We start from the raw sequence: 72,089 nt of genomic DNA on the forward strand, positions 1-72,089 counted from the left end.
TTATTGAAATTATTTCTGAGCCAAATCAAACAGCCGCTCGGGCTATGCGTTGAAATGAACTGACAAGTAGCGTGCATTGATAATCCCAAATTGGCCAAAATGTCAATTTTTGATCACTGACATCAAAAATTATATCGCAAAATATCTAAGCTTTTCATTTCAGTTCATCAATATCTTTTTACGATGAAAAGTTTTTGTTACAAATTGCTTGCCAAAATCTCACAAATTTGTGCGAAGAACAAAAAACTCGCTATATTCGATCGAAAACAAAAAAAATAGAAAAATCGTACATTGTCACTCTGTAATCAGAATTATGCTTTAATCGAATTATGCTATATCGAAATGAATTAGATTAAAGTGAAAAACCTCGAAAGATTATATGAAGGATGTCCGCCAAAAATATTAAAAAAATAAAATGAAAAAAAAAAGTCGCAACAAAACACATATTCTAACAAAAAACAAATAGCTGAATTGAAAATGAGCAACAAATCGCAAAGTTTGAAAAATATTTTACAAGATAAGAATTTAAGGCCACCGGCTCCTAAATTTGCTTGAAGTCCTACCCTCTGCTGGCAACACACCACGTTGTTGCGACTGCGGTGGTGAGTGTGAACTTTTGTTTCATGCGAGTTGTCTTCTATTGCGAGAGGTCTTTTGTTGCGAGCTGTCGTATTACGAAAAAACTTATAAACTTTATAATATTACAATATACTGAGAAAGTCAACAAAAGTTAAAAATAAAACTGTTCTCCATTTTTATTGTTTGTTTAAGCAAACAACGAGTGACCTAAATAGTTTTGGAACAGTGAAACAAGCGCCGATATAAGATCACCCACTAAAAAAAACACTACTCTTGTGATTGGTTGGTTCAAAAATTTTCCTCGGCAGTCTGACAATTTCCGAGAAATGTTTGCAATTTTTTGAATTTTGAGGCGTTTTCTCAATTTGTCAAAAAAATGAGTGGAAAGTTTTGCTAAATTTAGAACAAAGTTTTCAGTAAATTATATATTCAAACTAGGCAACTCAGAATAAAGTTGCAAATTTTCAGAAAACTACTTTTGAAATTGCTGTATTTTGTTAGTTTCCAGATTATATGCAAATCAAGGACTTTTGTCTCAGCAGATTCTTAATTAAGAAACATTGAAATCAAAAAAGATCAAGTTGGATGATTCCACAATATGCTTTCCGTTCAGACCATTGAAAATGGGAAGAAACTTAGTATTCGGGTCTTTTATTTTTTTTTCTTCTTTTTTCTTGTTTACCAGTCAAAATAAGGTGCCTTAAATAATCATTGGAATGCGTCGACTGATATATTAAATTGATGCATTTTCAGTCAATATTTCTCAATTTTGAAAATTGTGTTTTTAAGTTTTTAACGCAATTTTGAGAATCAAAAAGCTCAAAAATTCAAAAAATTACTGTAAAAAAATTTCGAGTTTTTTTTTTGTTGTTTTAGTCTTTTTGCTTCACAAACTGTTTTTCAGTTTGCCTATTTTAGTATGACAGTCGAATATGTCTAAACTCTTAGATCCTTCTATCAAACCACGCAGAAAATATGAGACTTATTTGAAATTTTATTATTTTCTGTATTCTGTAAGACTATGGTCGGATTATTGTGTGGTACTTGTATAGTAACCGGCAATCCTTTTTTATATCTACAAATATTCACTAATTAAAAATCAAAAACGGTTAAAAAATCTTTTGAAGAAATTTTTTTCTCATGCTATTTGAAGAGCACTAAAGTAATGCCTGCTCAATTCGTAATTCATAGACTTTTATGGTAAGTCTTCTTTCTGATGAGAGATCTGTATTTTGTTGATATATTCGTAGTCACACAAAATAGGAATAAAATCAAATAAATTGGCTTTATTTGTCTTGTTTCTTGACGGCCGCGCATGTTTTGAGGAGCAGGCGTACATTTGTTTTAAGCGATGTGTGTTTTTCAGTACCTTAATTCCACCCGGCATTTAAACCCACACAAAACGATGTATTAAAGCTGCTGTATGCAATTGTTGCCCCGTCTTCGTACCGCTAGTAGGACGCATATTGGCACAAGCGGAACCCTTCAATAGAAAACATCCACGCCTAAAAGGGCTGGATAAGAATAAAAGTAGGGGATAATGCTGCCATAGTACAAACACTCCTTTTTCAACTGCCGTTCAGCCGTTCACTCGACCGAACACTCGCCTTTGACACGCATGCTGAACTTAAGGTCATTTAAGAGTTGTCATTACATAAACAACCATCGAAGCTGGCTTCTGTCGTGTTAGTTCATGAAATAAATAAAGATTAATTATAATTTTAAAAATTATTGCTTTTCTAGTAAATTCGTCAAAAAATGTGGCATTTGACAACATGAAAATGCATTTGCCAATTAATTTTTTGGTAATTTATGAAACTTAAGTAAAAATTTTTCGGTGTGTTGACCCTTTGAATAGACTGAAAGACGCTTTGCTCTAAATTGTTATTACCTATAAGCCTTCAACCTTTTTTATCTTGTTCACGCCGCACGCACAAAAAGCAGAAGCATCTTTTTTCAATATACTCTAAAAAAATTTTTTTAAAAAACTGATTTTTTTTTGTTCTGGTGGTGCGTTCTTTCCTTAGTTGGTATTGGTGGTTGGTATTTATTTTCCCTAAAATTTTCTCTCTTCCGTTTTAACATGAAATGCATAGCATTATCTAGCAAAATGAATACCTTTTACTCCGCGCTCTGTATAGTAGTCGACTGATTATACGAGGAGCATATTTTTTTCTTTCCACTCTTTTCCCGTGGAAAATAAGCAACATAAGGCGGAATAGAAATAATAATAAAATCTCATTTTCGAATTTATTGTTCCGACTTTTTTCTATATTATATAAACTGGCTCCGTGCAGGTGGGTCCTTGTATATGCTTCTCTCTCCTTGATCAATTATTTGGTAGGTGCAGAAACATTTCACTTTTTTACCGGCCCTTTATCTTCCGACCAATTCAATCATGATTGGGGGTCGAAAACCCTTAAGGGAAGCAGATCCTCATCTCTTTTTGAAGACAAACTCTTTGAAATGCCTTTAAAGGCTGTCGCGCGAAACAACAAAATCCTTTAAACCATTTGGAAATTAACTGATTTATTTCTGATATTTGATTTCGAGCACTTCAAAAAACTACCGAAAGAACAAATGGCCAGAAATTTACCGATTTGTTTTTATAAACTCAAATCCAATTAAAAGTCGAAATTGATTTTTCAAATCATCAAAACAATTCGAAAACTCATAAGAACCCAAAAGTATTGAAAACTGAGTATTGATGATTGAAGCATGAATCGATTTTATTTTTAGTCGGTCCAAACTGCGATTACTCGTCTGTCGGCTTCGGCTGTCGGAAAACTATGTCTTACGTGCCTCTCTCGGCCAATTCATTCTCGGGTCTTTTTTCACCTGATACAAACAACCCTGCAAACCCAAATTTAATTCATCAGCAACAAACAAACCAGTTACGAAATCAACAACAACAACAACAACAACCGCAACCATCTCATTTTTCGGCAAGGCTTGCGAACACTTTTGGCACGTTTAATGCTTTCCAGCCGACATTTGAAAAGTTTACAAATCTGCCTGCAAAAAATGTATTCACCCGAACTTCGAACCCACAAGTTTCTAACCGAAATGCTTCTGTTTTAAGTTCAAATTCGCCCTCGCAACAAAGCCCCGCCGCAAACTTTTACCGTTATAACACAAATTTCAACACTAATACTCTCTCAGGCGTTCAAACTTCGGCCAATTTTTCGCTGCCTCAGCAAATCCGACTGCCAGTCTCAGATTCTCCAAACTACATCCAACTTGCAGCCGAAAAAGTTGCGTCTTTTCTCAACGCCGAAGCACCGTCAACTTTCCGAAACCCGTTCTCGGCTAACCTCTTTGGCTCGGCTCCTGCAAGTTCCGGCATCCAACGCAGTGTGTGGTCACGAACAACCGGTAACTTATCTGGCACTCCGGGTGGTTCCGGCGAGCATCCGGGAAAAGTCACACCCTCAATGTCAATGGGATTGACCAATCAGCAACTTCGAGAAATGCAAAGTGCACAAACGTTTGGACAACCGAGTCACGCGCCTGTAACGCAGGCGAATCCAGCTATCTATTACCATCCAAATATGGTACCTCAAGGAAACCTAACGCACACGGGTAACTTGAACCCCCAAATACAGCTTACCCAGCCGATTCCGCAGGCTAACAGAGGCCATTTGGACTCGACGGGTTCAATTTTTGTCGGAATGCCTCCGGGTCAACAAAGTTTACAGCAGGGAAACTCAAGTGCTTTGAACCAATTTGCCCGCAAACCGACTCACAATATCCTTACTCCTCAAGGTACCCAATTCACAACTCAACTTGGAAACATGGCCAACCCAGGCACCTATGGAACCCAACAGCAAATCGGAGGCTATCCTGGAACCATTCAGGTTGGAACCACGCCAGCTCAACTAGAAGCAGAACAGAGGTTCAGAAGAAGTCAACAACAACAAGTACAAACGTCAAAGTTAAACCCCACCCCCTATTTAGGCTTGAACACAAATTCAAACATTGCAAACGTTCCTCAGTTGGGGGGAAATGGGCTGAGCGGAAGTTATCAGTCAGTTTTTTCGGACTCCCAGTTAAACCAAACGTTCCAGCCTTTTCAGAACCCAGTTCAGGGCTCAATTTTGAACCCCTCAGATGCTCTGGGAACCCTCCAACGTCAGAATCCGATGTATCTTTCTATGGACGGTGGTCTGAACTTGATAAATGAGCAGAAAAACAATGAGCTTCAAATGCAGCAGCAGAACATATTGTCAGCAATTGAGCGAAGTAGAGGCTTAGATCGTCTGTCGGTGGAACAACTGTATAATCAGCAGAGGTCTCGAAGTCTGGATCAATCTGAACCCCTTGTCCCCTCTCCAAGTCTGGCAGGAACTGTTCCAGCAGCTCCCACATTACAGGCTACCTCTAGTTTGTCTCTTCAAAATAGTCAAATCAATTCCACCTCACGATTTCCTCAATTTCCAGTAGATTTGGCGCATCGGTTGCATGCACAACACGCTACAGGCTACCAAGTACCTGCGGAGTTCTCAAAAAGATCGTCTCTCGATTCCGGGTTCCGCTCTCTGGATCCCCAGTTGATAAAAAGCGGACTAGATCAATCGGTGCCGCAGAAATCAGTTTCATTCAACGTCAATCAAAATTCAACACCTACACATTCGAGTGTTCAAGCGTCACTTACAAAACTTTCAGAACTTTTTCCAGATTGTGCGGAATGTCGTCGACTCGAGGAAAACCGACGTCTGTTCCGAACGAGTCTCAAACTTCGCTCAAACCCGTCGGAAAGCTGGTCGGACTATATGAAAGAAAATGACCGTTTTATTAGCTCACAGGACGAAGACAGTTTGCGAAAGCTGGCGAAAATGGTAAGTGCAACGTTCTCCGGAGATTCTGACAGCGCCGACTCCGAAGGTCGTTTCACCCGAGGTTACGCTACCTCAGCTTCGGACTACCCATATACCTCCCGATACCCATCTGAAAACGCAAACAAACTTGGTCACGGGTTCGGATCGGCCCGATCACTGCCATCGGCTTATGTCGATCAACTTGAATCGAGCCTGGTTCGAGGCGCTTTGGACTCACCTGGATCCCTGCGGTCACGAAAGACCTCGTCACTATCGGAAGTGGACATGCAACGTCGCTTGGACCTAGAAAGGGACCTTTTGCGACCTTCTAGAAGCCGCGCTCCTTCTCAAGATTACTTGGCTAATACGGAGTACGCTAAGGCTGCCGCGTATGCCGCAGAACTCAACCAGAAGCTTGGCGCTTTCACAGCCGAAATGGAGAACTTATCCCTTGATAGAAGTAAGTTACGAGGAAGATCCAGGGATCGTAAATCGAACGAAAAAGATCGAAGAATGTCGTCTCGCGACAATACACTTCGGGAAAGATCAAAGTCAAGAACACTTGAAGATTCAGCGGCAGCTGCACAAAGATTAAGAAGTGCGTCCCCCGAACATGCTAAAATGAGCAGAAGGCTTGACCGAATAGGGAAAAGTGCTCGAGATTATTCACCAGTCGGAATTGCAGCAACAAATTATGGCGACAGCTACATCGGCGATGGCTTCAGCAGCATTCAGAGAGCTCGCAACCGAAGCTCGTCCAAAACCCGGGTAGCTCACGACGAAGTTTCTGAAAATTATCCGACACCTCGAAGACGTCTCGGATCGAACAAAGATCGTGGAACATTCCCTGACGAAGAACTTCTTCGTAAGAAGCCGACTCGCGACCGAAATCGCGAATCACGTCGGGGATCATTTTACGAGTCAAGGCCTCACGACAGAAGATTTGGCGTGCGAGATGCGTGCGAGTCTAGCAGCTCCTCAATCGACCGACTCTCCAGTCCAGATAGAAGAAACCGAAAGTCTGGCACTTATTTGCCAGGTCAAAGTTACGACTCGCAACGTGTAGGATCACGTGACAGGTCGTCGTACCGGGATCGTGACCGGCTCTATGAACGAACACTTGAACTGGACAAGAGTAGACGACTACCTGAAGTGCCCGGAAACAATAATTATTCAAACGAGTCCGGATACTCGTCGCAAAGTCAGCGTGCAACTCGTGACGATAACGAAAGAAATGCTCGCAACAACTCCAGTAACCACCGAGACTCCACAACTATGTTTAAACATTCCAACCAAGCCACTTCGCGAGACAATCGCAGTGGTTATTTGGCTGAAAATGACTACCATTATCAGAATTCCGGAAACTACCACAATGGTAACCCTCAATTTAATGCTGGAACTCATAATAACTATCACCAAAATAGTCAAAGTCAGTATTCGAATCAATATCAGCAAGGAAGTTATGGAGGAGGAAATTATTCACAAGATACCGGCAACATGCCAGCCCAAAGTTATGGCTATAACGCGAACTCCAGTGAACCGTATAACAGGCAAAATAACGGAACCAATTACACCAACATGCATGTAAACAATAACATAAACAGCAGCAACAATAGTTCCGGTTACAACAACAATCAGAATCAGAGCTACCAGCAGCATTTACAAGCTGGTAATAGCAGCAACACTGGGAATAATCAGTTTATGAACCAGCAACAACGAAGCGCCACGCCTCAAAATTACTACCCGGCGGTTAATCATAATAACTCGAGCAACACCTTTAACAACAATAACAATAACAACAACAACAACATGAACAACAACAACATAAACAACCAAAGTGGGAATGTAGGGGGAGTGATGGCTTCTGTTCCTGGAGGAAACAATATGATGGGGGGAGCTGTAAGCATGCAAAATAACCAAATGCTGAACCAAAACAACAGCAGTATGAACAACAGCAATACTGGTCACGTGATGGGAGGGGGAGGTGTGAACAACCAGGGGGGACAGATGGGTGCGAGGTAAGACGTGTAAGTGATGCTCTTTTCATGTTTCTTACCACTTATCAGGGGCGGATTTAAGGAGGGGGCTTTAGGGATTCGATACCTTCATTATCCAAAGCGTTCAATCGTTGGTACTTTTTTGCGCCATCCATTTTCTGCCAGCCAACCCCAAAGTTATCTAAAATTGCCAAAATATTAAGTTACTAATTTTTGAGGTAAGCCGCGGGCCGAAAAACAGCAAATGCTTTTGTCACAACTTTCTGAAAAGTACCCAAATATGGTACCCAATTTTGGCCTGTTTTTTTTTGCAAATTTTTTGCTTGCCGCGCACAAACTCTAGCCAAAAGAGTGCTCAATGGTGTTTTAAAAGAGGTCTGAAAATTAATTTGGTCGGCCTGAAAAACTGTTTTAAAAAATTGAAAAACCGCCCCCACCCCTCCAAAAAATCCTAGATCCGCCCGAACCACTTATTGCACAGCTTGGCACGTGTCACTTATAACACTAAATTATTTGCAGTACGAACATCATTGAGTGTTTTGACAATTCGAAAAGTGAAAACCTTTAATTTTTTTTACTTCAGAAAATTCCAGTCTGATTTGACAACAACGGTCAAAACGAACAAAACTTGACTTTTACAACAAGTTTTTCTCACGTATGGGTAAATTTAGACATAAAATTCTTTTATATAAAACTTGCTTAGAATGTCAGTTAACAAAAAATGATAAAACGATAGAGTTTGAAATCCGTATTCAACTGTTTTTCTTTCGGTATAATCCCAACACTGATTTAGAGGTCAGAGTAAGGCAGACAGAATTAGTCACTGATTGACAGGCAGGCACCATTAGTCACTGATTGACAACATTTTCCAGGGCTTATGTCAAACTTTTACGAATTGTAACAACAACTAAAATGATTATTATCCAATCCTCACACATTAAATCTATTTCTGTAAGTTGGAATTATGGGTTTCATTTGGTGCATTTGGTGAAAAATTCGAACCAAAAAAAGATCATTTTTGACTTTTTAGTCAGTCATAAAACTCGTGCCAATTTTGCGCCAATTTTGAAAAATTAGTGCAATATTTGAAACACTAGCGCAAAACTTTTCCTTGAACAATCGACCGAAACGGATAAAAAATCGCAAATACGCATGAAATTTTTTTTCGGCTCTTTTCCAGTTCCCCCCTTTCAAAATACCGAGTTTTATTCTTGTTTTACGTGTTATTACGGCTAAACGCGTGATGTTACGCTGTAAAGTATGAAGAACAAATCTGTTCAGAATTGTCAATTTGTTCACCATGCCAAATTTCATTGCATTATGACAATGTTAAAAAGACTTTTCAAAATTGAATTTGAAAGGGGGGGGGGGAAACTGGAAAAGAGCCTTTTTTTCAAATTATGTGTTTTTTTTTCACATGTGTTTCATACCAGATAAGCAACATTTTACATTGCATCTCGAAGTTTGTTCACCTCCTCGGCACTGTGATTCGGGTTTTTTGCGTTAAGTTTATTTTTCCAGTTTAAATTCGCACTGCATTCTACCACCCGGGGATGACCAAAAATACTAGTCATACAATTTCCATATATGGAAAAATGCTAGTCATACACTTTCCATACAGTTCCATACTTACAGAAAATTGCATGAAAGGTCTATGATTAGTATTTTTTCATATATGGAAATTGTATGACTAGCATTTTTCCATAAACCAAAAATATTGATTTTTTACATTTTAATTTCTCAAAATTTTTTGGTTGCGTTCGTAACCGAACACAAATGAGATAAACCTAGATTACTCAAACGTACTAACCAACGGTTTGGCCGTCTTGCATTAAAAATGCATTGGAAACAGCCTGATATGTGTTTCTTCTCTCTCAGATAAATAATATAACGAAAGTAATGAACTTTTAAATTTTGGCAATAATTTTCAAAGATGATTATTTCTAAAATTTGAATTTTTAAATTACCAGACATTGATCAAGGCATACAAAAACATGTCATACAAAAGAAAGAGGAGTTTTCAGCGTTTTTGAAAAAAGTTATGAAGAGAAAATGAAAAAAATCCAATAATAGTATAACCAGGACTACGTTATACACACAAAAAATTAAATTTTGCGTGCAAAATTTTTTTTCAAAAAATGTTTGTTTGAATACGAAAATCAGTTTGCGGTTGAAAAAAAAATTTTTGGAGGCAATTTCAAAAATACTAGTCATACAATTTCCATATATGGAAATTGTATGACTAAAGTTTTTTTTTCAGAAAACAAAAATAAAAATAGAAAACAATGGTGTTTTAAAAGAGGTCTGAAAATTAATTTGGTCGGCCTGAAAAACTGTTTTAAAAAATTGAAAAACCGCCCCCACCCCTCCAAAAAATCCTAGACCCGCCCGAACCACTTATTGCACAGCTTGGCACTAATTCACTTATAACACTAAATTATTTGCAGTACGAACATCATTGAGTGTTTTGACAATTCGAAAAGTGAAAACCTTTAATTTTTTTTACTTCAGAAAATTCCAGTCTGATTTGACAACAACGGTCAAAACGAACAAAACTTGACTTTTACAACAAGTTTTTCTCACGTATGGGTAAATTTAGACATAAAATTCTTTTATATAAAACTTGCTTAGAATGTCAGTAAACAAAAAATGATAAAACGATAGAGTATAATCTTTCGGTATAATCCCAACACTGATTTAGAGGTCAGAGTAAGGCAGACAGAATTAGTCACTGATTGACAGGCAGACACCATTAGTCACTGATTGACAACATTTTCCAGGGCTTATGTCAAACTTTTACGAATTGTAACAACAACTAAAATGATTATTATCCAATCCTCACACATTAAATCTATTTCTGTAAGTTGGAATTATGGGTTTCATTTGGTGCATTTGGTGAAAAATTCGAACCAAAAAAAGATCATTTTTGACTTTTTAGTCAGTCATAAAACTCGTGCCAATTTTGCGCCAATTTTGAAAAATTAGTGCAATATTTGAAACACTAGCGCAAAACTTTTCCTTGAACAATCGACCGAAACGGATAAAAAATCGCAAATACGCATGAAATTTTTTTTCGGCTCTTTTCCAGTTCCCCCCCTTTCCAAATACCGAGTTTTATTCTTGTTTTACGTGTTATTACGGCTAAACGCGTGATGTTACGCTGTAAAGTATGAAGAACAAATCTGTTCAGATTTGTCAATTTGTTCACCATGCCAAATTTCATTGCATTATGACAATGTTAAAAAGACTTTTCAAATTTGAATTTGAAAGGGGGGGGGAAACTGGAAAAGAGCCTTTTTTTCAAATTATGTGTTTTTTTTTCACATGTGTTTCATACCAGATAAGCAACATTTTACATTGCATCTCGAAGTTTGTTCACCTCCTCGGCACTGTGATTCGGGTTTTTTGCGTTAAGTTTATTTTTCCAGTTTAAATTCGCACTGCATTCTACCACCCGGGGATGACCAAAAATACTAGTCATACAATTTCCATATATGGAAAAATGCTAGTCATACACTTTCCATACAGTTCCATACTTACAGAAAATTGCATGAAAGGTCTATGATTAGTATTTTTTCATATATGGAAATTGTATGACTAGCATTTTTCCATAAACCAAAAATATTGATTTTTTACATTTTAATTTCTCAAAATTTTTTGGTTGCGTTCGTAACCGAACACAAATGAGATAAACCTAGATTACTCAAACGTACTAACCAACGGTTTGGCCGTCTTGCATTAAAAATGCATTGGAAACAGCCTGATATGTGTTTCTTCTCTCTCAGATAAATAATATAACGAAAGTAATGAACTTTTAAATTTTGGCAATAATTTTCAAAGATGATTATTTCTAAAATTTGAATTTTTAAATTACCAGACATTGATCAAGGCATACAAAAACATGTCATACAAAAGAAAGAGGAGTTTTCAGCGTTTTTGAAAAAAGTTATGAAGAGAAAATGAAAAAAATCCAATAATAGTATAACCAGGACTACGTTATACACACAAAAAATTAAATTTTGCGTGCAAAATTTTTTTTCAAAAAATGTTTGTTTGAATACGAAAATCAGTTTGCGGTTGAAAAAAAAAATTTTTGGAGGCAATTTCAAAAATACTAGTCATACAATTTCCATATATGGAAATTGTATGACTAAAGTTTTTTTTTCAGAAAACAAAAATAAAAAAAGTTTTCAGTCGTAGCACCCCAAAAAGCGCTGAAATGTTTTGCCAGCAGTTGAATTGATTTTTCAAAGCTTTTTTTTCACAAAAAATTTTTTTTTAAAAATTTCTAATCATACAATTTCCATATATGGAAATTGTATGGCTAGCATTTTTTTTCATACCATTTTTTTCCTTTTTTTATGAAGAGATACCAATTTCGATACCAAAACAACTATAAAATACCTTTGAAATTCGATTAAACTCATTTTGCAAAAATGTATGAAATTTGTATGACTAGCATTTTTCCATAGACTAAGTGTATGAAATTGTATGATTAGCATTTTCGGTCTATGGAGGTCAACCCGGGACTTGTTTATTCTTTTGACTTAAAAAACTGTTCACATTTCTCTACTAACTTTAATTTTTTTTTAAAATTTTCAACTAGCTTCACGAGAAAATTAGTCAATTAGGCAATTTATAATACTAAACTGCTTGAACATACCAAACAAGAATAGTCATTTGCTGGGGCGAATTTTCTTTTTTTTTTTGAAAATTATATCGACGTTGTTTTTTAGGGAACTTTCCGAGCTTTTCTAAACTACTATGGAGATTACACCCTAAAATTGCCTTCAAAACTGCCTTCAAAACTGCCTTCAAAATTTGACTGCGTCGCAGTCATATTTTGGAAAAAATCGGGCCAAAATGCCGTTTTTGCGCGTTTTTGAAACTTTTTGACCAAAATTTTGCGTTCTTTTTGCGCGCCCTCCTGTTTTGCCTCAATTTCAGTTCAAATTGGAAGTAACAAATAGTATCAATGTAGGTTTTGTGTGCCCAATAAAATTGATTGTGTTGTGAGCATGTGCTTTGCATATGATGATATTCTTAACTAGTATTTTTGTCGTAAATTGTTGTGTTATAACTATCACGGCTTATAGAAAACTTTTCGAACTTAAAAATAATTTTGAAACATGTTCTGCAACTTTTTCAAAAAATCTCAAGCTTTTGCCGCGGGGAGAAAAAGATATGAGTGTTTTAATCTGTAGCGGATTTAAAGGGGGGAGGGACGTTCTGTTTTTTGGTCAAAATCAGCAGAAAAGGGCTTCAAATGATCCAAACAGCCTTCATACAAGCCTAACTCCCCCTTGAGAAAATCCAAAAACTGCTCCTTTTTTAAACTAGCTAAAATTTTAAATCTGAAAAAGAGGATTTAAGAAAACTCTTATTTTGTTTTTTCCGGAAGCCTACCAACACGCTAAATTCAGTGTGCATTTTCACAGCTTTTTTCGCAAGGTGTGATTTTTTAAACATTTTAACTTCTTTATCAATTTCTATTAATTGTGAAAGATTCAAATTTCTGTAGACAATTTGATTTTCTCTTCATTCCAATCATAGGCTTTTTATGCTCTCTTCTCCTTTGCACGCTAATTAATTTCAATCGGATTAATTCATTATTTTCAGCTCAGCCCCCCCGAGCCTTCTTTCACAACAGACCAATCAAAAACAGTATAATAACCGTCCAATTCAACAGCAAAAACCCACCGATAACACAAACAGAAACAGCATCAACAACAACAACAACAACAACAACAACAACAACAACAACAACAACAACAACAACAACAACAACAACAGCAACAGCAACAGCAACAAAAATATCGGCAGCAGCACCAACAGAAATGACGATAGCCTTAACAGTAACTACAAGCCTACTAGCCCTACAAACACCCATCAGCTGTCTTCAAAGATTCCAGGCCAGACTAATCACCTCACCTCTCAATCAAGTGCAGGTGTGAACGAAGTGACTAACCCCCAACCCATCGTTACGCCCGGACATATTGCATTTCTGAACAACGAGAGACAGATGCTGAAAGAGGAAATGGCCAAATGCAAGGACTTCATGAAGATGGAAATAATTCCTGAAGATTGTGAGTGGAACTTCACTTTTATATTTTACAATAATACTCTTCATCTAAAAAAGTTCATAACAATCAATGTCATCACTGGGTTTTTTAGTGCACTTTTTCTTGAACTCGCAAGTGGCATCGCCTTCTTTTGTAGAAGCATCGTTTGATCGTGCTCCTTAGCTCTTAAAGTGAGCGTAGGCTTTCTTGAAAATTATTGCCATTGAATACCGCTCACTACATAACCATCCTCATTCCTCTTGGTGCAGAAAAAATGAACTAGTGGTTTTAAATTCTGGGATGAACCCGGTGACAAGAATATTTTCATTTGATTTTTAAATTTTTTGATTTAGGGTCAGTTTTTCTTTTATTTTCCGACCTTTGACCGGTGAGTTTTTTGATTCAGCCAGTTTTGCCTATCGAAATAATAGTTTTGAACAGAGTTTCATATACCCCATTGAAGATATCGACTCGCTGAGTTCAAATTTAAAAAGATATTTTACCTCCGGTTTTTTTAAAATGTTTTGAGGGTTTGAAAATTGCCAAATTGGCCATGTTCTGGACTAAATTATGCGCGCTTTGAAAAGTTTGTTCATAATGCTGAGAGCGTAACGCGAAACATTTATGCGTGACCAATTATTCTGCATAACAAACTCGTTCCAAATTGAATTGATGCTAGCTAATCGGTCGTGCGACTCAAAAATTTCAGACTTTGATATTGCCCAAGATTTATAGGTTTTCAATATTTTCTTTTCCCAAAAACTATTCAATATGAATTAAGGGACAGTCGGAATGTTCAAGGCTTTGCCTTGATATACGAGCAGTCTTGTTTATCTTCCATATTTTCTATGCTTCCATTTTTTTTAAATTTTGCATCTTTAATTCTATTCAACCAAGCTTATGTTTTGAAATCAATGCCAACCAATATTATCTTGAAATCAAAGTATTGGGTAAAATAAACTATAATTAACTTAAGAAAACAAATAGATTTGAATTTCAATATTTATTGCAGGGGAGGATCAAGGATTTTCTCGAGGGGGGATTTTCAAGATTTTTTGTCGACCTTTTTTTCTTAATTTTAGATAGACCAAAATTGATTTTTTCAGCTTTCTTAGATCAATATAATGACCATATTTTGACCAAATTTTCTGCGTCGCAGCAAAAATTTGAAAAAAACAGGCAAAAAAAAACGTTTTTAAGCACTTTTTGGAAAATTTTGACTTCTGGAAAATTTTAGTTGGGAAAAAAGTCATTTGAATAGAGTGCATTTGATTGTAAAAGGTCAATAGACTGTATGACATTTTTTTCCGTCTTGTTATAGACCTGACTAAAAGAGTTAATTTTTCTGTTTCAGCCATTGACTTCGTCAAATCAACCTTGAAAAGATCAAATCATTTAATTGATGACAACTTTTCACGCGCTTCTAGACTGTCACAGCCCAATATGGTAAGAATTTTGTCCAAGTAGAGAAAATATTTCTCTTTATCTACGTCAATTGTAATCTATTTATACTTCAATTGTAATCTCTTTTTTTTACGGTAATTGAGTGCTTCCGATGATTATAATAGTATAATTTATATTTCTCGTCGTATTGGAAGAATTGAATAGGACTGATTAGCTAGAAAATAAAATGTCGTGAAAGTTTATTTGAATTGATTGTAATTAAATGAAGCAGCACCCTTCGTTTCTTAATCTGAAATCAAGACTTCAACTTCCTTTTTATCCTCCACTTTGATTTTATTTTCCTATTCATTCGAGAAATGAGACTCCGTCTAATTTTAGCATCTTCTTTTGCTAATAAGACGGCGCATTCACAAATTAGTTCTGAATGAGGTCATATATATTTTTTGCAAAGACAATACAAAAGGGACGCAGATTTTGCATACTTGGGATAAATGAAGTTGATTTGTAGCTAATTAAGACTAGAATTTCAAATAATCTTTCAAGATTTGTTTTTTTTTGCAACTGCGAAGTGTCTCAAGGGAAATGCGAAACTAAGATAAATCTGAAACTAATTAAAAAATGGATTGTAAATTCAATTAGGCTACCGTCGCCTTGCTTGAAAACCATGCTACTTTTAATTTTCTCCTGAATGTCCCAAACGCCGCCTGATTTAACGAAAAGTCTTTCTTTGCTTAGTAAACACAGTTAGAAAAAATGATAAAAACAACCGGCATAATTTCAGCCTCGAGTCTCTCGAGTTAAAATTAAGATGCTCTCTGCCATTTTGGGCAATTCATGCAGTTTTCTCAAGAGAGGCAGCTGCATATAAAGTCAGTTGTATGCGACCGGCATGTACGCAGAGCAGGTCAAAATTTAATTGGACAACAGAAATTTAAATGACAGTTACCCGGTTGAGGCGCTCGATTTGTTTCGACTTTTCGACCAAAAATCGGTATGTTTCGACCGTCCCGACCAAATTTTGGTATGTTTCAGCTTTCTCGACTGTGTCGGCCGACATCTAAAAAAATATTTGTTCGACCCAGCATAAAATTGTTTCGACTTTCTCGACCAAAAGTGGGTATATTTCGACTGTCTCGGTAAACAAAAAAATTTTCTCGCTTTATTGTCGTCTGTGGTTGCTCCAAAAATTGTTCAAAAGGCTTTTTGGTTTCTCAGTGAAAACACATCTGGTTTCAAATTTTATTTAAAATTTTGGACCCGAAAGTTTAAACTTTTTGATCTAGCATTTCATAGTTTTCAATATCAGTCAAATAGCTTAGATAGTGAGACAGTTTCTATTGCGCCTTTCGAATTTTTTTTTTGATAATTCTTTGGTACACTCGATTTGTGGAAAAGGTATCAAAATAAAAAAAAATCTGATCTACATATGTTTCGACTGTGCTCGACCTATGTTTTGACTTTTTTGATCAAAATTGGTTATGTTTCGACTGTGCTCGACCTATGTTCGAACACGTTTTGACCTAGGTTTCAATTTTGCTCGACCTATGTATGAAATTTCGCGACCAAAAATGGGTATGTTTTGACTCTGCTCGATATATGTTACGACTTTTTCTACCATCAAATTACATGAGTAAACTGACAACAAAGTATGATATATGCTTCTTAGTTAATTTTTTGCGATGATAATTGATTTTAAAATAAACTACACGAGCCTGTAAAATGCAAAATTCTTCCACGAAAACTATTGTCTTCAATCTCTACTTTCAATCTCCCAACTTTGACTCAGACTGTTGAAGTAAAAATTGATATTTGATGGTGTTTCGTTAGAATTCATTTTTTTTGCGGCAGGAATCCTTAGGTTTTCAAAACTTAAAAGGTTTCCTCTAAAACTTTTTATTTTGCGTTGAGCAGACCTCCCGAACTGAATATATTTGGAGTTTCTCCGCCAAAATTGGGTGTGTCTCGACTCTCTCGATCAAAATCGAGTATGTTTCCACGTTCTGTGCGACTTACAATTGCTTTTCGACTGCAAATTTTCGTCAAATCATAAGTTGAGCACCTCGACCCGGGTAATTGGAATGTGAAAAATCAATTGTCACTTGAATGGCACAACCTAAATTTTACTTGCAATAAAATGGACAATTAATAGCAAGCACGAAGCATCACTCTTGAATAAAAATTTTTGATACGAGTTCGTTTTCCCAGTGTTTTTTGTTGTTTTTAAAAAATAATTGTATTTCCATGTTTAACACTAACAAACTTTGCCGAATTTCAAAATATGCATTTTTTACAGTACTGAAAAAACTTTAAAGCATATCTAAAATCAGAACTTAAAAATGCGAACTCAAATATTGCCGTTGCGTCTGAGAGGATCGAGAGGTAATATTGCTTGCATATCTTTTCTTTCTCGGTATTTGCGGGTATTTCTAAGAAACGTTTTTGCTAAATTTAAATACAAATGGACAAAAATTCTATGAGATTTAAAGCAAAAATTAAAAAGAAAGTGACTGAATTTTTTTGCCTCAACCGGTAGAACACAGTACAAAAAGCTAAAGTTAAAACGCGCTGTATTCTCAAATTGGGAGACTTGGGAGAAAAATGTTGAAGACAGAACTCGAAAAAAAACTTTAGCAGTACTACTTTTGTGCAATTTAATTTGCAAAAATTGGGCCAAAACATCTATATTAATACCGACCATTTGTGATGTTTTTCAGTTAATGAAAAATTACGCCACAATTACCGAATCACTTTCTCACATAATTTTTTGAAACTAAACCTAATGTGCAGCACAACACAATTTAAGGAGAGTTTATTCTCCAAAAATTGGCGCATGACTTAAAAAACTGATTTTTCACTAAAAATTGGTATTTTATACATTGAAAATGACACTTTTTGACTAGTAAACTAAAGCAAATTTATTTATACAAAAGTTAGAAGATTCTTAAATTTTAGAGGCTAACTCATGGGCTACACTAAATGCTCATTAGAGCCCATTCTTCAGTTTATGGGCTACACCAAAGGGTCACTTTGATTATATTTTGGTGCCAATTTATCCGTCAGTTCTGGCGTAATTTTTCATTGACTAAAAAAATCTGAAAGTGATCTAGCTTAGGTTATTTTTTGGCTCGAATTATGCAAACGAAATTGAATCGTTTAATTTCAGGTGACACTCTGAGCAACGTTTTTTATTTTATTTTTTTTTGTCTAAAATCGACCCAATTTGAAAAAAAAGCATTTTTTTCAAGGTTTGTTCATTTTTCCGATTTTTTTAAAATCAGCAGTGTATCTATAGCGTATGAAAAAGATAGGGAACAGTATCTTATGGCGAATTGTACCCTTTTACCATGCAAAGGGTCGCTTGTTTTTCTAGAAAGACTTCTTATAAAAAACCAGTCGTCACCGTTGTTTTCATTTCATTCCTGCTATTCTATTAAACGGTTGGTCAATTTTGGCCGTTTATGAGAAGTTGAGCGGCTACACACAAAACAAAGCGAAAAGATTTTGAAAATTTATACCTTATTCAATTATTTTCTTCTTCGTCAGAAAAAAGGTTCATCATCAATCACTTCGCGCCGGTCGGCGTGATCAATAAAACAAAAAATTGAGTGAAATGTTTCAAATAGCAAATTTCCAACTCTGAAGTTCAGCTTTAAAGTGGCAATAAATATTAATAAAACTTCAATATTAAACTGCTAAAAATATTAGAAGGAAACAAATTGCCAAAAACAACAAATAAAAATGAAAATATATTCTTAGCTTGATCATTTAAATTTTGTTTTCGTCCATTATCTCTAAAAATTGCAAAACATTTGTCTGATAACCGAAAAATCATATCTGTTTGTTGGAAACAGTTGCATCTTTTAATTAGTTATCTCGTCTGTTGATCTGGACTTCTTCGCATAAGTTTTAGATCTATCCGCTTGTCGTATACAACAATTTTAATCAAAAGTCGTATAAGATAACCCTGATTAAAGATTTATCAGCAAGATGTTGTTTGTAATACAAAAGTCGCAGATAACAAATGTAACTGTATCAAATTCAACATTTTTTTCTATGAACAATGTTTTGACACAAAGATTGAAGAAGAGAATCAAATAGGCATTGTTCTCATAAAGTTTCAGAAAAACCTCAAGCTTTTTTGAAACCTTTTTCAAACATTTTTTTGATATTTTTCTAGTAATAAATAGTTGTAAAAAAAAATCAGAGGCCAGCTTCTAATTTAAAAAATTCTGAAGTACAAACGTGAAGACTGAAAGTGTGGTTTAATTTAGTCTGAAAACCGAAAAGTTTCTTTTTCTCAAAACAATTTTTAAGTTTGTTTTGAATTCGAATCGTGGCCAAAAGAGCTTAAGTATGGCCATACTTGAACCCCTCCGAGCTTTTTGTGAGATACTAGCTTCGGGCTGAAGAAAAAACAAGCAACCTTGAACCAGAGTTATTTCCCGACCCGTTACGGTTTTATCTGAACAAAAACGCCGAATAAAAAAGAAGTAGCTACAAAATATGGTTTCCAAAAGAATGGACTAGTTTTCTTTTCAAGTAGTTCTCCAGTAAAATAAGTAAATATCACTCGCATTTTAGATCTAGCAGAAGTTAAAAATAGTTCATAATAGAGAATTGGAATTTTTGATGTTTCAGCTGAAAAAGGAGGTTAAAGTTTTTTTTCAAAAGATAATTGGTTTTTGCGTTGTTTGTTTTATTTATAAGGACTTTGTTTTGTGAGTTGAAAGTTTCAAAGCAAACAATGCAGAAGAAGCTCCTCAATCTTTTTTTTATTCACACGAAATGTACAATAAATTTGTAGAAAAAAAAACAAGAATTACTTAATTTATAAAAAAGTAAATGTTAAATATAAAATTTATGTGATAAGTAATCTCAAACGAACTTCAATAAAAAAAATAAATTTTGGCTAAGTCAAATAGTCTGCACATTTTGCTTGGTTTATTTACATTCAGTTAGATTTTGCATTAATCTTTCGAAGTTTTGATTGAGACAAATAAGTCAATTCATGGCTGACGCAAAAAAAAAACTGTATAACTTAGTACAAGTAATTCAATCAAAAGAGATTTTGCTTATGTTCTGGACTAAATTATGCGCGCTTTGAAAAATTTGTTTATAATGCTGAGAGCGTAACGCGAAACATTTATGCGTGACCAATTATTCTGCATAACAAACTCGTTCCAAATTGAATTGATGCTAGCTAATCGGTCGTGCGACTCAAAAATTTCACACTTTGATATTGCCCAAGATTTATAGGTTTTCAATATTTTCTTTTCCCAAAAACTATTCAATATGAATTAAGGGACAGTCGGAATGTTCAAGGCTTTGCCTTGATATACGAGCAGTCTTGTTTATCTTCCATATTTTCTATGCTTCCATTTTTTTTTAAACTTTGCATCTTTAATTCTATTCAACCAAGCTTATGTTTTGAAATCAATGCCAACCAATATTATCTTGAAATCAAAGTATTGGGTAAAATAAACTATAATTAACTTAAGAAAACAAATAGATTTGAATTTCAATATTTATTGCAGGGGTTTTCTCGAGGGGGGATTTTCAAGATTTTTTGTCGACCTTTTTTTCTTAATTTTAGATAGACCAAAATTGATTTTTTGAGCTTTCTTAGATCAATATAATGACCATATTTTGACCAAATTTTCTGCGTCGCAGCAAAACTTTGAAAAAAACAGGCAAAAAAAAACGTTTTTAAGCACTTTTTGGAAAATTTTGACTTCTGGAAAATTTTAGTTGGGAAAAAAGTCATTTGAATAGAGTGCATTTGATTGTAAAAGGTCAATAGACTGTATGACATTTTTTTCCGTCTTGTTATAGACCTGACTAAAAGAGTTAATTTTTCTGTTTCAGCCATTGACTTCGTCAAATCAACCTTGAAAAGATCAAATCATTTAATTGATGACAACTTTTCACGCGCTTCTAGACTGTCACAGCCCAATATGGTAAGAATTTTGTCCAAGTAGAGAAAATATTTCTCTTTATCTACGTCAATTGTAATCTATTTATACTTCAATTGTAATCTCTTTTTTTTACGGTAATTGAGTGCTTCCGATGATTATAATAGTATAATTTATATTTCTCGTCGTATTGGAAGAATTGAATAGGACTGATTAGCTAGAAAATAAAATGTCGTGAAAGTTTATTTGAATTGATTGTAATTAAATGAAGCAGCACCCTTCGTTTCTTAATCTGAAATCAAGACTTCAACTTCCTTTTTATCCTCCACTTTGATTTTATTTTCCTATTCATTCGAGAAATGAGACTCCGTCTATTTTTAGCATCTTCTTTTGCTAATAAGGCGCATTCACAAATTAGTTCTGAATGAGGTCATATATATTTTTTGCAAAGACAATACAAAAGGGACGCAGATTTTGCATACTTGGGATAAATGAAGTTGATTTGTAGCTAATTAAGACTAGAATTTCAAATAATCTTTCAAGATTTGTTTTTTTGCAACTGCGAAGTGTCTCAAGGGAAATGCGAAACTAAGATAAATCTGAAACTAATTAAAAAATGGATTGTAAATTCAATTAGGCTACCGTCGCCTTGCTTGAAAACCATGCTACTTTTAATTTTCTCCTGAATGTCCCAAACGCCGCCTGATTTAACGAAAAGTCTTTCTTTGCTTAGTAAACACAGTTAGAAAAAATGATAAAAACAACCGGCATAATTTCAGCCTCGAGTCTCTCGAGTTAAAATTAAGATGCTCTCTGCCATTTTGGGCAATTCATGCAGTTTTCTCAAGAGAGGCAGCTGCATATAAAGTCAGTTGTATGCGACCGGCATGTACGCAGAGCAGGTCAAAATTTAATTGGACAACAGAAATTTAAATGACAGTTACCCGGTTGAGGCGCTCGATTTGTTTCGACTTTTCGACCAAAAATCGGTATGTTTCGACCGTCCCGACCAAATTTTGGTATGTTTCAGCTTTCTCGACTGTGTCGGCCGACATCTAAAAAAATATTTGTTCGACCCAGCATAAAATTGTTTCGACTTTCTCGACCAAAAGTGGGTATATTTCGACTGTCTCGGTAAACAAAAAAATTTTCTCGCTTTATTGTCGTCTGTGGTTGCTCCAAAAATTGTTCAAAAGGCTTTTTGGTTTCTCAGTGAAAACACATCTGGTTTCAAATTTTATTTAAAATTTTGGACCCGAAAGTTTAAACTTTTTGATCTAGCATTTCATAGTTTTCAATATCAGTCAAATAGCTTAGATAGTGAGACAGTTTCTATTGCGCCTTTCGAACTTTTTTTTTGATAATTCTTTGGTACACTCGATTTGTGGAAAAGGTATCAAAATAAAAAAAAATCTGATCTACATATGTTTCGACTGTGCTCGACCTATGTTTTGACTTTTTTGATCAAAATTGGTTATGTTTCGACTGTGCTCGACCTATGTTCGAACACGTTTTGACCTAGGTTTCAATTTTGCTCGACCTATGTATGAAATTTCGCGACCAAAAATGGGTATGTTTTGACTCTGCTCGATATATGTTACGACTTTTTCTACCATCAAATTACATGAGTAAACTGACAACAAAGTATGATATATGCTTCTTAGTTAATTTTTTGCGATGATAATTGATTTTAAAATAAACTACACGAGCCTGTAAAATGCAAAATTCTTACACGAAAACTATTGTCTTCAATCTCTACTTTCAATCTCCCAACTTTGACTCAGACTGTTGAAGTAAAAATTGATATTTGATGGTGTTTCGTTAGAATTCATTTTTTTTTGCGGCAGGAATCCTTAGGTTTTCAAAACTTAAAAGGTTTCCTCTAAAACTTTTTATTTTGCGTTGAGCAGACCTCCCGAACTGAATATATTTGGAGTTTCTCCGCCAAAATTGGGTGTGTCTCGACTCTCTCGATCAAAATCGAGTATGTTTCCACGTTCTGTGCGACTTACAATTGCTTTTCGACTGCAAATTTTCGTCAAATCATAAGTTGAGCACCTCGACCCGGGTAATTGGAATGTGAAAAATCAATTGTCACTTGAATGGCACAACCTAAATTTTACTTGCAATAAAATGGACAATTAATAGCAAGCACGAAGCATCACTCTTGAATAAAAATTTTTGATACGAGTTCGTTTTCCCAGTGTTTTTTGTTGTTTTTAAAAAATAATTGTATTTCCATGTTTAACACTAACAAACTTTGCCGAATTTCAAAATATGCATTTTTTACAGTACTGAAAAAACTTTAAAGCATATCTAAAATCAGAACTTAAAAATGCGAACTCAAATATTGCCGTTGCGTCTGAGAGGATCGAGAGGTAATATTGCTTGCATATCTTTTCTTTCTCGGTATTTGCGGGTATTTCTAAGAAACGTTTTTGCTAAATTTAAATACAAATGGACAAAAATTCTATGAGATTTAAAGCAAAAATTAAAAAGAAAGTGACTGAATTTTTTTGCCTCAACCGGTAGAACACAGTACTGATTTGAATTATCCGGAAAAAAACAAAAAGCTAAAGTTAAAACGCGCTGTATTCTCAAATTGGGAGACTTGGGAGAAAAATTTTGAAGACAGAACTCGAAAAAAAACTTTAGCAGTACTACTTTTGTGCAATTTAATTTGCAAAAATTGGGCCAAAACATCTATATTAATACCGACCATTTGTGATGTTTTTCAGTTAATGAAAAATTACGCCACAATTACCGAATCACTTTCTCACATAATTTTTTGAAACTAAACCTAATGTGCAGCACAACACAATTTAAGGAGAGTTTATTCTCCAAAAATTGGCGCATGACTTAAAAAACTGATTTTTCACTAAAAATTGGTATTTTATACATTGAAAATGACACTTTTTGACTAGTAAACTAAAGCAAATTTATTTATACAAAAGTTAGAAGATTCTTAAATTTTAGAGGCTAACTCATGGGCTACACTAAAAGCTCATTAGAGCCCATTCTTCAGTTTATGGGCTACACCAAAGGGTCACTTTGATTATATTTTGGTGCCAATTTATCCGTCAGTTCTGGCGTAATTTTTCATTGACTAAAAAAATCTGAAAGTGATCTAGCTTAGGTTATTTTTTGGCTCGAATTATGCAAACGAAATTGAATCGTTTAATTTCAGGTGACACTCTGAGCAACGTTTTTTATTTTATTTTTTTTGTCTAAAATCGACCCAATTTGAAAAAAAAGCATTTTTTTCAAGGTTTGTTCATTTTTCCGATTTTTTTAAAATCAGCAGTGTATCTATAGCGTATGAAAAAGATAGGGAACAGTATCTTATGGCGAATTGTACCCTTTTACCATGCAAAGGGTCGCTTGTTTTTCTAGAAAGACTTCTTATAAGAAACCAGTCGTCACCGTTGTTTTCATTTCATTCCTGCTATTCTATTAAACGGTTGGTCAATTTTGGCCGTTTATGAGAAGTTGAGCGGCTACACACAAAACAAAGCGAAAAGATTTTGAAAATTTATACCTTATTCAATTATTTTCTTCTTCGTCAGAAAAAAGGTTCATCATCAATCACTTCGCGCCGGTCGGCGTGATCAATAAAACAAAAAATTGAGTGAAATGTTTCAAATAGCAAATTTCCAACTCTGAAGTTCAGCTTTAAAGTGGCAATAAATATTAATAAAACTTCAATATTAAACTGCTAAAAATATTAGAAGGAAACAAATTGCCAAAAACAACAAATAAAAATGAAAATATATTCTTAGCTTGATCATTTAAATTTTGTTTTCGTCCATTATCTCTAAAAATTGCAAAACATTTGTCTGATAACCGAAAAATCATATCTGTTTGTTGGAAACAGTTGCATCTTTTAATTAGTTATCTCGTCTGTTGATCTGGACTTCTTCGCATAAGTTTTAGATCTATCCGCTTGTCGTATACAACAATTTTAATCAAAAGTCGTATAAGATAACCCTGATTAAAGATTTATCAGCAAGATGTTGTTTGTAATACAAAAGTCGCAGATAACAAATGTAACTGTATCAAATTCAACATTTTTTTCTATGAACAATGTTTTGACACAAAGATTGAAGAAGAGAATCAAATAGGCATTGTTCTCATAAAGTTTCAGAAAAACCTCAAGCTTTTTTGAAACCTTTTTCAAACATTTTTTTGATATTTTTCTAGTAATAAATAGTTGTAAAAAAAATCGGAGGCCAGCTTCTAATTTAAAAAATTCTGAAGTACAAACTTGAAGACTGAAAGTGTGGTTTAATTTAGTCTGAAAACCGAAAAGTTTCTTTTTCTCAAAACAATTTTTAAGTTTGTTTTGAATTCGAATCGTGGCCAAAAGAGCTTAAGTATGGCCATACTTGAACCCCTCCGAGCTTTTTGTGAGATACTAGCTTCGGGCTGAAGAAAAAACAAGCAACCTTGAACCAGAGTTATTTCCCGACCCGTTACGGTTTTATCTGAACAAAAACGCCGAATAAAAAAGAAGTAGCTACAAAATATGGTTTCCAAAAGAATGGACTAGTTTTCTTTTCAAGTAGTTCTCCAGTAAAATAAGTAAATATCACTCGCATTTTAGATCTAGCAGAAGTTAAAAATAGTTCATAATAGAGAATTGGAATTTTTGATGTTTCAGCTTAAAAAGGAGGTTAAAGTTTTTTTTCAAAAGATAATTGGTTTTTGCGTTGTTTGTTTTATTTATAAGGACTTTGTTTTGTGAGTTGAAAGTTTCGAAGCAAACAATGCAGAAGAAGCTCTTCAATCTTTTTTTTATTCACACGAAATGTACAATAATTTTGTAGAAAAAAAAACAAGAATTACTTAATTTATAAAAAAGTAAATGTTAAATATAAAATTTATGTGATAAGTAATCTCAAACGAACTTCAATAAAAAAAATAAATTTTGGCTAAGTCAAATAGTCTGCACATTTTGCTTGGTTTATTTACATTCAGTTAGATTTTGCATTAATCTTTCGAAGTTTTGATTGAGACAAATAAGTCAATTCATGGCTGACGCAAAAAAAAACTGTATAACTTAGTACAAGTAATTCAATCAAAAGAGATTTTGCTTTTGTTAACAAAATTAATACGATGAAAAATAATTAACATAAAGAAAAAAAATCAACAAAAAAACTCAGAACCAACAAGGTTTCTTGTATCAGGGCGAAGCATTGAATACTCAGACTGCTTTTTAGGTTTATGGAGTAGTGTTCGCTTTCCAAAATGTATGATGTACTATACAAAAAAAACAGTTATTTCAAATTCATCATTCCACCCAATATTTTAAGAAAAAAGGAGATAATTTTTATGTAGCAAATTATTAAACAGACCAGCTAGCACGCCTCAATTCTATCGGGAACGAGTTTTGAGACTTATTAAACCTCAGCTTACGCATTTTTAGCACAAAAGTTATTGCTCGTTAATTATCCCAAATTGGCCAATCTGACAATTTTTAAAGCCCCATTTATTTACAAAATCGATCACAGCTAAAATATTTTGAATTCAAGATAACAATAACTCTCAATTAAAAAAACCATCAAAAAATCTTTTTCTCGAAACCATTTTCATGTTTGTTTTGGAGTTTGAATTGTGGCCAAAAGAGCTTAAGTATGGCCTTACTTGAGCCCCTCCGAGCTTGTTTTTGAGATAGTAGTTTCAGGCTGAAGAAAAAACAAGCAAAATTGAACCAGAGTTTTTTCCCAACCCGTTACGGTTTTATCTGATCAAAAAGGCCGAAAAAATGTGAAGTAGTTACAAAATATGGTTTTGTTAACGGCATTTTTTCCGACCACAAATACGATTCAGTAAAAAATTGCCAGGCGGTCATACTTCTTGCTGGGTTAAAAACACAGGATTTGGGGAGAATATCAAAAGGATTTCTTTTTTCCAAAAGAATGGATTGGTTGTTTTTCAATTAGTTCTCCAGCAAAGTATGTTAATACCAATCACATTTTAGGTCTAGCAGAAGTTAAGAACAGTTCTTAAAAGAGATTTGGAACTATCCTTAAGTAAGAGACTAATGTTTTTGATCAAAACATAATTGGTTATTTGCACTGTTTGTGTTTTTTAAACAAACTTTGTTTTTTGGAGTGAAACTTTCAAACAAACATTGCAGAAAATGCTCTCCAATCTTTCTTTTTCTATCACAACAATTGTACGATAAATGCGTAAAATTCTAAGTCTTACTTATTATAAAAAAACGTAATTGTTATATAAAACAAATTTAATAAGTAAGTAACAGAAACAAACCTCATGCAAACTTCAATAAAAAAACATAAATTTTAACTAGATCATATAATCTGCACATTTTTGCCTGGTTTATTTACATTCAGTTATAACTTGCAATAAGTTTTCGAAGTTTTGATTGAGAAAAATAAATTAACTCAGGGCTGACGCGACAAAAACTCTGTAACTTCGTACGTGTAGTTCCGTCAGAAGGGAGAATTTGGTTTTGGTAAATAAATTATTAATATGATGACTTATTATTAACATAGAGAAAAAAATTTATAATTAACTAGGAAAAATCCAACACCACAAGATTGCACGTATCAGGGCGAAGCGTTGAATACTCAGCTTGCTTGTTTAGGTCTTTGGAGTAATGTTCGCTTTCAAAAATGAATGAATAAAATAAAAAAAATTAAACCATTTATATCAAAACCATCATTCCACGCAATATCTAAAATAACAACTTAGATATTTTTTATGTAGCAAATCATTAAGCGGACCAGCTAGCATGCCTCAATTCCATTGGGAACAATTTCTCAGACCTAATAAGTCTCAGCGCGTTTTTAGCACAAAAAATATTGCTCGTTAATTATCCCAAATTGGCCAAATTGGCAAATTTTAAAGCCATGTAAATTTTTAAAAAATAATCACAACTGAAATGTTTCGAATTCAGTATAACAAAAACTCTCGAATTAAAAAACGTCAAAAATTACTAGTTTAAAAGAAGAAATTTGTCTGGAGAAAAAAAAACGACCCGAGCTCAAATGTTTCGTCACTCTCTTCGAAAGTCGAAACGAAATTTAATCCAAATAAAGTTTCTTAATCGTAATTTTTACTTGTTCTTCAAAAGAAGGGTTTATAAGCGATAGTTTTGCTTGCGTTTGCATGTGGTAGAGGGAGAACATTAAGGGTCTAATTTTTTGCATACATAGGATATTTGAATTTGACTTGAATCTAATTAAATCAGTATTTTGATGAATTGTTTGTATTTTGCTTTTTAGCAAATGCAAATTTTTTAAAGAAAAATCTAATTATTTTAAATCAAAATTTAAACAAAGATAGCCGGCTGCAGTGTAAGTAGCACAAAATGCTCCGACCAGAACAACTTTTAATTTTTCTTTGTTTTAACTTTTAAGGTAAAATGGTTTCGCATTTTTTTGTGAGCGGCTTGATGAGAGTTGCATTTGAAAACGAACAAAAAAACAAAAAAAAATCATTATCTTTTGTTCGAAAAAAAAATTGTTTTTCTTTTGCTGAATAATGTTTGATATCCGAAGTATTTTATAATGATTTTCTCGATTTCACTAAACGTATCCTAAATATGTCCACTTAATGAGAAGATTGCGAAAATTTTGAGTTATTGTTTAGGTAAGATCTATTTTGTTCCGATCACGAAGTAGAAAGAAACTTTGCTATCTGACATATTTTGGTTTTTATTTCCATTTTTCCATATAAATACACAAAAAAATTTCATGATTAATCGTATGAGTTGATATATTCTTTTTGTAGAAATGGTTGACGTCAAATACTGCAATATCGATCACATATATGAGTCTGATTAATGATAATACAACCTCGAGCATAGTTATTCAGCAGTTTTTTTTCAGAAGTTTGGATCAATGATTACTGCTAATTTAACCAATCCAGGTATAATTCAAAGTGAAATTTGAAAGTTTGAAGTAATTTTGTAGTGCACGGGAACAAAAATATACAAGATGCTTGTATTTGAAAGCTGAAAATGAGAAAAAAATATACATTATTATTTTTTAAAATGATGACTAATATTCTCCTGATACAATTGATGACGGAGAAGTTTTTTTTGCAGTTTTCTCACTTCAAACCGAAACAATTTTGATTCAAATATTTTGTCTGATTTATTCCGGGTTTTTCCCCAATTTGTCCCTGAATGTCAGAACTGTCGCGACAGAAAAACAATAATCACTATCAGCAAAACATTTCAAGGAGATTTTACTTATTTGCGGCTTTTTAGGAACTTTATTCATAACCATGAATAAAAACCATGGCAGATCTAATTAGCAATTTTTTGCAATTTAATTTTCAGAATTTCATTTCTACAAGGTCTTTTTCGACGCTTAAGCATAAACGAGTTGCGTATACGATTTTTGCACTTGTTCTGCTTTTTCCTGCTATTTGCAAAAAGGGGAGTGGGGGGGGAAGGGAGGCGGTATAAACAAGATCCTACATGGTATATCAGTTCTCTTTAAATTACAATTTACTATTTACCATTTTTCTTTCATCTAAAAACGTTAACTTTATTAAATTCGCTACCAATTAGTAGTATAAAAACTGATTGTGAAATCAAATTGTGGCAAATGGGTGAGATTTCTTTTCATAAAAGCAACTTATTCATTCATTTGACGCCATTGCCACTTGTTTAACAGACAGTCTACAAAAAACAACCCAAGTACATTAATCATAAATTGTGTTAAGAAGAGATAAAAACAACTTTGATTTCGTTTAATGACGTAAGCATTAAATTCTCAGGCTATTGAATGATAATGACAACCTTATTGTAAATCATTGTAATTCGAATGCTATTGAAATTTCATTATTGTTTGAATTGAAACGTTTTTGAAAATTTTTCAATGGAATTAACTGTTTTTTTTAATAGGTTTTTCTGTTAATTATCTGCAAAAGAGAGTAAAAAATAGCAAAGAAAAAGACAAGTTTCCCCCTTTCTCATTCATGTCCTTGAGCACCTTCTTAAAGAGCGTGTGTGCGTGTGTGTGTGTGTGTGTGTGTGTGTGTGGGGGGGGGGGGTGTTAGCAAGTTACAAGTTAAAAACTTAAAACTTAGTATTGTTTTAACAGTTGAATGATAGGGGTACCAATTCTATACAAGGTATATTATCAAGGGGAAGGGGGTAGTTGTAGTCATAGAAAAAAATCATGTTTTTGAAACCGTTGGAGTATTCCGTGTGCGCATATCTGTTTCCTTCTTATTTACTATTTTCCAACTGTCATTGGAAATTTTGCGGTCTCGGTGGAAGCCTTTATAGTGCGGTGAGAAAATAGGTACTATAAAAATACCTTGATCAGATTTTGTCTCAAGTTCAGCACTCAAATTTTATTGAAAAAGGTTGATTTTTGAAAAGTTTCAAAAGCAAGTCTGTAAAGGGCGAGGATGTAGGGAAAAAACCGATAGTGATGATGCATAAAACACCAGTACTCTGAATAGCAGAACTGCAGACGAAAATCTCACTACAGAGAATTATAACAAATCGGAGATCACACTCGACTAATAATCTATTGTTTTTCATGCCAACTGTTTTTTAATGCGACATCCAGGAAAACGCTGCATTTATACCACCGGATAAGTCGACACGACCGGGAAAATTTCAGACCGCCTAATTGAAATTTGAAGGTACTCCGCTGTGCAAATTGCATGGGGGTTGTTACATGAAAAACGGAGCATGGAATTAAATCATTGATTTGATGTCAAAATAAGTCTCTCTGAATTCAGATTTGTCATTTGATAAGACTGGTTCCTCATTGATTTTTCAGCTTTTTTCTTTGTTTCGTTGGTTGCCATAGCGCAAGAAAATTCTAAAAACATACTAGATGCATTTAAAATTGTCTATAAAAGAACTAAACTGGCTCATAGTAGCCAAAAAATCAGTAAGTTGACGAAATCGAGTTTCCCAGGTTTTCCAAAAGATTTCTATGTCGATATTGTTTGCCACAGGAAAAAATTTGAGAAAATGAGCCAAAAATGGCGTTTTAAGACCAAACGATTTTGACAAAAAATTGTAAATTTCTGGGCATATTTTTGAGAAGAAAGCGCGGGAAAGGTCGAAAAGTCATTTTTTTTGCTGCTCGTTAGAATTTGAAAATTTTGACCTCCTTCTTGCTCGTTTCAGTTATTTTCTGGTGTTTACAAAAGTGACAAAAATAAAAATGCTTTGATTATTTTAAATTTTTTTATAAAGTCCAAAACCTTTAAAAGATAGTTTTCATGTAAAGAATATATTTCTACTCCACTTGCGTTTTTGATTGCATTTTTCTTATTTTTTCAGCAGCTCAGAAAAATTTCAAGATTGGGATTTTTTTCGTTGTTTCCGGAAAACATGGTGCTAGTATTATGCGCTACGGACCTACTTTTTGTCAAAAACCGGCCTCATATCTTAGCATTTACAAGGAAAAGCTTTTGTTCTTTCGTTATAACTTCAATTTGTAGTAGCTAATTTGCAACAAAAAACTAAATCAGGTTTTTTGTTTTGCATCATTTCAGCCAGTTAAAGCGACTTTTAGAAAGTTCTCTTGTCAAGGAAGGGGCCTAATTTGAAAATAAGATGCCGCTCAAAATTCGTTTTCCTGATATTGTCTGATGTGCGAAAGATCAGACGCGCAAAAAGTATGTCAGTCAAACATAATTCAGTATTCCAAAGAAATAAGCGATCACTGGTGATTTTATTGCTTTTATGGACTACTGTTGACTGATTTCTTCGCTTATTTCTTTAGACCACTGAATTATGATTGGCTGACCTATTTTTCGCGCATTTGATCCTTCACCACTAGAGCATTAACAAGAAAAAAAGTTATAGGCGGCATTTTTTTCAAGCTAGGCGTGTTTTTTGGCAAGAAAAAATGCTGAATGGCTTGTGAACTGCAAATGTAAGCCAAAAAACCTGAGTTTTTTTTTGCTTTTTTGTTGCAAAATAGTTACTAAAAATCAAAGTTATAACGAATGAACAATCATTTTTAATCGTAAATACTAAGATATGAGTCCGGTTTTTGACGAAAGATTTTAAATTGAAAAAAAAAATCGTTCGATGTCCACAGATAACATTGGAGCAAAACCAAAAAGCCGAACGGGTGCTTGAATTTTATGGACTTTCGAAAGCTCCTCGGCTCTTTGGAGAACATTGTTTTTCAGAAGATCTGAGTAGAATTTTACAGAATTTTTTGTGCACAAGTTTTCACTGTTGAGGTCACATCAAGGAATTTTTATTCGATTGTGTGTAAGTTGTATATTCCGGGTTGATCTTGCAGTGAAGATCAGTTCGTTTGCAGCGTTCTTACATTAAGAAAACATTACAGTTTAAAAAAACAGCACTGTCAAGGAGAAAAATCAGTACTGTAACAGCACTACCTCCTCACTGAAAATTTGCAAAAATAGCTCTAAAACAGCAAAAAAGACACGAAAAACTGCAAATAAAGCTTGGAATTATTGAATTTAAAACAGTGACACATAACAACTATTTTCAAGCGATCTCAATGTTCCCAAATATAGCAGTTGACTTATGTTATTAATTCAAACTGTTGAACAGGTTTCGATTTTGGGTAGTGTTTTGTAATCAGACTCATTTCCTGTGTCTCAGCATCATCAGTTGTTGCCTTCGAACCTTTTTTTTTCAAAAAAATCGAATACGTGTCCGCAAAACCTTTGATTCTCCACGCATCTAGTTGCACCAGATTTTATCAAAAACACGAGAGCCAAAAGTTTCCTGTAAAATTTTCGATGCAACACGTATAACTTTTTAGTGCCCAATCCAAAGTTTGGAACGCGAATCGATATAAATGTCCTAACATTTGTTTCAAACTTTTCAAGTTAAGACAATTCGCATAAAATATAATCACCGTTAAGCAGGATCCCTGCTATTTTCATCTTTGTGCAACGTGTTTGATCGCCTGCTTCCGATCAAAGGTTGTGATCTAAAACAGAACGACAAAACAACAACAACAACAACAACAACAACAACAACAACAACAACAACAACAACAACAACAACAACAACAACAACAACAACAACAACAACAACAACAACAACAACAACAACAACAACAACGACAACAACAACAACAACAACAAAAACAACAACAACAACAACAAAAACCCCCACTTATAGCCATGACAAAAAATAATTTTATTTATATCGTAAATAAGCATCATAGCTACGTATCTTAACTAGGTATGGCATCTACTTGTTGTATCTTTGTATTAAGTCTATATGTAATTTCTACTTAACATATCTACGTATCATTTAAATAAATCGTATCTGTATCGCGTCTAATTGCCGTACCTAACTCGTAAATATGTATTGTACCTACGTATTGCATCTCTGTATCATACCTACGTATCGTAACTAGGTATCACATCTATTTTTTGAAACTTTCGAACACACTTATGCATCTCTGTTTAAAAAAAAGAAATGTATGTATTGTTTTGACTAATGATATATATTTTTTTTCATATTACCTATCGATCTTATGTTTTTATGATATCTACGTAACGCATCTGTGTCGTATCTATTCATTCACTTACAAATCATAGATATGATAATTGAATATATATTACAAAAACCTTTTTAAGGTGAGAAACATAGAAACAATGCATAGATACGAAAAATTGACACAAAATAATTAATAAATGAAATACATGGCTTTTTCACCTTAAAAATTTACACAGAAACTTTTTGTTCATTAGAAATTACAGAATGTTTCAAATCGTAATATTGTTAAAATTGTATCATAAAGTTGTTGAAATGATTCACAATCTTGTAGATGCTGGAAGTTGATTGATTCATGCTGATTGATTTGCTTAGTTGTAAAGTGTTCGGCCTCAGGAGTTGGTGGAATAGACTCGGCGTAAAATTTAACTCGGAGTGAAAAATATCTGAGATCTGTAGCAGTATGATCTGAAAAAAATTTCAAATAATTTCATGTCATTAATTTTTTTGGAAAAAAAACATTGTTTTAAGTTTACTCCGGCCTGACTGGCTGAAAATGCAATACAAGTTTATTAAGAACAGAGAAGAGTTTTTCTAGACACTGTCTTACAGTTCTACAACATTTGGGGGATCGATTAAACGTAGCTTTACAATTTTTAAAAGTCTTCTTTGTGGTTCTAAAAATGCCGACAACCTCCAATCGATCCATCTCAGAATAATAAATATATCAAAACGAAGAACAAAATCAACCAAAGCTATTTCAATCTGAAAAAAAAATTAACTAAATATCGATAAACTTTGAGCTGATTGTTAGTTGTTTTTTGAAGAAAAATTACCCTGTTTCTGAGCTACTGTAGTTGCAAAAGCATTTTAATTACCAACGCTAGCCCAACTTCAGCTAATTTATAGCTGTGGGACCTGAATAAAGTTTTTAAAATGTTTTTTTTTTTGTTATATTTTTTTTTGTCAAAAGTTACCTTAATTCCACACAAAAAAGGGAGTTGCGCAAGCCTTTTATTTATCAACGCCAAATCTTACAAGTTTTTCAAGGAAAAAATGGTATTTTTATATGGTTTTGGCTGAATTTACCTGAATGCATAAAAATTTTAAAATACATTTTTTGTTTAAACTTTTTCATAAAATTTACTATATTTTAACAAAAAATGTAGCAGATGCTCAAGCTTGTAGTCACCAACGCCAAGACTATTATACGTTTTTTTAAATGGCACATCAGGAGGTTTTTGGTGTTTTTGTGGTTATATAACGCCTTTTTCATGTTTTTTTAAATTGTAATGACACGTAACAAAACTTTGAATCGAATCGAGATTTCAGTACTGTTTCAGAGAAACATTGAAAATACGTGCACTATTGTAGCAGGACAACAACAGAGAAACAAAACCAACATTATTGCAACAGTACTGTTCTAGTTCTGCGACACACTGTTATTTCTTATTTCTCTGTTTTTTTCTCCTCAACAGTACTGGGAAAAACATATTACTGGTTTAGTTCTGAAGCAGTGCTGATTAGTACTGACTGACGAAACTGGGAAGCATAGAAAATAATGCACTTCAAAGTTTGGCCTTTAAGTATTGATTGCATCATTCAGGATGTTGAAGCATACAATAAAGATCAAACTTCAAAACTTGAGCTAATTTCATGATGAAGTTATCCCCGACGCAGTTTTGACAGAAACTAACCTTTTTTGCTTCTTTTATTTCAAGTCCCATTTGTTATGATTAGCAGAAAGGACATGATTTTTGACATGAGTTACAGAAAAAAATTACTCTCGACAAAACTGACACCTCTGTTGATGAAACGTGCACATCTAATCATTGCTTTACGCAATTCTGAAAGTGTGAAAACAGTCAAATTGGGGGGTAATTTTTCAAAAGGAGTACAAGCAAGTGTTCAAACTCCTTTTCCTGTACATTATAGAGCCAGCAAAATCCTCCTTTGCAATCAGTTCAAACAAAATTTGTGTAAACAGCTCTCATTTACGTTTGATTCTTAACATTTTTTAGTATGAAATTGGTGCTCTTCCCGCAAGAATAAATAATACTAGGAACTTATATAAATTCTTGGTCTGTTTGTATATAGATTGAGATTTTTAGGGGACAAGGGCTGCACATCAACACCAATTCAGAATATCCAATAGTTTCAACTAATATCATGAGTTTGAATGACAAAGCTGTTGAAAATCGTTTTTTTTTGTTTTTTTGTCGCAAAATCAGCTACCATAAATAATCATCGGAGTGAAAAAAACGACATATCATATTAAAACGATTTCAGTCGTGATTCAAACGACATTTAAAAAAATTGAAAAATTTTTCTAGGTGTCGATAAAAAACGATTTCAAATTTTTGACTTTTTGTTCGATCGAGTGAAGCGAGTGAGCAGGCTTACAGTAGCTTTCTTTATGCTTACTTTATTCCTAATTTAATTAAATTTTACTCGAGTAAATTTTTTTGGAGTGTTTCTGGCGCCATTTTGGGAATAAAAAAATTCAAAAATTCAAAAATTTTGAAAATTTGTTTATTTTTTTTAATGAATTTTTTGTTTTTCTAATTGTTTTTTTTTTCAAAATCTGTCGCCCAAATTGCTTATTTTATTAGGAGTTTCGACTTTGCCTAAATTTTAGTTTTTTGTTCAGATCTTTTTATCACAACACGTTTTTTTGTTTTTTTAAAAGACTATTAGCACAGTAATTGGTTATCCTTGTTTATTATGAGTATGTTTTTGCTGAAAACATAAATATCCTCCACCCTAAATCCGCTAACATGATAAAAAGTAAAGTGGATAAACGAAGAATGATGATAGCTTTTGCGTGTCTGTTTTTAGGACCAATCGGCCGTTACGAGCCTTCTGGGTTGCTTTCCTGACTTCGACTCCTTTTGGCAGGATGTTCTGGACGAGGTTATTATCTTTTAAACATGTCCTCAGAAAACTCAATTCGCAAAAAAAGAGGCGTTATCTTTTCTGACTAATAAATTTAGTGTGAGCCAAAAGGTATGAAGCATTCAGTGTGCTTTAGTATAGTGCAAGAAAAATTATTAGAATCAAGAAAAACTGGAAAAAAGCTCAAATTTACACAAACACTTTCAAAAACTAGTGAAAAAAAATTAACTAAGCCCTAAAATTCACGTTTTATTACCTTAACCATCTGTAAAAAATCTAAAAATGAACTCATTTTTTAACATCTATATTTTTGTTACATTTTGTGTACCAGAAGTGCTCAGAAAATTAATTGAGCGGAGAAAAGAGGTTGACAAAAATTTAATTTATTTCTGCAAATTTCAGTTTTTGTTTGTAGGTCTCCAGCTTGCATGAAGATTTCAACCTTATTAATCAATTAAAGGGCAACTATTGGTCACCATCCGAAAAAGCCAACAGCCAATCACAGGTAAGCTTCAGTGACCCCTTCACGAACTCTTAATATACTATTGAGGGCTATTCTGACAATGGCCAAGTGACAGAGGGAACTGGTCAATCAATGTTCATTAGGCAATCAAAATTAAATGAATTTCGCACATACTTCTTCCCATTGTCTGAAATCTGAACTCTGATTGGCTAGTTTCATTTTCGGCTATTTTGAGGGGTGAGAACGCGCGCGCGCAAAAACATTTTATTGGTCAAAATTTTCCAAAAAGCGCCCAAAAATGACACTTTTAGATTTTTTTAAATCAAAAAATGCCTGCGCCGAAATTTCAAAAATGGGGGGGGGGGCGGAATTTCAAAAATTTCCGAAAATTTTGTCGACCTTTTTTTTTTAAGTCGACCGAATTGATTTTTCGAGTTCTCCCAAAGTACTAAAAAAGTTTGGAAAAAACAGGCAAAAGAAAGCGTTTTTGACTAAATTGCGTTTTTCCGGCGCGCGCTCCCCCCTCAAAATTAGTATATATTGGCGCCCGAGGCGCCTTTAGAAAAATTTAGGGGTGCGTCAGCCAAAAATGGGTATCTTAAAATATTCAAAGGGGGGACCCTTTGGGTCGGCAGGGGGTCGAATCTCTTAGGAGAAAAGGAGCGTCCCCCCCAACCCCCAAATCAGCCCCTGATGCCATTTTTCATAAAATAAATTGCCAGTGTACTTCACGTAATCTGATCTTTGAGCTTACAGTTGCAATATTTTTTTTTGCTGAGAGTATTTTTCCTTAGTGTGTAATGTCAGAAAAATTTAATTAAGTCGTACAAATCAGGGCGGTGATTCTAGAATTGAATCTAATTTTACAACTAAATTCTAATTTGATAGAAGCCGTTCAATTTATTCAAAATGGCTGTCACCTTTCAAACACGAATGCATTAAGTCTCTTGCTTTTGTTTGTAGGATTAAGTCGAACAGGAGATAAAAATAGGAAAGCAATGAAAAAATACCAGTTTTTTTTGCTCATTTTATGTGCGTTTCATTTTTGGCCTGTTTTTTCAAAAATTTGCTTGCGGCGCAGAAAACTTGATCAAATTAGGGTCTTTATAATGGTTTGGGAGTGCTCAGAAAATCATTTTTTTTTTGAAAATCCGCCCCTCTTCGAGAAATTCCTAGATCCACGCCTGGCCGAATCCTTAAAAAAAGGCGTCCGCTCCGCACCCTCCCCCTCTCAATCCACCCCTGTTTCGTTGTGATTTAGTCTTATAGCGCTTTTTTTAAAATTTAAGTTAACTTCACTTCATCAGTTTCATTCTTTGAGTTAAGTTTATTGTTTCTCATTTTAGCCAGTCAAAAAGTAGAATTGACTGACCTCAAATAATCTTGGTTAAGCTGGTAAGTTTGAAATATCGGTTTTGTTGCCTTGTCTTCGCTGTAGTCTTCCAAAACAGGTCCCGTAGAATTCTGCTAGCTGGGAGTATTAGTAGAGTTTGCAGAACCTGACTCTAAGAGCAGAAAATGAAATTTTGCTCAATTTTTTTTAAAAGAAATCTCACTGCATAATTCCATCCATTCAAAAAACTGAAAGAATAAAAAAATTGAACTCACTATTATAGAAACTAAAGTAGTACTAAGTTTTGAGAAAATCTCGAAGTGATCAGGAAAAGGTCAATTTTAATGCTAAATAACAAACCGTAGAAAAACGGAACAAATTTTCAAGATTTTAACGAAGCTGCAAATTCTACTGGGCCTGGTAGTTCAAGAGTCATCGCACAGAGCGAGAATCAACACCATATTAATACCACTGTTTTTCCCTATTCGACCAAGGGAGGTTATCTTGCAAGATCTTATTTGCTATTATCTTAAATGCATATGCAAAAACTGGCCAGTTGTATGTTTTTTGAGTGAAAATCCCTTATTGTCTGTCCGTAAGAAAGCCTATTGTTTTATAATTTTCGTATACATTGTTGATGCTCCAATGATTGAACCAGTCGTTAAAAAAATTGGAATATGTTTTTATCCAGTTAAACACAACAGAAAATTTAAAAAAGAAATTCATAAGGGTAACACGCGAGGCGGGACATCTTTTCTGAACAACATTTGTTTAGTTAGTTTTAAATTCTAAGTCAATGAAAAAAAAAACAAAAAAAAATCAAATCAATTTGCGAGAGTCTGAAAAAAGACACTAGGTCGCTAACTGGATCGACAAAGTCTGAATATATACCAAACTGGCACAGTCGCAGGAGTCTGCAAACAAAATTGCAAGTTGCTAACCTGGCAAAACCTCAACAAACACCCATCTTTCCTTGTTGCGAGTGGGTGGACAAAAAGTCACCATGGTGCTATGTGGTTCGGCAAATACGAACTCATACCAAACTCGCACAGTTACGAGAGTCTGTACAGAAAAGCGCCAAGAAGCTCAATGGGTCGGCAAAACCGAACTTTTACCCAGCTCGCAGAGGAGCTTTCAGTAGGCCTTAACAGCCCTGTCGAGGATAGTCCATTTGCACTATCTCCCCACATTCCATACTGTGTTGTGTTGAGGGAAGCTCTTTTTTTCGACTCAAGACCGTTTTTTGCGTCTAGAACTTTCACGTGGTTTCATGCTGTGTGCATTTTTAGAAGTAAGTCAATAGTAAGTAAGTCGAAAGTTGGAAGTAAGTCAATAGTAAGTAAGTCAAAAGTTGGAAGTAAGTCAATAGTTAGTAAGTCAAAAGTTGGAAGTAAGTCAATAGTAAGTAAGTCAAAAGTTGGAAGTAAGTCAATAGTAAGTAAGTCAAAAGTTGGAAGTAAGTCAATATTAAGTAAGTCAAAAGTTGGAAGTAAGTCAATAGTAAGTAAGTCAAAAGTTGGAAGTAAGTCAAAAGTTAGTAAGTCAAAAGTTGTAAGTAAGTCAATAGTTAGTAAGTCAAAAGTTGGAAGTAAGTCAATTGGAAGTAAGTCAAAAGTTGGAAGTAAGTCAATTGGAAGTAAGTCAAAAGTTGGAAGTAAGTCAATAGTAAGTAAGTCAAAAGTTGGAAGTAAGTCAATAGTAAGTAAGTCAAAAGTTGGAAGTAAGTCAATAGTAAGTAAGTCAAAAGTTGGAAGTAAGTCAATAGTAAGTAAGTCAAAAGTTGGAAGAAAGTCAATAGTAAGTAAGTCAAAAGTTGGAAGTAAGTCAATAGTAAGTAAGTCAAAAGTTGGAAGTAAGTCAATAGTAAGTAAGTCAAAAGCTGGAAATAAGTCAATAGTAAGTAAGTCAAAAGTTGGAAGTAAGTCAATATTAAGTAAGTCAAAAGTTGGAAGTAAGTCAATAGTAAGTAAGTCAAAAGTTGGAAGTAGGTCAATAGTAAGTAAGTCAAAAGTTGGAAGTAAGTCAATAGTTAATAAGTCAAAAGTTGGAAGTAAGTCAATTGGAAGTAAGTCAAAAAATGGAAGTAAGTCAATTGGAAGTAAGTCAAAAGTTGGAAGTAAGTCAATAGTAAGTAAGTCAAAAGTTGGAAGTAAGTCAATAGTAAGTAAGTTAAAAGTTGGAAGTAAGTTGATAGTAAGTAAGTCAAAAGTTGGAAGTAAATCAATAGTAAGTAAGTCAAAAGTTGGAATTAAGTCAATAGTAAGTAAGTCAAAAGTTGGAAGTAAGTCAATAGTTAGTAAGTCAAAAGTTGGAAGTAAGTCAAAAGTTAGTAAGTCAAAAGTTGGAAGTAAGTCAATTGGAAGTAAGTCAAAAGTTGGAAGTAAGTCAATTGGAAGTAAGTCAAAAGTTGGAAGTAAGTCAATAGTAGGCAAGTCAAAAGTTAGAAGTAAGTCAATAGTAAGTAAGTCAAAAGTTGGAAGTAAGTCAATAGTAAGTAAGTCAAAAGTTGGAAGTAAGTCAATAGTAAGTAAGTCAAATTGTGGAAGTAAGTCAATAGTAAGTAAGTCAAAAGTTGGAAGTAAGTCAATAGTAAGTTAGTCAAAAGTTGGAAGTAAGTCAATACTAAGTAAGTCAAAAGTTGGAAGTAAGTCAAAAGTAAGTAAGTCAAAAGTTGGAAGTAAGTCAATAGTAAGTAAGTCAAAAATTGGAAGTAATCAATAGTAAGTAAGTCAAAAGTTGGAATTAAGTCAATAGTAAGTAAGTCAAAAGTTGGAAGTAAGTCAATAGTAAGTAAGTCAAAAGTTGGAATTAAGTCAATAGTAAGTAAGTCAAAAGTTGGAAGTGAGTCAATAGTTAGTAAGTCATAAGTTGGAAGTAAGTCAATAGTAAGTAAGTCAAAAAATGGAAGTAAGTCAATAGTAAGTAAGTCAAAAGTTGGAAGTAAGTCAATAGTAAGTAAGTCAAAAGTTGGAAGTAAGTCAATAGTAAGTAAGTCAAAAGTTGGAAGTAAGTCAATAGTAAGTAAGTCAAAAGTTGGAAGTAAGTCAATAATAAGTAAGTCAAAAGTTGGAAGTAAGTCAATAGTAAGTAAGTCAAAAGTTGGAATTAAGTCAATAGTAAGTAAGTCAAAAGTTGGAAGTAAGTCAATAGTTAGTAAGTCAAAAGTTGGAAGTAAGTCAATAGTTAGTAAGTCAAAAGTTGGAAGTAAGTCAATAGTAAGTAAGTCAAAAGTTGGAAGTAAGTCAATAGTAAGTAAGTCAAAAGTTGGAATTAAGTCAATAGTAAGTAAGTCAAAAGTTGGAAGTAAGTCAATAGTTAGTATGTCAAAAAATGGAAGTAAGTCAATGGTAAGTAAGTCAAAAGTTGGAAGTAAGCTAATAGTAAGTAAGTCAAAAGTTGGAAGTAAGTCAATAGTAAATAAGTCAAAAGTTGGAAGTAAGTCAATAGTAAGTAAGTCAAAAGTTGGAAGTAAGTCAATAGTAAGTAAGTCAAAAGTTGGAAGTAAGTCAATAGTAAGTAAGTCAAAAGTTGGAAGTAAGTCAATAGTAGGTAAGTCAAAAGTTGGAAGTAAGTCGATAGTAAGTAAGTCAAAACTTGGAAGTAAGTCAATAGTAAGTAAGTCAAAAGTTGGAAGTAAGTCAATAGTAATTAAGTCAAAAGTTGGAACTAAGTCAATAGTAAGTAAGTCAAAAGTTGGAAGTAAGTCAATAGTAAGTAAGTCGAAAGTTGGAATTAAGTCAATAGTAAGTAAGTCAAAAGTTGGAAGTAAGTCAATAGTTAGTAAGTCAAAAGTTGGAAGTAAGTCAATAGTTAGTAAGTCAATAGTTGGAAGTAAGTCAATAGTAAGTAAGTCAAAAGTTGGAAGTAAGTCAATAGTAAGTAAGTCAAAAGTTGGAATTAAGTCAATAGTAAGTAAGTCAAAAGTTGGAAGTAAGTCAATAGTAAGTTAGTCAAAAGTTGGAAGTAAGTCAATAGTAAGTAAGTCAAAAGTTGGAAGTAAGTCAAAAGTAAGTAAGTCAAAAGTTGGAAGTAAGTCAATAGTAAGTAAGTCAAAAATTGGAAGTAATCAATAGTAAGTAAGTCAAAAGTTGGAATTAAGTCAATAGTAAGTAAGTCAAAAGTTGGAAGTAAGTCAATAGTAAGTAAGTCAAAAGTTTGAATTAAGTCAATAGTAAGTAAGTCAAAAGTTGGAAGTGAGTCAATAGTTAGTAAGTCATAAGTTGGAAGTAAGTCAATAGTAAGTAAGTCAAAAAATGGAAGTAAGTCAATAGTAAGTAAGTCAAAAGTTGGAAGTAAGTCAATAGTAAGTAAGTCAAAAGTTGGAAGTAAGTCAATAGTAAGTAAGTCAAAAGTTGGAAGTAAGTCAATAGTAAGTAAGTCAAAAGTTGGAAGTAAGTCAATAATAAGTAAGTCAAAAGTTGGAAGTAAGTCAATAGTAAGTAAGTCAAAAGTTGGAAGTAAGTCAATAGTAAGTAAGTCGAAAGTTGGAATTAAGTCAATAGTAAGTAAGTCAAAAGTTGGAAGTAAGTCAATAGTTAGTAAGTCAAAAGTTGGAAGTAAGTCAATAGTTAGTAAGTCAAAAGTTGGAAGTAAGTCAATAGTAAGTAAGTCAAAAGTTGGAAGTAAGTCAATAGTAAGTAAGTCAAAAGTTGGAATTAAGTCATTAGTAAGTAAGTCAAAAGTTGGAAGTAAGTCAATAGTTAGTATGTCAAAAGTTGGAAGTAAGTCAATGGTAAGTAAGTCAAAAGTTGGAAGTAAGCTAATAGTAAGTAAGTCAAAAGTTGGAAGTAAGTCAATAGTAAATAAGTCAAAAGTTGGAAGTAAGTCAATAGTAAGTAAGTCAAAAGTTGGAAGTAAGTCAATAGTAAGTAAGTCAAAAGTTGGAAGTAAGTCAATAGTAAGTAAGTCAAAAGTTGGAAGTAAGTCAATAGTAAGTAAGTCAAGAGTTGGAAGTAAGTCAATAGTAAGTAAGTCAAAACTTGGAAGTAAGTCAATAGTAAGTAAGTCAAAAGTTGGAAGTAAGTCAATAGTAATTAAGTCAAAAGTTGGAAGTAAGTCAATAGTAAGTAGTCAAAAGTTGGAAGTAAGTCAATAGTAAGTAAGTCGAAAGTTGGAATTAAGTCAATAGTAAGTAAGTCAAAAGTTGGAAGTAAGTCAATAGTTAGTAAGTCAAAAGTTGGAAGTAAGTCAATAGTTAGTAAGTCAATAGTTGGAAGTAAGTCAATAGTAAGTAAGTCAAAAGTTGGAAGTAAGTCAATAGTAAGTAAGTCAAAAGTTGGAATTAAGTCAATAGTAAGTAAGTCAAAAGTTGGAAGTAAGTCAATAGTTAGTATGTCAAAAGTTGGAAGTAAGTCAATAGTAAGTAAGTCAAAAGTTGGAAGTAAGTCAATAGTAAGTAAGTCAAAAGTTGGAAGTAAGTCAATAGTAAGTAAGTCAAAAGTTGGAAGTAAGTCAATAGTAACTAGGTCAAAAGTTGGAAGTAAGTCAATAGTAAGTAAGTCAAAAGTTGGAAGTAAGTCAATCGTAAGTAAGTCGAAAATTGGAAGTAAGTCAATAGTTAGTAAGTCAAAAGTTGGAAGTAAGTCAATAGTAAGTAAGTCAAAAGTTGGAAGTAAGTCAATATCAAGTAAGTCAAAAGTTGGAATTAAGTCAATAGTAAGTAAGTCAAAAGTTGGAAGTAAGTCAATAGTTAGTATGTCAAAAGTTGGAAGTAAGTCAATAGTAAGTAAGTCAAAAGTTGGAAGTAAGTCAATAGTAAGCAAGTGAAAAGTTGGAAGTAAGTCAATAGTAAGTAAGTCAAAAGTTGGAAGTAAGACAATAGTAAGTAAGTCAAAAGTTGGAAGTAAGTCAATAGTAAGTAAGTCAAAAGTTGGAAGTAAGACAACGGTAAGTAAGTCAAAAGTTGGAAGTAAGTCAATAGTAGGTAAGTCAAAAGTTGGAATTAAGTCAATAGTAAGTAAGTCAAAAGTTGGAAGTAAGTCAATAGTAAGTAAGTCAAAAGTTGGAAGTAAGTCAATAGTAAGTAAGTCAAAAATTGGAAGTAAGTCAATAGTAAGTAAGTCGAAAATTGGAAGTAAATCAATAGTAAGTAAGTCAAAAGTTGGAAGTAAGTCAATAGTAACTAGGTCAAAAGTTGGAAGTAAGTCAATAGTAAGTAAGTCAAAAGTTGGAAGTAAGTCAATAGTAAGTAAGTCGAAAATTGGAAGTAAGTCAATAGTTAGTAAGTCAAAAGTTGGAAGTAAGTCAATAGTAAGTAAGTCAAAAGTTGGAAGTAAGTCAATATCAAGTAAGTCAAAAGTTGGAATTAAGTCAATAGTAAGTAAGTCAAAAGTTGGAAGTAAGTCAATAGTTAGTATGTCAAAAGTTGGAAGTAAGTCAATAGTAAGTAAGTCAAAAGTTGGAAGTAAGTCAATAGTAAGCAAGTCAAAAGTTGGAAGTAAGTCAATAGTAAGTAAGTCAAAAGTTGGAAGTAAGACAATAGTAAGTAAGTCAAAAGTTGGAAGTAAGTCAATAGTAAGTAAGTCAAAAGTTGGAAGTAAGACAACGGTAAGTAAGTCAAAAGTTGGAAGTAAGTCAATAGTAGGTAAGTCAAAAGTTGGAATTAAGTCAATAGTAAGTAAGTCAAAAGTTGGAAGTAAGTCAATAGTAAGTAAGTCAAAAGTTGGAAGTAAGTCAATAGTAAGTAAGTCAAAAATTGGAAGTAAGTCAATAGTAAGTAAGTCAAAAGTTGGAAGTAGTCAATAGTAAGTAAGTCAAAAGTTGGAAGTAAGGCAATAGTAAGTAAGTCAAAAGTTGGAAGTAAGTCAATAGTAAGTAAGTCAAAACTTGGAAGTAAGTCAATAGTAAGTAAGTCAAAAGTTGGAAGTAAGTCAATAGTAAGTAAGTCAAAAGTTGGAAGTAAGTCAATAGTAAGTAAGTCAAAAGTTGGAAGTAAGTCAATAGTAAGTAAGTCAAAAGTTGGAATTAAGTCAATAGTAAGTAAGTCAAAAGTTGGAAGTAAGTCAATAGTTAGAAAGTCAAAAGTTGGAAGTAAGTCAATAGTTAGTAAGTCAAAAGTTGGAAGTAAGTCAATTGGAAGTAATTCAAAAGTTGGAAGTAAGTCAATTGGAAGTAAGTCAAAAGTTGGAAGTAAGTCAATAGTAAATAAGTCAAAAGTTGGAAGTAGGTCAATAGTAAGTAAGTCAAAAGTTGGAATTAAGTCAGTAGTAAGTAAGTCAAAAGTTGGAAGTAAGTCAATTGGAAGTAAGTCAAAAGTTGGAAGTAAGTCAATAGTAAGTAAGTCAAAAGTTGGAAGTAAGTCAATAGTAATTAAGTCAAAAGTTGGAAGTAAGTCAATAGTAAGTAAACCAAAAGTTGGAAATAAGTCAATAGTAAGTAAGTCAAAAGTTGGAAGTAAGTCAATAGTTAGAAAGTCAAAAGTTGGAAGTAAGTCAATAGTTAGAAAGTCAAAAGTTGGAAGTAAGTCAATTGGAAGTAAGTCAAAAGTTGGAAGTAAGTCAATTGGAAGTAAGTCAAAAGTTGGAAGTAAGTCAAAAGTTGGAAGTAAGTCAATAGTAAGTAAGTCAAAAGTTGGAATTAAGTCAATAGTAAGTAAGTCAAAAGCTGGAAGTAAGTCACTTGGAAGTAAGTCAAAAGTTGGAAGTAAGTCAATAGTAAGTAAGTCAAAAGTTGGAAGTAAGTCAATAGTAAGTAAGTCAAAAGTTGGAAGTAAGTCAACAGTAACTAAGTCAAAAGTTGGAAGTAAGTCAAAAGTTGGAAGTAAGTCAATAGTAAGTAAGTCAAAAGTTGGAAGTAAGTCAATAGTAAGTAAGTCAAAAGTTGGAAGAAAGTCAATAATAAGTAAGTCAAAAGTTGGAAGTAAGTCAATAGTAAGTAAGTCAAAAGTTGGAAGTAAGTCAATTGGAAGTAAGTCAAAAGTTGGAAGTAAGTCAATTGGAAGTAAGTCAAAAGTTGGAAGTAAGTCAATAGTAGGTAAGTCAAAAGTTGGAAGTAAGTCAATAGTAAGTAAGTCAAAAGTTGGAAGTAATCAATAGTAAGTAAGTCAGAAGTTGGAAGTAAGTCAATAGTAAGTAAGACAAAACTTGGAAGTAAGTCAATAGTAAGTAAGTCAAAAGTTGGAAGTAAGTCAATAGTAAGTAAGTCAAAAGTTGGAAGTAAGTCAGTAGTAAGTAAGTCAAAAGTTGGAAGTAAGTCAATAGTAAGTAAGTCAAAAGTTGGAAGTAAGTCAATAGTAAGTAAGTCAAAAGTTGGAAGTAAGTCAATAGTAAGTAAGTCAAAAGTTGGAATTAAGTCAATAGTAAGTAAGTCAAATGTTGGAAGTAAGTCAATAGTTAGAAAGTCAAAAGTTGGAAGTAAGTCAATAGTTAGTAAGTCAAAAGTTGGAAGTAAGTCAATTGGAAGTAAGTCAAAAGTTGGAAGTAAGTCAATTGGAAGTAAGTCAAAAGTTGGAAGTAAGTCAATAGTAAGTAAGTCAAAAGTTGGAAGTAGGTCAATAGTAAGTAAGTCAAAAGTTGGAATTAAGTCAGTAGTAATTAAGTCAAAAGTTGGAAGTAAGTCAATAGTAAGTAAACCAAAAGTTGGAAATAATTCAATAGAAAGTAAGTCAAAAGTTGGAAGTAAGTCAATAGTTAGAAAGTCAAAAGTTGGAAGTAAGTCAATAGTTAGTAAGTCAAAAGTTGGAAGTAAGTCAATTGGAAGTAAGTCAAAAGTTGGAATTAAGTCAATAGTAAGTAAGTCAAAAGTTGGAAGTAAGTCAATAGTTAGAAAGTCAAAAGTTGGAAGTAAGTCAATAGTTAGTAAGTCAAAAGTTGGAAGTAAGTCAATTGGAAGTAAGTCAAAAGTTGGAAGTAAGTCAATTGGAAGTAAGTCAAAAGTTGGAAGTAAGTCAATTGGAAGTAAGTCAAAAGTTGGAAGTAAGTCAATAGTAAGTAAGTCAAAAGTTGGAAGTAAGTCAATAGTAATTAAGTCAAAAGTTGGAAGTAAGTCAATAGTAAGTAAACCAAAAGTTGGAAATAAGTCAATAGTAAGTAAGTCAAAAGTTGGAAGTAAGTCAATAGTTAGAAAGTCAAAAGTTGGAAGTAAGTCAATAGTTAGTAAGTCAAAAGTTGGAAGTAAGTCAATTGGAAGTAAGTCAAAAAGTGGAAGTAAGTCAATTGGAAGTAAGTCAAAAGTTGGAAGTAAGTCAATAGTAAGTAAGTCAAAAGTTGGAAGTAAGTCAATAGTAAGTAAGTCAAAAGTTGGAATTAAGTCAATAGTAAGTAAGTCAAAAGTTGGAAGTAAGTCAATTGGAAGTAAGTCAAACGTTGGAAGTAAGTCAATAGTAAGTAAGTCAAAAGTTGGAAGTAAGTCAATAGTAAGTAAATCAAAAGTTGGAAGTAAGTCAATAGTAACTAAGTCAAAAGTTGGAAGTAAGTCAATAGTAAGTAAGTCAAAAGTTGGAAGTAAGTCAATAGTAAGTAAGTCAAAAGTTGGAAGTAAGTCAATAGTAAGTAAGTCAAAAGTTGGAAGAAAGTCAATAGTAAGTAAGTCAAAAGTTGGAAGTAAGTCAATAGTAAGTAAGTCAAAAGTTGGAAGTAAGTCAATTGGAAGTAAGTCAAAAGATGGAAGTAAGTCAATTGGAAGTAAGTCAAAAGTTGGAAGTAAGTCAATATTAGGTAAGTCAAAAGTTGGAAGTAAGTCAATAGTAAGTAAGTCAAAAGTTGGAAGTAATCAATAGTAAGTAAGTCAAAAGTTGGAAGTAAGTCAATTCGAGGTAAGTCAAAAGTTGGAAGTAAGTCAATAGTAAGTAAGTCAAAAGTTGGAAGTAAGTCAATAGTAAGTAAGTCAAAAGTTGGAAGTAAGTCAATAGTAACTAGGTCAAAAGTTGGAAGTAAGTCAATAGTAAGTAAGTCAAAAGTTGGAAGTAAGTCAATAGTAAGTAAGTCAAAAGTTGGAAGTAAGTCAATAGTAAGTAAGTCAAAAGTTGGAAGTAAGTCAATAGTAAGTAAGTCAAAAGTTGGAAGTAAGTCAATAGTAAGTAAGTCAAAAGTTGGAAGTAAGTCAATAGTTAGTAAGTCAAAAGTTGGAAGTAAGTCAATTGGAAGTAAGTCAAAAGTTGGAAGTAAGTCAATTGGAAGTAAGTCAAAAGTTGGAAGTAAGTCAATATTAGGTAAGTCAAAAGTTGGAAGTAAGTCAATTGGAAGTAAGTCAAAAGTTGGAAGTAAGTCAATTGGAAGAAAGTCAAAAGTTGGAAGTAAGTCAATTGGAAGTAAGTCAAAAGTTGGAAGTAAGTCAATTGGAAGTAAGTCAAAAGTTGGAAGTAAGTCAATTGGAAGTAAGTCAAAAGTTGGAAGTAAGTCAATTGGAAGTAAGTCAAAAGTTGGAAGTAAGTAAATAGTAAGTAAGTCAAAAGTTGGAAGTAAGTCAATAGTAAGTAAGTCAAAAGTTGGAAGTAAGTCAATAGTAACTAAGTCAAAAGTTGGAAGTAAGTCAATAGTAAGTAAGTCAAAAGTTGGAAGTAAGTCAATAGTAAGTAAGTCAAAAGTTGGAATTAAGTCAATAGTAAGTAAGTCAAAAGTTGGAAGAAAGTCAATAGTAAGTAAGTCAAAAGTTGGAAGTAAGTCAATAGTAAGTAAGTCAAAAGTTGGAAGTAAGTCAATTGGAAGTAAGTCAAAAGTTGGAAGTAAGTCAATTGGAAGTAAGTCAAAAGTTGGAAGCAAGTCAATAGTAGGTAAGTCAAAAGTTGGAAGTAAGTCAATAGTAAGTAAGTCAAAAGTTGGAAGTAATCAATAGTAAGTAAGTCAAAAGTTGGAAGTAAGTCAATTGGAAGTAAGTCAAAAGTTGGAAGTAAGTCAATAGTAAGTAAGTCAAAAGTTGGAAGTAAGTCAATAGTAAGTAAGTCAAAAGTTGGAAGTAAGTCAATAGTAACTAGGTCAAAAGTTGGAAGTAAGTCAATAGTAAGTAAGTCAAAAGTTGGAAGTAAGTCAATAGTAAGTAAGTCAAAAGTTGTAAGTAAGTCAATAGTAAGTAAGTCAAAAGTTGGAAGTAAGTCAATAGTAAGTAAGTCAAAAGTTGGAAGTAAGTCAATAGTAAGTAAGTCAAAAGTTGGAAGTAAGTCAATAGTTAGTAATTCAAAAGTTGGAAGTAAGTCAATTGGAAGTAAGTCAAAAGTTGGAAGTAAGTCAATTGGAAGTAAGTCAAAAGTTGGAAGTAAGTCAATAGTAGGTAAGTCAAAAGTTGGAAGTAAGTCAATTGGAAGTAAGTCAAAAGTTGGAAGTAAGTCAATTGGAAGAAAGTCAAAAGTTGGAAGTAAGTCAATTGGAAGTAAGTCAAAAGTTGGAAGTAAGTCAATTGGAAGTAAGTCAAAAGTTGGAAGTAAGTCAATTGGAAGTAAGTCAAAATTTGGAAGTAAGTCAATAGCAAGTAAGTCAAAAGTTGGAAGTAAGTCAATTGGAAGTAAGTCAAAAGTTGGAAGTAAGTCAATTGGAAGTAAGTCAAAAATTGAAAGTAAGTCTTGGAAGTAAGTCAAAAGTTGGAAGTAAGTCAATTGGAAGTAAGTCAAAAGTTGGCAGTAAGTCAATTGGAAGTAAGCCAATAAAGATTTCTCTCGGAGTTTCAGTGCACAGTTTGGCCTCGTAATGAGTTTTTTGGCTATTGTAACTTTTGGCTATTGAAACTAGTCGAAGTATCCATTATCGCTGAAAACGCCTTTCTCCAATGGACAAAAAACCTTCTTTTAACACCATTTTTTCCCGTCGTCATTAAGCATCTGGACTATGATATCGGAAACAAGTACAGAAAAACATGATTGAGTATGTTTTTTTTTGTGTCAACTTTTTTCCTTTTCAGTTCAATCAAAATTAGGAAATCACGCAGATCCCATGGTACAACAAATGTATGACAGGCAAGAAACGTAAAATTTCAAAAAAAAATTAAACTTCAACTCGAGTGTCAGCCATATAAAAATTGTATGAAAAGAAGTATTCTTTTCTCTTTTAATTTGAAAAAAAAACTTCAGAGTGCTCGCTCTTTTAAAGTTGTTTAAAAATTAGTAATTTTTAGTCTTGGACATAATTTAAATAACTTTTATTGGCCTTAATATCTTCGAAAGTCGTACTCAAAAGTCTTAGCGATTATTTTCTTAGAGTTTGAGTTTTTAACTCATAATTTGGAAATGGCCAGTTATTCAATTGAAGTATAACATTTCAGCGACATATTGACTGTTTTTTCTTGGCTCCCTGAATATGGATACATGACTAACTGGGTTGAGCTCTCACTGCTATTACAAAAAAAGTGGAGTTTGCAATTGCTGGTTCAAAGTTTTTTTTCTGACCTTTTAATCTTTGATAAAATCGAAGCATCAATAAATCAGTGCTTATATTTGAGCTATCAAGACTGGAAAGTTTGAAATTTCTGCCCTTGGTTCAAACACTCGGTCTCCTAATCTCTAGTCTCATAAGCTTCCTTTACACCATCTCCTCTTCGCAATCCGTCTCCTTGAGACAAGCAGATTCTTAAAATTAAAAGTGACAAAATTTTATTGCTGATTTTTTTACTGACTACATGTTGAAAATTTACCAATGGTCCTTTGGTGTAATTTTTCATAAATTGAGAGAAGGAAACACTAAATAAGTTTAAAAATTTCAGTCAAGTCAAAGGTATTTTGTCTATTGTGCCAAGATTTTAAAAAAATCAGACCAAACAATGTAAATTACCAAGCAGACCAAGCAATGATTGTAAATTAATTGAGCTGTTTTTACCAGTATAATTAAACTGTGTGTCAAATGGGTTGCATGCCGTTTCGCCGCAAGTCAATTTGTCTCAGCCCATATTGTCCTACACCAATTCTTTCACAAGACATATTGTCCTATGTCATCTTGTCCCAGATAATAAATAACTAAAAGTTGCCTCAGACTTTTTGATATCTTCGAACATTTTCGCTGAATAATTAAATTTGAAACAAAATGCGGATTCATCAAAATATATGAGGAATCAAAATGCGTTCAAAGCATGCGTGAGCAAATTGAAAGCCGCAAGGTTTCAACTGAATTTTCTTGTCGAGTTTACCATATCAACAGACTGACTGCCAATTTTGTCAGCTCACTTTAGTCAAAAAGTTAAGAGTTCAAAACTCGAAGAAGTCAAAAATTTTAATTTAAAGACATGAAACCCAAAAATGCAGGTACTGCCTGACTCTAAAACCCTTCATACTGGCTATCCCAGTATGGGGGCGGGGTGAGGGAAAGAGCAAAACTATTGCAGTATTGGCCTCTATCATCTTCCAAAACATGGGCTCTCTCCGGTGGCTATAAATTCAAAATCAAATAAAAGAGCAACAAAATGCCGACAATTGAGATAAAGTTATGCCGACCCATTAAAGTTTATGAAAGAGTTAAATGAGCAAGTGCAAATAAAAAATCAATAACTTAATCTTTGTTAAAATTACTGGAATTGTTTTGGATTTTATCAAGATTTTCGCGATGTTTCTTCCGACCCTGGTTCTGCGTCCTCCTGAGGTTTGGGTGGCTCCCTTGAAATAACGCGGTAACTCCGAGATGCCAGCCTCAACGTCGTTTGTCGTTCGGATCAAACCTTCCGCTGCTTCTTACGAATGATTCCAGAGACTCAAAGGAATTAAGCGCTGCCCCTTTAATGTAACTTCTCTTGAAGTATGAAGCAAGCTCATCACAACAGTCAACTGCCTTCTCGATTTCCTTAATAAAGCTCTCAATTGATTGTCCGACTAAACAGTTGGAACAAAACTTAATGCGGGTTTTAAACGGAGAAACAGGCTGAGTTCACATTTATTTTCTTACTTTTTTTAAACCGAGATCATTTATTTTCTGTAAAAATGCTTGGCAGATGTGAAAATAACAGCCTCTGATCGAAATTTTTATATATGCATTCGCAAAAGCATTGACGGCGGCTCGTTCAATTAAAAAGAATCCATGATGGCTGCGCATTATCCGAGACAGTATGAATAGTTTTCAGGAATTCTGCTGGAATGTTTGTTCTGTTTTGTTAGGGAGTAGAGCATAAATTCAATTGGGTACAAACCACCAATATGAAATTGAGTAGTACAAAGCTGGTAAAATTGCGTCGGGTAAAGTTTGAATGTGCCGTCGCAAAGCCAGAGAGAACTGAGAACTTGGAAGGCATGAGCATTATTCCGGTTACTAAAGAGTGAAATTTGTTCAGGATCCATGACTCCACTGTCAAATAAACAGAAATCAATATACTTCTTTGGAAATACAAAAAGCCTGTCTTTAATGATTGGGGCAGATAGAGCCAGATTCTGCTTGTGGCGGTTAAGAGTTTTGTTTATTGCTGCTCGACTGGGCAAGGACAACTGAACTGCTTTTTCGTCCGATGCTTCCTGGAAACAAGTGGCAATTACACTGCTTTTAACATGTATTATTTGCTGCTTGGCCTCTTTTTTCATTTGATGCATGTTCCTGTTGGCTTCATTTTTTCGCGGTCTATTATCGTGGCTATTTTTGATTTTGGTAGAGACCAGTTCATCTTCAGCTGTTACAGCGAGCATTCGGCACTTATGGGAACTGTATCTCGCGCATCTCTAGTGTTGAGTTGTTTTTATTGTTCGCTTTTTAGTGGACACAAAGTCGTGTCCGTTAATAATCAGCGTTCGCTTGTTTCGTTGAAATTTTCCCCACGTAATTTGACTCATAATAGTTAAAGTGTAATTTTGCACAAAAAAGATTTAAAAATGACGCAAAACAAAAATATTAGCGTTTTTTGTGTTTCAATAGCGATAATTGCGGATTAATTGTCTCATTTTTGCGTTTATTTGGCAAAAAGTTTGGCTGTGATGATTTTTGAGGCTCAGTTCAAACAATTTTGAGTCAGTTTCCCTTCTTATCCTAAAGCGAGGTCAGTTTACGATTAGCACGTGCTGTTCCTTTACACTAATCGATTTGAACAACAAATAATTAACTAGAAGTGTTAGTTTTGGAAGAAAACGGCATAAAACAACTTGTCACATTGGGCAAGTTGGTATAGGACAAAACTTCATGTAGGGCAATTTAGTATAGGGCAAGTTGGCATAGGGCCAGTTTTCCCGGGCCGAATAGTCCTGACATCGTCTAATGTTGAGCGCATTTTCTCAATTTCTATTTGAAAGACTTAATTACTTGGATGTGTAATCCTGCCTGTGTTTGGATGTTTTTCACTGCCGTCTTCCTGCTCCTTCAAGGGTAATCGATACTTCGTGACATTTCTGAGCTGGTTTTCATTTGATGTTTTGTAAATATAAAAACTTCTGTTTTGGTTTTTGTCTTTGTTCAAAGTCTGTATTTGACCTTTGAAGAACTTCTTATACTTTTTTTAATGTTGATTCTGGATTTCTTTTCGCAAAAGTGATTTGCTTTCTCAAAATTGAGCAAAAAATAATGTATGATCTGAGTTAGTATTTTTTTGCAGTTTTGCCGAACTGATTGCTTAACTCATTGTCTAGTATTTTGATTAGGAGCGGACCCAATGTCGTCTATGTTTATCCATAATTTTGAGCTGGAATTTTCAATATCATTTTTATAATCGGGAATCTATAATTTTGATCGGGTATAACTGTAAGCTAGGTCAAACCGGTTAGTTTTTTTGGTTTTGGAGGTGAAGTAACAAAATAAACTACGGACAACATTATCAGAAAGTTTTTGCAGAAATATGTGAAAAATATATATTTTTTGCATTAATATGTGAGTTCGTAAACTCAAAAAATGTTTGTACAGGAAAAGCTTGCGCGCAAAGTGAGATCATTTTTTCACTGTTGAGTTCACGATCACTATTTTTTGCGGTTTTTAATTAGTTACTTATAACAGATTCGGTAGCAAAAATTGTAGCTCATTTTTATTTTACTTACCAATCTGGCAGCAGAATTTTTTTATATTTGATTGTTTTCAACTAAGGTAAGAAGATAAATAGAAAGTAGAGACAATCAGCAAAATGAATTGTTTTATTTGAAAGGTAGAAACTCGTTGTTATAACACACGTAAGCGGCAGATTAATACGTTCCAAATTGAATTGAGTCCGGTAACTTAGTCTTTTAAAAATATTATCAGACGCTAAACACACTTTGCATCTTAGATAGCATGTGGGGGGATGAAATGAAGAAAGAAAAATATATATTTTTTCGATAATGTTTTCAAGTATTCAATCAAAAACTTTTTATTTGGCTTTAAAGTCCAGTCGGAACCTTCAGGGCCTCGTTGTGAGATAGGAGCAGTCTTGTTCCTATTCACTAATTGAAATGTATTCAGGGGTCCTCCCCTCGCATTTTTCCTATAGTGAGAAGGCGAGGACATTTGTGAGGGACGGGGTATTCGAACATAAACTCGGGAAAAAGTGGCGCTAATCCGCTGTCCTCGTATTTCCAAAAACTATAGATCAGTTGGCTGTTTTATGAGCTGTAGTTCCAATCATTGCACATCCACATCAAAAATCAAGTAAAAACATTAAAAACTGCCTGTAGTAACGCAATATTTTCACTAATTAGATTGCTTCTTTCCAGTCGGAAACGATTCAGAAGAACCATCAAGTTGCCGCGTGGAAGTATAGGGTGCCTCACACAAAATTTAGAAAATTCGCGCTCAATTAACTACTCCAAATTATCAAAAAATGAAGTTATCGTAGCTCTCTAATAACATAATAGTACCATAACATTTCTCTTAACTCGCGTAAAAAATTTATAGCAAAGGCTATCGTTTTTTATGGTGTTAAACTTCTCATTGTTATTGTTTTCATTGTTTCAAAAAATTGTCAAATTCGTTGTGTTCCGGGTGGTTTTGGCTTGAGAAAAAAGTTTTTAATTTTTAAATAAAAGTCTTTGAAATAATTTTGTAATAGACACTCTGAGCTCATATAAAGATGAAAGCATTCCGTTCAGATGATTTTCTGCTTATTGGAATTTAAAAATTTACCATATAGGTTAGTTTGGCAAAGTGCATTTTTTTAAACAGTTATCTATTAACTCGTGGAATCAGCGGCAAATAATTCCGGCTCAAAAATCAATCTAAACTGGGGCATACTAAGTGTGTAATGATTTTTTTGAAACGTTTCCTTAGCATTTACCCACAGCTTTTTTTCACAGACATTTTGATCAGGGTTTCTTACTTATTCCGTTCTAAATTTTTAGTTTGTCGATTTTGCAATATGAAGTGTACAAATGCAGAGAAAATCTAGTTTGCTTAATAAAAAAGTGATCACTTTATTCTTTAGCCGATTTCAAACAAGGCCGAAATTTGATCGGCTTATTCTAGCCAACCAGATGGAAGCAAAATATATTCAATTCAGAATTATTGATTTATGGGCTGAATAAGTAAGACGACTCTTTGAATGAAAAAATATGGAAAGTAAAGCTAGCAATTTCGATCAGGCCAATATTTTCTGGTTTCGATTTTTTCATCTTCTTCTTACAAAATATTTTCTCAATTTACTGATTTCAGATTCATTCCTGGTTTTCGCGGTAGACAGCCAAAAATTGCCAATTTTACAAATATGCATTTCATTGCCGTATGTTATATTTCCGACTTTCGAAGAAAACGGAACAATTATGCTTGGGGTGGTTCTTTTATTCAGTCATTTTCGGCGATCGAAATAATAGTTTTTGACAAAATAGAATACACCCTATTAAAAATGTTCACTCCTGACATCAAATATAAAAAAAAAACAATTCACCTCCGATCATATTTTGTAAAGTTCTGGAAGTTTGAAAATTCCTAATCTGGCTATGCTCTGGACTAATTTTTGCGCATTTTGAAGACTTTACTCAAAAATCTGAAAGCGTAACTCGAATTATTTTTGCGTGGCGAAGTATCCCGAATAGCAGAATGGTTGCGAACTGAATTGAAGCTAGTTAAAAGATCGTACGTATCAATTTCGTACGAACCAAACTTTCACACTTGATCTTAGATTTTGTAAAAAAAATTATAATATTTCATCTATAGTCTTTTCCCAAAAACTATTCGATATGGATTAAGGGGCAGTCTGAACATACAGGGCTTTGCCTTGATATACGAGCAGTACTGCTTACATTCACGCTGTTTTCTCGGTTAACCATTTTTGTATCTACTATAATTGCATTTTGTGTTAAATAAAATCATTAATTATTTTGAAATGTTAAAAATAAATATATATTTTTTTCGTTGTTTGGGAATTTTTCACGTTCTGTGGAGGTGAGCTTGAAATTTTTCTGCAGCTTGGCACCATTGACGTAAGAAACGCGTGTTTTAATATATTCAGCTCGTACTTGTGTTTTCCCGTCATTCATGCCTTGCTGCAGAAAAAAAAACCAACATTACCTTACAGAACAAGCAAGTCTATATCCCAAAAGTTTATTTCTTATTTTGTGTCATTTTTTTCATGCGTGATTTTGTGCATTCATTGAGTTTGCTTAGCCCAAAATTCAGTTCTGAAACGTGAAAATTGATAAACTTCAAACCATAGGCAAAAAAAATCTGCTTTAATGAAAATGTCTAATGAGAATTTGGCGACTCTTTACTGTCTAGTGCAAAAAATTGAGATCAAAGTAGCAGTGAAATTAGAAAGGATTTAAAAATTTGTGTTTCAAAATAACCCTATAATTTGCACGAAAGAAACATCAAAATAAAAACAAAATATACTGTTGTTTTGTTGAACATTCTTTATTAAAAAAACTTTGGAACTGTTGATCTGACAACCTTTAGGCAGCAAATGGACTCAGCCAATTTGGCTCTTAAAATTCCTTTCATATTTTTGGTTTTTCTTCCCTCTTTATTGAATACAAAGGCTGTGCATGGCAACTAACTAAATATGAGTGAAAACAGTAAGCTTTTCTCAAGGAGGGTTTGTTATAATGATAGCTTAGCATAATTCATCATTTACCAAGCACCGAACTTGAACGGACACTGAAGGCTTTACAGACTGTTAGAAAGCGCTGTATGTGGGTGGGCAATAAGACCGCATGTCGATTTAAGTTACTCGAAATTGTGAATAAAAATGGACATGGGAGGCGATTGAATAGACAGCAACTTCTTTTGCTGAAAACTGTCTTTTTGAACGTGGGCCATATAAATCACCGTCTGTTCTGCATAATTATTCACCTGGGCTTAATTCTGGGTAATCTAAATTTATTTGATTTATATGATGAGGCTTGAAAAAGCCCCCAAAAGAATAGGCCTGTCTGCATTTCACTTTTCCGCGTCGCCGACTCTCTCAAAATTATTTGCATCCTAAAATTACTAGATTACTTTCAAAAAGTCCTTTAAAGGCCTCATATTGCATTAAATACCATAATACTGAAAAAAACGGAATTGGTTTTATTGAGCGGCAACTTTATAGTACCGTTATAAAGCAACATTTGAGGCTTTTTGTAACGGAACAGCAGCACTACACAACACAACACAACAGTGTCGGAAAAAGAACGTTTTAAGCTGCCGAGAATTGTTTTTCAATGTTTTTACGTATCCCAAATTACTGAAGTAATAATTATTTCAAATTGGCTGTGTAGATAAAAAGACAAAACTACCTATTTTAATCGAAAATTAATTCCTAAACCAAAAAGAAGTTCAGCCTGGTATTGAAAACTTTCTCTCTGTTTCGCCCCAAAACAGTATTAATAATAAACTTCCAACAGCTCAGAAGCTGAAATCAGTTTGTTCATAAACTTCCTTCGGCACTTGAACTTTTTTTTGTTTCGGCAGTACACAGTTTTTTGAACCCTCCACCAACTTTTTCTACTGGGTGCTGAAAATTCGAACTGAATATCGAATTCGAAAGAAAAATGATAACCAAACCCTTTTTGAAATTTGAATGCAAAGTTTTAATGATTTAAAGAGATCCAATTATAACTAATCAGTGAAAAAAAGTTGGCCAGATCGGGTAAAAATCAGGTCACAAAAGCGGGTAAAAAAGTGTACCCTATTTCTAATGAGCTATTCGATACCAGCTGAAAATAATTGGCAAGTTTGCAAAGGCAGGTCTTCTCATGCAAATGTTCTTAGAATTTTGTAAAGCCCATTCGAATACTAATTTTAAAATACTTTTCCAATTCTGACGCTGCAATTAAAGATATAGAAATAGATCAACCCTTAATTTGAATTTTGGTAACCCTAGCCTGATATGCCTTTCTGTATAATTATTTCTTGCCTGGTATAAGAAAGCAAAAGAAAATCAACGAGTAGCATGAAAATTATTATCTGAATGAACAACTTTGGCGCTAATTAATAAAATCGGCCGAAAATTTCGACTGAGTTTTTTTCATTTGATAATACACTGTTAGGTGTCCCAATTGCTGTGTTTTAGCTTGTAGATCATGAAAACGGGATGGAATATCCTGATGTCTCCGAGGACAATTTAACCAATTTGAACGAACAAACAATCGGTAACAACAACAGCCGACTTCGGAAAAATCAAATGAAAACGCCCAAAACACCGCGCCCTCTCACTCTTACAGCAGCCGCACGAGCCCAAGAAGCGAGAAAACGAAAACAGAGCAACGAACGAAAATAGAAAGCGTTTCATTTACTTCTATTCTAGCTCACACACCCGCCGTTCACACCTCGATCACATGTTTTTATTTTGTTTGACAGATTTATTTTTTCAAACACAGCTGAATTATTCTATTTTTCACGTTGCATTTTTCAAGTTTTGTGAATTTATTTAGCCCAATTTGTGGAACTGTATGCTAGTATGCTCAACAGCAAAAAGAATGTGGCCTTAAAATTATTCGAATTGTTATGAAATTGAACTGTATTGTAAATTAAATATTTTTTTTTGTAAGTTTTGGATGCTATTTGCAGTTTAAATAAACCTAAACTGTCATCATCGTTGATTAAATTTGATTAGAACATTGATTGAAATTAGAAATTGTAAAATTGAAATGAATCAGTTGATTGTGATAGTTAATTAAATCGTATATCCGATATAAAAACTGAAAAGTTATTCTTTTTAAAGTTTAAATCGAAAAGCTCAAGATAAATGCTCGAAACAGATTGTGATAATTTAAATCATTCAAAGTAGGGTAACTTCCCAAATTGCATACTTCCCAAATAGCATAAAAACAACTATTTCGCTCTAAATGAAACAAAACTGCTCATATCAGGGCGAATCACTGAATGTTCCGACTGCCTTTTATGGTCAATGGAGCAGTAATAACATGAAAAAAATGAATGGAGAAAAATTTAAAAAAGTTTTTTTTTTAATTAGAAAATTTGTGACAATCATCCCCGCACACGCATTTTATAAAATACAAAGTGATAGATTTAGCTCCTAGTAACAAATCACGTATGGCAAATAAGCTTCCTATAACCAATTTGGAACGAGTTCAAGGCGGATTGAACCTCCACTTACGCGTTTTTAGTGCAAAATATATCGCGCGTTATTTGTCCCAAATTGACCAAAATGGCATTCTATAAACTACCATAACTTTTCAAAAACTATCAAAAGTGAATATTTTTTAAAACTCAATCTCAAGACATCAATACATTTTGAACCATCAACAGTTCCGTCAAAAATGGTTAGATCAAAAATCAAAACTTATCTGAGGATAAAAAAACACCCCAAAACCAATTATGCCGTGATTAAGCTTGGAACCTTAAGCAAATTGAAAAAGGTGTGAAAAATTTGAGGCGTGAAAAAGTTAAATAATTCTAGACAATTTTGACGCCTTATTTTAATCACTCGTCAACAAACTACCAAACACCATGAAAATTCAATTCAAACAGGCATCAGATTTTGAAAAATGAGCCAAAAGAAAATTTTGAAATAGGATGGGGTTGCAACTTGTAATATGGCGGATGATTTTATCAAAAAAAATAGCAGCTATAATTAAAAACTTTTTTTCTCTTTGCCCTGAAACTGAATGCGGCTACCGACTTATTTTGAAAGACTTGAATGTTCCGACTGCATTTTTTGGTCTATGGAGCAGTAATGACATGAAAAAAATAAATGGAGAAAAAATAAAAAGGATTTTTTTAATATGAAAATTTTGTAAAAATCATCCCCCACACGTCATATAAAGTACAAAGGGATAGAGTTAGCTTCTTTTAACAAATATGGCAAATAAGCTTCCTTTAACCAACACTGAACTACAATTTGAAAATGAAACACATATGTCCGACTACAATGGCCATAAATATCTCACTTGAAAAACTAAAATAGTTGTAAAATTTTCTCAAAATCACTGTAACTAGTTGCGCAAACTGATTTTGAAAAATTGTAGCCGTCAAAGATACACAATGATTCTGAAAATCCCTTGAAATATCAAATCGTTAAGAGATCGAGATTAAGAGCAGAAACGGAGGGTGAGAAAAGTAAAATATTGGCAGAGAGTGGGTTAAGGTCACTTTTTCTAGCGTGTGGCAAAATAAAGCGCTTTCAAAGTGTAAAATATTTATTTCTTGTGGCTTATTTTAGTATTCACAGTTTTTTTGGAGTATTTGAAGAATCAAAAACCCAATGATTTGGTGTCTGCTTCAAAATAAAAAGGACAGAAATATATCGAGGAAGGCCAAAAAAACCATCTGGAAAACTTCTAAATTTGGACCAGTAACTCATAATCTCATAAAATGTCGGCGACTTCGAGCTAACACTTTAGGTGAGACACAACCCCAACTGCAGCTGAAAAAAATATTTTTTCAACCTTCAATTTTTAAACATTTGTTATAGTTCCTGTCAAAAAATTGTTTTCTTTTGACAACAAGACATCTTTGAAGCATAAACCTACCAAAAAAATAACAAGGCTATAAAACTTTTGTGTTTCAGGCAGCAATAGAAACTGAGTTTGGGATGGCTTACACCTTGCAAAATTGTTGAAAGACTAAATCAACTAATCGAAAATTCATTGCCATAGTTTTTCTACCAGTGTTTTATGTCGGTAAATTTTTTTCAGATAATTCAACAAACATTGACATGATTACTGGCTTAACGAAATAAAACTTTTGCATCTTTCTACACTAGTTGTCTAAAATGCTTATGAAGGCTAGAAAAATTGTCTAAGTAAGCGAAATTGCCCAGGTTTTTGAATGGTTGATAAAACATTACAAAATTAATAAAACTTGCAAAAAGATCTTACAGGCGATAGCAATTGGGTTACCAAGTTGATGCTCCTGAACAACAAAATAAAGAAAGCTCAAAAGAAAAATTTGCAGCGTGAAACTAAGATTGAAAGCCCGATCAATTAATATCGACAAGTACTGGGATACTATTTCATAAAATGGCCAGCCTCTACAAAAACTAAAGCCAAAAATTTTTTCTGTTGAAAACTCCGATGAAATTATTTTCAAGTTAGTTGAATTATTATTCTGGTTTTCAAAAATTTGAATGTTTATACCATTTAATAAATCCACAAGTTTTTTGCCATTTGGATTTTAAAAAAAAATTTATGCCACTTGGATGTTTTAAAATTTTATGCCATTTGGGAACTGTGTCATTTGAGATTTAACTAAAAGTAGCACGCAACGAAATTTAACCTTGAAGGCAATTAGCGTCAACTTTCTGTAGAATTTATCTTAGAACCCACCTCCCCCCCCCCCCCCACTATCGCGCCACTATGCCGTGTCCTGCTTTGCGCCACTATGCCGCGTTTACCCCAACCCCCATCAGACAAACTTCGCCAGACATTCCCACACCCAAGACCGCCAACACCCCAGCCTACCGCCACGCAGAATAGGTAATTTTGTGGTTGGGGTTAAGCCTGGGGTGGGACGGTAGGGTAAATTTTTGGGTTTGCAAAAAAAAACTGAACAGAATTTTAACAAAAATACGTATGTATTTTTTATGAAACGCGATTGAAATCAACAAAATGGTTAATTTTAGCGACATCACAAAATAACAAAATAACGAAACCGAACTGTGCGTTTTTTTTTGAATTGTCAGAGGATTCCGCAACAAGGTCGCTCCCATTGCTCTTTTTTTGTACTTTCATTTCCTTTGATGTTTCCACAAAAATTTAACATGCTTAAAGACTTTTCTGGAATCCAAGAACATAGAGACACAAAATTGTTCGCTTATCCAGGGAACTGTTAGGCCTCGTAATGAAGAAGTTATATAGGTTTAAGCTTATTATAAACATTTGAAAAGAGCACCCAAAAAGTTTTCAAAAAATTGATAATAACCTGCTATAATCAATTATAAAAGATCACGCTTCGTTCGATAATTTTTTTGAACATACGTTGAAAATAATCATTTATAATTGATTAAAAAAAAACGTTCTGCTTCAAAAATTGTTGCTAAAATAATCCATTTTTAGTCAATTATATTCGATAAGTTTAGAATTCTAGGGAAACAAACTACAAAATTGCAATGTAACCGATTTTTATCTATGAAATTTCAGTGCGGGTACAACTTTTTTTGCAAAATAAGGCTCTTAGGACTATGTTACAACTTTGGACATTTTCTTTAAAGAAAGTTGTGAGATGATATTTTTTCTCAAACAAACAAAAAATGTAAGACAGGAAGATTTACTACAAAAAATCTGAGTGTTCCGCTCCTCATTTGACATATCTTTAAACCTTTTGTGGTATTTTTCCAAAAACTCAATAAAAACTAAAAATGTTTTTTTTTCTTGACAATTTTTTCAAAAAAAGGGTTGGGATGACTTTAAAATTGCGTGCTAATTGAATTACTGGATAATTAGCTCTTCTAATTATTTAAAGTTTGACAATTTGGAGAATTCAAACCGGATAACGCACAAAAATATTTTTCACATAAATTATATGTTTATCACAGATGTCAAGCGTAGCCTCGAATTATTTGTGTGAAAAAAAAATACCTGCGAAAATCAAAAGAAAGTTCGAAAATTGTAACTCAAAAAACTTTCAAAGACCAGAATTTTCAAAACGTTTATTTGCATAAGATGCATGGATTTTTCTACCATTTTTTGAATCCTCATTTTTCTGGTGCAATTGTACTTTAGTTTTCGTTTTTTAATTTCTGAGGAAGCTTCGGATCTCAATAACTGATATCCCCTTTTTACAAAATTCTCATAACTTTGATTTATTACTTTATAGGAGGGAGGGGAGAGATTTATTACTAGGCGCGAAAAATTTTTATGTGCTTAAACTTTTTTGAAGAGTTTTAAGCAAAAAGTTTGTTTATGGAAAAAATCCTTATCGTATCATTTTCATAGAACGGAAATCGTATGATAAGCATTTTTTGTTTAAAAAAATTAATCACTTCAATCTAACTTAATCAGAAACGATTACAGCTTATTTAAACTTGCCAAAAAATTCTTTTTAGAGGTTTTCAGACAAACAAAAAATGCTTATCATACAACTTTCATAACCCGAAATCTTATGATAATCATTTTTTCCATAGAACCCATGCATGGAATTGTATGTTTACTATTTTTTTTTGTTTGGAATTGTATGATAAGCATTTTTTTGTATGGAGGTTAACCCGGGTGGTTGTTATTTTTTATTGTGTTTCATTGCAATTATATTGCAGTTTCTTTATTGAAACGATTTCAGACTCAGACGCTGGCGTTAAATGAAAATTGTTAGTGATTTGACTCAACAGGGACACCATACGAGCAAATTTTACAAATCTCATATTTTGCTGGCTAGATTCCTCCAAATTGAGAAAAGATTTATTGGAACCTATATTTGCTTAGCAGACAACAGCTCATAGAAGTTCGCCTTATCTCTCAATTGCAAACGAAAACTATGGCGCTCATTATAAGAATTTTTTGTTGTTAATTTGAATTTTGGAGCGTTATTATAGTACTTATTTTAACCATTTTCTACGCGTACCGACGAGGTAAAAGCAGCTTCTATTTTTCACCCAAAAGTTATCAACTCCGAAACTAACAAAAAAAAAATCATTTCAGTTGCGTTTTTATAGGAAACTGCTTTGGGAATAATTCAAAGACAGTTCCGATAATAAGCTCTTACAAAATTTACTAATTTGATCGAATGTTCTTTCAGAAAATTTGATAGATAGCCCTAGTTTCTGAGTGAAACGAATACAAAGGAAAAAATATTTTTGCTCTGCAACCCGCGAGGTCAAGCTATACAAGATTATTGCTTTTCATGAAACTGACATAGAAGTATCAAACACATTTGTGAAAAAACGCGCGTTAGGCCAATACTTTACCCGTAAAGAAAGTTGTAGTTGAATTCAAATCTGAAAATTGAAAAGTCATACAAAATTCAGATCTGTATCAGTCCTGTGGCTTGTCACTTTTTTCGCTGTACATGTTTGAATCAGACATGTACAGACATTATAACTAAGGAAAAAGTCAGGTATGATCATGTCTGCTTCAGGTCTGGCCCATGTATGATCACGCCTGTCCCGGGTAAACTTCATATCTGATTTAAAATGATCATACCTGGACCAGAGATGATCATACCTGACTTTACATGATCATACCTGGACCTGACTTTACATGATCATACCTGGACCAGACATGATCATACCTGACTTTACATGATCATACCTGGACTAGACATGATCATACCTGACTTTGCATGATCATACCTGGACGAGACATGATCATACCTGACTTTGCATGATCATACCTGGACCAGACATGATTAAACTTGACTTTACATGATCATACCTGGACCAGACATGATCATACCCGACTTCAAATGATCATACCTGGACCAGACATGATCATATCTGACTTTACATTATCATAACTGGAACAGACATGATCGTACCTGACTTTACATGATCATACCTGGACCAGACATGATCATACTTGACTTTACATGATCATACCTGGACTAGACATTATCATACCTGACTTTGCATGATCATACCTGACCAGACATGATCATACCTGAAAATACATGATTATACTTGGATCAGACATGATCATACCTGACATGACATAATCATACCGGAACCAGACATAAACATACCTGATTTTACCTGATCATACCCGACTTCAAATGATCATACCTGGACCAGACATGATCATACTTGACTTTACATGATCATACCTGGACCAGACATGATCAGACCTGATTTTACATGATCATACCTTGACGACACATTATCATTACCTGGCTTTACATGATCAAACCTGGACCAGACGTGATCATACCTGACTTTACATGATCATACTTGGACCAGACATGATCATACCTGACTCTAAGAGATCATACCTGAACCATAAATGTTCATATCTGACTTTACATGATCATACCTGGACCAGACATGATCATACCTGACTTTAAATAATCATACCCGGACCAGACATGATCGTACTTGACTTTACATGATCATACGTGGAACAGACATGATCATACCTGATTTTACATGATCATACCTGGACCAGACATGATCATATCTGACTTTACATGATCATACCTGGACCAGACATGATCATAACTGACTTTGCATGATCATACTTGGACCAGATATGATCATACCTCACTTTACATGATCATACTTGAATCAGACATCATCATACCTGACTTTACAAGAGCATACTTGAACCAGACATGATCAAACCTGACTTTACATGATCATACCTGGACCAGACATGATCATACTTGACTTTACATGATCATACCTGGACCAGACATGATCATACCTAACTTTATATGATCATACCTGGACCAGACATGATCATACCTGACTCTACATGATCATACTCGGACCAGACAAGATCATACCTGACTTAACATGATCATACCTGAACCAGACATGATCTTACCTGACTTTAAATGATCATACCTGGACCAGACATGATCATACCTGACTTTACATGATCATACCTGGACCAGACATGATCATACCTGACTTTACATGATCATACCTGGACCAGACATGATCATAACTGACTCTACATGGTCATAGCTGGACCAGACATGATCATACCTGACTTTGCATATTCATAAAAAGTAAGGTATGATCATGCATGTTCATACCTAGACCAGACATGATCTTACCTGACTTTACATGTTCATACCTTGACCAGACATGACCATACCTGACTTTGCATGTTCACACCTGGAACAGACATGATCATACGGACTTTGCTTGTTCATACCTGGACGAGACATGATCATACCTGACTTTTCAGTTTCATACCTCGACCAGACATGATCATACCTGACTTTGCATGTTCATACCTAGAGCAGACATGAACATACCTGACTTTACATGATCATACCTGGACGAAACATGATCATACCTGACTTTGCATGTTCAAACCTGGACCAGACATGATCATAACTGACTTTGCATGATCATACCTGGACCAGATATGATCATACCTCACTTTACATGATCTTAATTGAACCAGACATCTTCATACCTGACTTTACAAGAGCATACTTGAACCAGACATGATCAAACCTGACTTTACATGATCATACCTGGACCAGACATGATTATACTTGACTTTACATGATCATACCTGGACCAGACATGATCATACCTGACTTTACATGATCTTACCTGGACCAGACATGATCATACCTGACTCTACATGATCATAATCGGACCAGAGAAGATCCTACCTGACTTAACATGATCATACCTGAACCAGACATGATCTTACCTGACTTTAAATGATCATACCTGGATCAGACATGATCATACCTGACTTTACATGATCATACCTGGACCAGAGATGATCATACCTGACTTTACATGATCATACCTGGACCAGACATGATCATACCTGACTTTGCATGTTCATACAAAGTAAGGTATGATGATGCATGTTCATACCTGGACCAGACATGACCATACCTGACTTTACATGTTCATACCTTGACCAGACATGATCATACCTGACTTTGCATGTTCACACCTGGAACAGACATGATTATACCGGACTTTGCATGTTCATACCTGGACCAGACATGATCATACTTGACTTTACATGTTCATACCTTGACCAGACATGATCATACCTGACTTTACATGTTCTTACCTTGACCAGACATGACCATACCTGACTTTGCATGTTCACAACTGGAACAGACATGATCATACCGGACTTTGTATGTTCATACCTGGACCAGACATGATCATACCTAATAATACATGATCCTAACTGACCAGACATGATCATACCTGGATTTGCATGTTCATACCTAGACCAGACATGATCATACCTGACTTTACATGTTCATACCTTGACCAGACATGACCATACCTGACTTTTCAGTTTCATACCTCGACCAGACATGATCATACCTGACTTTGCATGTTCATACCTAGAGCAGACATGATCATACCTGACTTTACATGATCATACCTGGACGAAACATGATCATACCTGACTTTGCATGTTCAAACCTGGACCAGACATGATCATAACTGACTTTGCATGATCATACCTGGACCAAATATGATCATACCTCACTTTACATGGTCATAATTGAACCAGACATCTTCATACCTGACTTTACAAGAGCGTACTTGAACCAGACATGATCAAACCTGACTTTACATGATCATACCTGGACCAGACATGATCATACTTGACTTTACATGATCATACCTGGACCAGACATGATCATACCTGACTTTACATGATCTTACCTGGACCAGACATGATCATACCTGACTCAACATGATCATAATCGGACCAGAGAAGATCATACCTGACTTAACATGATCATACCTGAACCAGACATGATCTTACCTGACTTTAAATGATCATACCTGGATCAGATATGATCATACCTGACTTTACATGATCATACCTGGACCAGAGATGATCATACCTGACTTTACATGATCATACCTGGACCAGACATGATCATACCTGACTCTACATGATCATAGCTGGACCAGACATGATCATACCTGACTTTGCATGTTCATACAAAGTAAGGTATGATCATGCATGTTCATACCTGGACCAGACATGACCATACCTGACTTTACATGTTCATACCTTGACCAGACATGATCATACCTGACTTTGCATGTTCACACCTGGAACAGACATGATCATACCGGACTTTGCATGTTCATACCTGGACCAGACATGATCATACCTGACTTTTCATGTTCATACCTCGACCAGACATGATCATACCTGACTTTGCATGTTCATACCTGGACCAAACATGATCATACCTGACTATACATGTTCATACCTTGACCAGACATGATCATACCTGACTTTGCATATTCACACCTGGAACAGACATGATCATACCGGACTTTGCATGTTCATACCTGGACCAGACATGATCATACCTGACTTTTCATGTTCATACCTCGACCAGACATGATCATACCTGACTTTGCATGTTCATAAGTGGACCAGACATGATCATACCTGACTTTGCATGTTCATACCTGGACCAGACATGATCATACTTGACTTTACATGATCATACCTGGACGAGACATGATCATACCTGACTTTGCATGTTCATACCTGGACCAGACATGATCATACCTGACTTTACATGATCATACCTGGACCAGACATGATCATACTTGACTTTACATGATCATACCTGGGCCAGACATGATCATACCTGACTCTACATGATCATACTCGGACCAGACAAGATCATACCTGACTTAACATGATCATACCTGAACCAGACATGATCTTACCTGACTTTAAATGATCATAGCTGGACCAGACATGATCATACCTGACTTTGCATGTTCATACAAAGTAAGGTATGTTCATGCATGTTCATTCCTGGACCAGACATGATCATACCTGACTTTACATGTTCATACCTTGAACAGACATGATCATACCTGACTCTACATGATCATAGCTGGACCAGAGATGATCATACCTGACTTAACATGATCATACCTGAACCAGACATGATCTTACCTGACTTTGCATGTTCATACCTTGATCAGACATGATCATACCTGACTATACATGTTCATACCTTGACCAGACATGATCATACCTGACTTTGCATATTCACACCTGGAACAGACATGATCATACCGGACTTTGCATGTTCATACCTGGACCAGACATGATCATACCTGACTTTGCATGTTCATAACTGGACCAGACATGATCATACCTGACTTTGCATGTTCATACCTGGACCAGACATGATCATACCTGACTATACATGTTCATACCTTGACCAGACATGATCATACCTGACTTTGCATATTCACACCTGGAACAGACATGATCATACCGGACTTTGCATGTTCATACCTGGACCAGACATGATCATACCTGACTTTTCATGTTCATACCTCGACCAGACATGATCATACCTGACTTTGCATGTTCATAACTGGACCAGACATGATCATACCTGACTTTGCATGTTCATACCTGGACCAGACATGATCATACTTGACTTTACATGATCATACCTGGACGAGACATGATCATACCTGACTTTGCATGTTCATACCTGGACCAGACATGATCATACCTGACTTTACATGATCATACCTGGACCAAACATGATCATACTTGACTTTACATGATCATACCTGGACCAGACAAGATCATACCTGACTCTACATGATCATACTCGGACCAGACATGATCATACCTGACTTTGCATGTTCATACCTGGACCAGACATGATCATACCTGACTTTACATGATCATACCTGGACCAAACATGATCATACTTGACTTTACATGATCATACCTGGACCAGACAAGATCATACCTGACTCTACATGATCATACCTGGACCAGACAAGATCATACCTGACTCTACATGATCATACTCGGACCAGACAAGATCATACCTGACTTAACATGATCATACCTGAACCAGACATGATCATACCTGACTTTGCATGTTCATACAAAGTAAGGTATGATCATGCATGTTCATTCCTGGACCAGACATGATCATACCTGACTTTACATGTTCATACCTTGAACAGACATGATCATACCTGACTTTGCATTTTCACACCTGGAACCGACATGATCATACCGGACTTTGCATGTTCATACCTGGACCAGACATGATCATACCTGACTTTTCATGTTCATACTTCGACCAGACATGATCATACCTGACTTTGCATGTTCATACCTGGACCAGACATGATCATACCTGACTCTACATGATCATAGCTGGACCAGACATGATCATACCTGACTTTGCGTGTTCATAGAAAGTAAGGTATGATCATGCATGTTCATACCTGGACCAGAGATGATCATACCTGACTTTACATGTTCATACCTTGATCAGACATGATCATACCTGACTTTTCATGTTCACACCTGGAACAGACATGATCATACCGGACTTTGCATGTTCATACCTGGACCAGACATGATCATACCTGACTTTTCATGTTCATACCTCGACCAGACATGATCATACCTGACTTTGCATGCTCATACCTGGACCAGACATGATCATACCTGACTCTACATGATCAAGGCTGGACCAGACATGATCATACCTGACTTTGCATGTTCATACAAAGTAAGGTATGATCATGCATGTTCATTCCTGGACCAGACATGATCATACCTGACTTTACATGTTCATACCTTGATCAGACATGATCATACCTGACTTTTCATGTTCACACCTGGAACAGACATGATCATACCGGACTTTGCATGTTCATACCTGGACCAGACATGATCATACCTGACTTTTCATGTTCATACCTCGACCAGAAATGATCATACCTGACTTTGCATGCTCATACCTGGACCAGACATGATCATACCTGACTCTACATGATCATAGCTGGACCAGACATGATCATACCGGACTTTGCATGTTCATACCTGGACCAGACATGATCATACCTGACTTTTCATGTTCATACCTCGACCAGACATGATCATACCTGACTTTGCATGTTCATAACTGGACCAGACATGATCATACCTGACTTTGCATGTTCATACCTGGACCAGACATGATCATACTTGACTTTACATGATCATACCTGGACGAGACATGATCATACCTGACTTTGCATGTTCATACCTGGACCAGACATGATCATACCTGACTTTACATGATCATACCTGGACCAGACATGATCATACCTGACTCTACATGATCATACTCGGACCAGACAAGATCATACCTGACTTAACATGATCATACCTGAACCAGACATGATCTTACCTGACTTTAAATGATCATAGCTGGACCAGACATGATCATACCTGACTTTGCATGTTCATACAAAGTAAAGTATGATCATGCATGTTCATTCCTGGACCAGACATGATCATACCTGACTTTACATGTTCATACCTTGAACAGACATGATCATACCTGACTTTGCATTTTCACACCTGGAACCGACATGATCATACCGGACTTTGCATGTTCATACCTGGACCAGACATGATCATACCTGACTTTTCATGTTCATACTTCGACCAGACATGATCATACCTGACTTTGCATGTTCATACCTGGACCAGACATGATCATACCTGACTCTACATGATCATAGCTGGACCAGACATGATCATACCTGACTTTGCGTGTTCATAGAAAGTAAGGTATGATCATGCATGTTCATACCTGGACCAGAGATGATCATACCTGACTTAACATGATCATACCTGAACCAGACATGATCTTACCTGACTTTACATGTTCATACCTTGATCAGACATGATCATACCTGACTATACATGTTCATACCTTGACCAGACATCATCATACCTGACTTTGCATATTCACACCTGGAACAGACATGATCATACCGGACTTTGCATGTTCATACCTGGACCAGACATGATCATACCTGACTTTTCATGTTCATACCTCGACCAGACATGATCATACCTGACTTTGCATGTTCATAACTGGACCAGACATGATCATACCTGACTTTGCATGTTCATACCTGGACCAGACATGATCATACCTGACTATACATGTTCATTCATACCTTGACCAGACATGATCATACCTGACTTTGCATATTCACACCTGGAACAGACATGATCATACCGGACTTTGCATGTTCATACCTGGACCAGACATGATCATACCTGACTTTTCATGTTCATACCTCGACCAGACATGATCAAACCCGACTTTGCATGTTCATAACTGGACCAGACATGATCATACCTGACTTTGCATGTTCATACCTGGACCAGACATGATCATACTTGACTTTACATGATCATACCTGGACGAGACATGATCATACCTGACTTTGCATGTTCATACCTGGACCAGACATGATCATACCTGACTTTGCATGTTCATAACTGGACCAGACATGATCATACCTGACTTTGCATGTTCATACCTGGACCAGACATGATCTTACCTGACTTTA

At 34.3% G+C, this 72,089-nt stretch overlaps 2 protein-coding genes across 2 annotated transcripts; both read left to right on the plus strand.

Moving 5' to 3' along the window:
* Positions 1 to 2,931: 2,931 nt before the first annotated feature.
* Positions 2,932 to 18,034, plus strand: LOC134854827 (uncharacterized). The gene is made up of 4 exons (XM_063871186.1): positions 2,932 to 7,414; positions 13,013 to 13,479; positions 14,810 to 14,901; positions 18,023 to 18,034. The coding sequence occupies exons 1-4, from the start codon at positions 3,369 to 3,371 to the stop codon at positions 18,032 to 18,034; spliced, it is 4,617 nt and encodes a 1,538-aa protein (XP_063727256.1). The 5' UTR covers positions 2,932 to 3,368.
* Positions 18,035 to 20,732: 2,698 nt separating this feature from the next.
* On the plus strand, positions 20,733 to 58,712 carry LOC134853890 (uncharacterized). Its single transcript, XM_063869853.1, has 4 exons — positions 20,733 to 20,816; positions 36,049 to 36,123; positions 36,521 to 36,610; positions 58,173 to 58,712. The coding sequence occupies exons 1-4, from the start codon at positions 20,814 to 20,816 to the stop codon at positions 58,377 to 58,379; spliced, it is 375 nt and encodes a 124-aa protein (XP_063725923.1). The 5' UTR covers positions 20,733 to 20,813; the 3' UTR covers positions 58,380 to 58,712.
* Positions 58,713 to 72,089: the final 13,377 nt, after the last annotated feature.

The sequence above is a fragment of the Symsagittifera roscoffensis genome, chromosome 9, assembly GCF_963678635.1.
Source record: "Symsagittifera roscoffensis chromosome 9, txSymRosc1.1, whole genome shotgun sequence".
Lineage (NCBI taxonomy): Eukaryota > Metazoa > Xenacoelomorpha > Acoela > Convolutidae > Symsagittifera > Symsagittifera roscoffensis.

Bases quoted from the DNA above. Each gene is read 5' to 3' on its own strand.
- LOC134853890 (XM_063869853.1), top strand. The intron at 36,124-36,520 runs GTTATTATCTTT...TTTTGTTTGTAG, and splicing joins GGCAGGATGTTCTGGACGAG to GTCTCCAGCTTGCATGAAGA. The intron at 36,611-58,172 runs GTAAGCTTCAGT...GCTGTGTTTTAG, and splicing joins AAGCCAACAGCCAATCACAG to CTTGTAGATCATGAAAACGG.
- LOC134854827 (XM_063871186.1), top strand. From the start codon at position 3,369: ATGTCTTACGTGCCTCTCTCGGCCAATTCATTCTCGGGTCTTTTTTCA. The intron at 7,415-13,012 runs GTAAGACGTGTA...CATTATTTTCAG, and splicing joins GGGGGACAGATGGGTGCGAG to CTCAGCCCCCCCGAGCCTTC. The intron at 13,480-14,809 runs GTGAGTGGAACT...TTTCTGTTTCAG, and splicing joins GGAAATAATTCCTGAAGATT to CCATTGACTTCGTCAAATCA.